This window comes from Punica granatum, chromosome 7 (assembly GCF_007655135.1).
Source record: "Punica granatum isolate Tunisia-2019 chromosome 7, ASM765513v2, whole genome shotgun sequence".
NCBI classification, from domain to species: domain Eukaryota; kingdom Viridiplantae; phylum Streptophyta; class Magnoliopsida; order Myrtales; family Lythraceae; genus Punica; species Punica granatum.
Window position 1 is genome coordinate 8,759,716 of NC_045133.1, and position 72,089 is coordinate 8,831,804.

Genomic DNA, 72,089 nt, shown 5'->3' on the forward strand with positions numbered 1-72,089 from the left:
AAAGATATTCTTATTGAAATTGTAAAAATTTGATATAAAAATAATCATAAAAGTAAAATATTTTTAGTTCATCATCACATAGATGGTAAATCACCCATAACCATTTCTTAGTTCATGTTTTGAATGATTTGAACATGTTTTAACAAGTTTGTAAAGATATTCCTATCGAAATTATATTTTACTGGATTGTTAAAAATTCAAACAACTGTTAGTGCCCGCGCAACTCGCGGGTTTCAAGATTAGCTTATTACTTAATACTCCCTCATAGTTTTAAAAGCCCATAACATGGAATTAATTAAACTTGGTACAGATCCATCTGTAGCGCAGACATGTAAGGAAATCAACTAAATTACAATTTATTTGATATTTATCGAGAAATTTTTAATTCATAAGAAAATTGTGGCAAAAAAATGTTTATAAGAAAACAACTACACAAAAAAAACTCAAAGAATTTATAGAGGTGAGGATTATCAAAATGGAGTACCCACATTTTATCACTCACAATTTATATTTGGTAGTCGATAATTAATTAAACGACTAATTTTGAAAAAAAAAGAATTAAAATTTAATTAATTAAATTATATTGTGAGAGTTGTGTTTCTTGATATATATATATATATATGTATGCATGCAATGTAATGTAAAGTAATTATAAATATATATTATTTGCTTATACTTGTTTCTTGAATCTTATATTAAAACTAGCGAATGCATCTATGCTATGCGTGAAGAATAATCACAAAAAAAAGATGATTAAAATTGAAAGATAATGGTAATGACTTGAACTACACATGAAAAATATTGGGCAGTCTATTTATTTCAAGTACAAATGAATGTAATAATATATATATAATTAACTACTATAAATTTTTATTTCTTCATCAGGTACAATTTGAGTCTTTAGATGAAAGGTTCTCCATCCATACAATGTGTTTGTTAGAAGGTAATTTAGGAATATGTTTTGAAGAAAAAGAATAAAAAGAAGGGGTGGAGGGGTGGAAGGGTGGAAGAGAGAGTGAGAAAAGAATTAGTGGGTGGTTATTTATCATTCCATTGCCATTATAATATTAATTTAGTGGTCCATATTAATTAAAGATATAATAGTAATAGTAATTTCGGAAAGAGAAAGTGAGACCAAAGCCAAAATTTTGGCTTCATAATAGTACAAATAAAATAACTTCTTTCACTGAAGATGTATCCACATCTCATGAAAACTTCTCTCTCCTAGTTGAGAGCTTCTCTCTCTAGATTTTCCCTTTGTTGGAAATCTCCATCTCTCCTTCCCCTACTCTTCTCGTCTACCTCTTCTGCTCGTATCCTCACCACTCACGAGCTTTTATGGCCAATCAACCACCTCAAGTTTGGAAGATATTCCAAGCTCCTGCAACACAAATGAATGCCAACTACACCTGCAGAACAAGGAAGGTAGATCACAATGTCAGATGCAATCTCCTAATTTGCGATCAGAGCTCAGACACCACACACAAGCAAGTCCCTTCCGCCTTTATTTCCCCAACCAACATCCCGCTCTTACACTTAAGTTCATTAACCTCATCCCTCTACACCATAAATCACTCAGCCCGATCAACTCAATCGATTCACACAGACAAGTTTCCACATTACCCCTCTATCCCTTCCAAAACACCCCTGCAACCACAGGACACACCACCACTACTCCCCATGGAAAATGCTGACTTTGATTCCTCCCTAGCCGAGATCTTCGGCAACCAAATGACCATGGATCAAAGCCAAGAAATCCTCAACTTGCAGACAAATGAAGAAGAAGCCCAAGAAAGCATACCCCTAACGCTCCTCATCAAACCTTTTGGCTTCAAACCACCTCCACCAAAAGCTATTATCCCCAGACTTCTGCAAGCATGGAACATAAAGAGAGGGGTCACCATAACTCCCAAAAAATTCACGGAGAACATTCTAATCTGTATGTTCAGAGACGAGAGAGACATGAAGCATGTGGAGAAAGATCGGGCGTGGTCAATTCAAGGAGCTCATATGAGGCTAGCGCGTTGGGACAAGGGACTATCTTTAGAGGAAATCAAATTCGACTCGATCACCTTCTGGATTCAGATCAGAGGTATTCCTCCCAAATTGCTTTCAAAACAAAACATATCTAGACTAGCTGAAAGGGCGGGCAGGGTCTTGGAAATCGACTGGAAAGACACACCAACTCTCCCGAAGTGGTATGTTACTCCGAGAGCACTAGTCCAAGTTCCGGTCACTAGGCCTCTCTGTCCGGGTCGCCGAATCAACAGAAAAAATGGGTCTCCTACATGGGTATTCTTCAAGTATGAGTACTTAAAACCCTTCTGTTACGATTGCGGAATTCTAGGTCACGATCAAACACACTGCACTTCAAAGACCACAGCGCCATTGAACCTGTATGGCCCGTGGCTTCGTTTCGATAATCAAACCAACCTCCTCCCCCCGCAAATTGAAACGTCTGAGACACCCACACCCCCAGCTCACTACCCAGACCCGGATCCCAGTTCTCCGACCGCCCGCAAGGGCGCAATCCCCTAGAAAATTGAGCAACGGATCAGCTTCAATCAATCGGGAGAAACTGACTTACACAGTCGAGACAGCGACAGCACGTCTACATTTAATGAGACAAAGGAAAAGAATTCGGCGCAGACAAGACAGATACTTACCGTTGCAAATTCAAAAGGGAAGGAGGTGGACAGCTCAGAGTCGACTTTCATTCGCTGCTCGTGCGAAGAGGAAACCTGCTACCCAGGGAGGAAGGGGAAAGGGAAGCCATCGAGAACCTTCATCCAATCTAACTCCATGTTCTCGGTCCTAATGGCAAATCAAGAGGAAGTCAGCCCAAATGGAAGCCCCATCCAAACCCCCTGTCAAAGCCGAGCCCAAATGTTTAAAGCCCAACTCCTTTCTTCGAGCAGCCCATGTCAACTCCAGGGCCCAACTCCAATCCGCAGTAACAGAGGGTAGCTAAGAGCCCAAAATCCAGCCCAGCCCGGCTCCTACCAAGGCTCGGACCAGAACGCGCAGATAGCCCATGGAGAGCCAATCCATAGCCCAGGGGCCCCACAGCACTTCACCAGTCCGATTTTCCTCAACAGCAAAAGCGCCCAAATTTACCAACAAAGGAAAAGGAAGAACGAAATGTCGCTGGAAGACTACCTTAATTTAGCTACTCCCTACTCCAGAATGTTAAAGAAAATGGCGATAACTATAGGAGAGGAGGCATACAGAGACTGGCAATCGCAACAACCCATGGAGAGTAGCGAGGCTCACTGCTATGTGGAGGAAATGGATGAGGAAGATAGTTCCCACGATATCCAAATGGCCGAGGAGGCGGGCCTTATCAAGCCCCCTCCGAACTCATGAGTCTTCTAGCTTGGAACTGTCGGGGATTGAGGGGAGAACCGACAGTTCGAGCTCTACGCCTCCTCATCCGAAAGCACCGTCCCAGTTTGATTTTTCTTTCAAAAACTAAATCTTGCTCCGGGCATTGCATTAAGATAGCACAACACTGCAATCTCGACGGTATCTTCACAGTTGAATCCTCCAACGCGTCAGGCGGCCTATGCTTACTCTGGAACACGGAATTAAAGGTAACCATCCAAAAGTCTTCTCCTTATTATATCCATGCTATCATTGAACATCATATTTTACCTGCTCCCTGGATCCTCACTGCTGTTTATGGCCCCCCTTATATGCATGCTAAGCCATTTTTTCTGGAATGAACTTGCTGATTTTGCGAAAGACATAGATAAACCATGGCTTATAGTGGGCGACTTTAATGAAATCTGTGCTGAAACGGATAAATTAGGTGGTCGAAATTATGCATCTTCTTCTCGCTCTTTCCTTGATAATTTTCTTAATCAATCCGGCTGTATAGACTTGGGCTTCTCCGGAACACCTTACACTTGGAGAAACAAAAGGGTAGGCCTAGCTTCTATCAAACAACGTTTGGATAGGGCGATTACTAATAATGAATGGAGAACCATCTTCCCTAAAGTAGGGGTTTTCCACCTCCCTCAAATTCGCTCTGATCACAACCCAATCCTCCTAAAACTTTGGATAGAAGCTACTTCCAAGCCCAAGCCCTTTCGGTTCGAGGAAGCTTGGACCATGGATCATTCCAGTAAGGTCATAGTCAGAAATGCTTGGAATGGAGCAATGGTAGGATCCAAAGCGTACCAACTCTCTTCTAAAATCAGGACGGTTAAAAAAGATCTCAGGAAATGGAACAAAGAAGAGTTTGGATACTGTGATACTAACATTGCAGGAATTTTGGAGAAACTAGCAGAAATCCAAGCAAAGCAATCCATACCCGAGATCAAAGAGCAAGAAGAAAGACTCATAGCAGATCTCGAAGAAAACCTTACGAGAAAAGACCTTATTTGGCACCAAAAGTCGAGGGAGCTACGGCTGAAAGATGGAGATAGAAACTCCAAATTTGTTCACCTGTCAATTGTCATTCGTCGAAGAGCAAATCACATAGCAGCCATTAAAGAGGACAACGGGGATTGGATTCAAGACCATGAGGGGATTGGCAACTACTTCCTAAGGAACTTCCAAGATCTCTTCAACATTTCCCATCCAAGTATACGAGAAGACATGGAGGATCTCATCAGTCGCACCATCACATATTCTGACAATGAAAAACTGATTCAAATTCCAGACGATAAAGAGATTTTGACGGCCTTAAACTCAATCCGAAGCTTCAAAGCTCCGGGCCCTGATGGAATTCCCTCGTTGTTCTATAAACATTATGGAGAGACAGTGAAGCCGTTACTTCTCGCCGCTACAAAAAGTTTCTTCACTTCAGGCTTCATTCTCAAGGAATGGAACAACACTTTCATCTGCCTCATCCCAAAACGTCAAGGAGCCTCCAATTTCAAAGATTTCAGACCAATCAGCCTATGCAATGTATGCTATAAGGTCATCTCAAAAATCATTGCAGATAGGCTCAAACCGCTCCTGGATAGAATCATCTCCCCGAACCAAACTGCTTTTATTGAAGGGAGATGGATAAATGAGAATGACCTTCTAGCACAAGAAATTCTGCACACTATGAGGAAAACTAGAGCGCGAAGAGGATGGATTGGCTTGAAAATCGACTTCACAAAGGCCTTCAATAAGCTAGAATGGAGTTTCGTTATCAAGACCATGGAAAAGCTAGGTTTCCATTCTACTTTCGTATCCTGGATCTATCAATGTATCTCCACCTCCACTTTCTCCATCTTGCTCAACGGCTCGCCCCATGGTCACTTCTCACCTACTAGAGGAATAAGACAAGGAGACCCTATTTCCCCATATTTATTTGTTATATCAATGGAAATCTTGTCTCGACTCCTCTACAAGGCTGAAGCCAGTGGAGACATCAGAGGAATCCAGTTAAGCCGAGGCGGACCCCATATCTCACACCTAATGTTTGCAGATGATCTCCTTATTCTTTCAAAAGCGTCAGAAGCAAACATCAGAAATGTGAAGAGCATTCTGGATAAATTCTGCTCTTGGTTAGGCCAAGAAGTGAACTGCCCCAAATCAGGCCTCTTCTTCTCCAAAAACACGTCTGCAGATATCAAAAGAAACTCGAAAGCCATTCTTGGTATAAGAAAACTAAAGGAGAATGCCAAATACTTGGGTAATCCACTGTTTGTCAAGAGGAAAAGAAAGGAATCCTTCCAATTTCTCGTGGACAAAATCAAAAGCAAGTTGGCATCTTGGAAAGCAAAAATAATATCCTGGGCGGGTAGAGCTACTCTGATCAATTCAGTCATCAACAATACCACAATCTATACCATGTCCCTCTTCCGGCTACCGAAATCCACATTGAACACCATCGATAAAAGTAACAAGAAAATTCTGGTGGGGAACTACAAAGGAAAGTAGAAGCTACTTCGCGCCAAAAAACTGGGAGTCCATTTGCAAACCAAAAACAAAGGGAGGGCTAGGATTTAGAAAGGCAGAAGACTCAAATAAGGCAATGCTTTCTAAAACAGCTTGGGCTTTAACAAAATCAAACAACAACCTTGCCGGTAGAGCCATAAAGGCCAAATATGGAAACTTCCTAAAACCCAGCAACCGTAGCTCTCCATCTCCAATTTGGAAAGGACTCCAATGGTGTAAGGACACCATCCAGGCAGGTACATTTTTCTCTGTAGGTAACGGTTCATCTATTTCAGCATGGCTCGACCCTTGGATCCCAGGTATGCATGATCATAAACCCTCTCCTAATACTAATGTAATTCCAAATCCGGAGCTCAAGGTACGTGACCTCATGCTATCACATCCTAAAAGATGGAACACTCCTCTTCTCACTAATCTCTTTGAGCAAGATATTGTGGAGAAAATCCTCAAAATTCACTTGGCCTAAGAAGACTATGAAGATGCAGCAGTATGGGCCCCTACCTCGTCAGGGAAGCACTCGGTCAAATTCTTCTACTTAACTGACCAGAAGCACAGATTCCAAAATAATAGCGAATTTGAATGGAAAGCCATTTGGAATATGAAATTCCATGACCGTTTCAAACTCCATCTTTTGAGAATAGTCAGTGAATGCCTCCCCTGGTTTAGCGAAGATAACACCTCGTGTCCTCTTTGTCAAACCAACTCCGATAAATTACATCATCTTTATGGAGAATGTATTTTTTATCGTGTTGCTTGGAGAGAATCACCATGGGGTATTCAGTCAAGCACTATACCGAACACCCATGTCAAGGACCTGATTAACTTCATTACTTGCCCCCCTCATATGATGTTTCCAAACTTCTCGGATAAAATGAAATTCTCTTTATATGCAGCTATAACTCTTTATCAGTTATGGAACTCACGTAATGAGGTCTTACATGCAGGGAAATCAGCAGATCTTCACCAAACCATCCAAAGAATCAAAAGCTGCTACATCGAGCACATCAGAAGGGGACAAACCGCAAGAAACCAAGAAGGAAGCTCATCCGCTCTACCTCTGCAGCTCGAACCTTCACAAGAGCCCACAGGCCCCGACTGGTGCATCGTCAGTACGGACGCGTCTTGGCGAATTACCACCTCATGCTTATCAGGGGTCCTTCACCACCCATACAGTCCTCCAACACTCTCATAGTTCAAGATATCACACGAGGACTCGCCACTTCAAGCAGAGGCCCGAGCTGCACTCCTAGCACTCTCAATAGCTTTAGAAAGAGGATTCACGAAGATCTGGTTTCGTTGTGATGCACTAATGCTTGTTAATGCCATTTTGCACCCACACTCCTCCTCGTGGGAAATTAGGAGCTTAGTATCGGATATCATTTTTATTTTGAACTCCCTTTTAGACTGGAAATGTTCATGGATCCCAAGGTCGGATAACATCCTAGCCCATGACCTAGGCCATTTCGGCTCTGAGTCAAACTGTAATGCTCTCTGTATTTTCCAGGGATATCCGAACCTTGGTAACTATGTAACTTCTCCCTCGTTTTGATTATGAATCTATGCATTATTCAGCGAAAAAAAAAATTCAGCGAAAAAAAAAAAACTTCTTTCACTTGAAATGGTGAAAATTTTGTCTAAAGTGGAGTTATATATTTATTGAAATTCATTTTTTAAAATCTATCTTTGAATAACGAACTACATAACTTCAAATAATTTACTTACTCCCATCTGAAATTCAACAATTCATTTATAAATTTTATTGTTATATTACATTTTCTATATTTTTGTTCGTAAATTATTTTTGAAAAGGTAGATCTTCATGTTTTTCCCTTTAAAATTGAGGAGCAAAAAGTTTATAAAATTAGAGTCATTTATAATACTTATAATATGAAATATTAATATAAACTATAAATTTATAATAGATGTATTCACTAAAATGAACTACGTAATTATCCCCAAAAAAAAAAAAGAGAACTACGCATGCAATAATGCGCATACAAAATGTCATCAATATTTTAAAAAATAATCATATATTTCAGAAATTAAATATTATACTAAATAGAGTAAATATTATAGTTAATAAAATACAACAAATAAATATTACATACAAATGAAGAATATAAATTGGAATAACATTATAAAAGGAAATATAATATAAGGCATGCGATAATTAACAAATTTGGCTTATAAAAAGGCATTTGTTATTTATACCGACAAACACAAAATGGGACATAAGACTAACATAGGTTGACTCAAACGGTTCGGTACTTTTTTTTTCTCAAGTAAGGTCTCAAGTTTTACCCCTAGTGGCCGACTTTGCTCGAACTGGATTAATCGAGGTTCATTTGGATTTTGGATACAAGATGCATGCACCAAAAAAAAAAAGATGGAAACAAAATGAGGACAAAATAGATATATTATTCATAAATTCAATACTGTAGTAAATAAAACAAATAATAGAAAGTTCACCAATCTTTAGATAATAACTTATTGTTATCATTCCTTTGCAAGTTCATTGCTATTTGCTACATCCTACATTTTCATCTATTGAAAATAATGGTTGTAAATAGTAACATCTATTGTATAATAACTTGTTGAATGCACAGAATATAACTAGTATCTATATATCTATATCTATATATCCATCTATGTTACTTAAATCCGGGATGAGCCGATGAGAAGAGCCACATCAGAAGATCGTGGGCCAGGGTTGGTTGTGTGTTAGTTCAGTCATCGAGTGAAGTTCTCGGTGACCCATTGGGCAAGCGGTACTTGTTTAACGCCCTCAAGAGGCAACCTACAAGGCGGAAGAGGTGACTTGGGCGCACCAGGTGATGACCATATCTCTATCGCTATCCTTAACCCAGCAGATTGGACAAAGGTGGAGTTCCTCTCCCCTTTTGGAGTAATTTTGGCAATCATCTTTGCAGTTGAGTGCTGTTGGACACATTTGCATACCAATCAATATAGAGGTATCAAATCAGAATTCTTCCTTAATAATCTATGCACTTATAATGTCAAATTGGAATCTGACAAAATAAGACAATAGATGAACATAAAATCAGAACTGGGCAAAATTAGAAACAGTTGTGGATGCATTAGAAAAAGATTAGCAGTACGATCTAGCGAGCCAAAATGATACTGCAGATTATGATATTAGCTTCACAGGCTTAAGATGAGCGGGCAAAGGGCCTAATTTGCGCAGATCTATCGAGCCAAATGATACTGCAGATTATGGTCGTCTAATGACGCATCAATCAACGTTCCCTTTGACATTTTCTTCAACTGTTGTTCGGTCTCACAATAAAAATAAAATAAAATAAAATAAAACTGCTCATTTTCAAGGGAGTTGAATCTATAATATCTTCTTTGGCAATGAGGACTTGACCTCAATCTTTGTTCCCCTTAGAGCAAATGAACTCATACGAAAACAAAATATGAACTCATAAGAACTTGAAAAACAAACACACCTCGGGTTATAAACAGTTTATATATGTCTCTTAATCAAGAAAGAAATTTTAAAATGATATCGCAAAGGAGAGAAATATGAAGAAACTAAACACCAGCAATGCCAGAGGCCGTCCTTTTTCCCATAATAATTGAACACTAATCAAGCGCCCCCACTAATTGAAGAAATTGTATTATATGTACAATATATAGAGATATATATATTTTACATCAATAATGTATTACTGAAGAAATTATTATGCTTTTTTTTTTATTGTTCATTATCGGACAAATTAAACAATCTATATCTATATATATAAACTTGACAATACCTTAATAAGTATGGGTAAAATGGTAAAATCATTAGTGATTCTTATATTAATATACCAAATCTGTATCTATATATATATATTGACTTGACAATACCCAAATAAATATGGGTAAAATAGTAAAATCATTAGTAATTCTTACGTTAATATACCAAATAGAAATTAAATTAATATTCTAATTAATAATATATATGAATACAAAAAAATATATTCAAAGAAATATGAAAGAATATTTCAGTCACTAATTATCAAATTGTTAATAGATAGATATATTCATTATTTAAGAAGATAAATAATCATCTGTGTAAACTTAAAATTAATTTAAATCACTTATTGTCATATGGTCAATAAATAAATATATTCATTATTGTAAGAAAATAAATAATAATCTATATAAATTTAAAATTAATTTAATAATATATATAAACTTGACAACACCCTAACAAATAAAGGGAAAATGGTAAAATCTTTAGTAATTTCTATGTCAATATACCAAAGAGAAATTAAATTAATATTCTAATTACTAATCATATATGAATATAGGAAATTATTCAAAGAAATATGAAAGAGTATTTCAATCACTTATTATCATATCGTCAATAAATAAATATAATCATTTTTTAAGAAAATAAATAATAATCTATATAAGTTTAAAATTAATTTAAATCACTTATTATTTTAAGAAAACAAATAATAATCCATATAAACTTAAAATCAATTTAATAAATTTTAAGATTATAGCTAATCTTATAAAAGCTTAGTTAAGTATATCTCTTATCCAAGTGATTGAGTCACTTTTATCTAAAAGTGTTCAAATTTATAAAACTTAATATGTGGAATATCAATTATAAAAAAGGACAAGCAAATATGAAATTTAAAATTTTTTATAGGGTGTGACTTGCTTTAGTTAATTGTATAGCTAGATATTTAAGACATGCTAATTTCAAAATTCTATGGGTTAATGTAAGGAAAAATGAAAAAATGGATGAAAACGGAAAAGAATCAAAATTTGTAGTTAAACTTAAAAAATGAGAAAATAAATGGTTGGAAATGGAAAAGAATGAAAAAGAGAAGGGGAGGACACGTGGTTGGTTATAAATTATACGGACAAGGATCAGTTTATTACTAAGATAAAATAAGATAAGATAGGACACTAAGATAAGATTTTATTTTTTCTGAATGGTAAATAACATTTTAGTATTATTGCTAACATTTGGATTAAAATGTAAATGAAACAAGAAATAAATGATAATATAGCTACCAACTTTATTATAATTGAATTGCCTTAAATATTCATATAATATGTTCAAAGTCTCAAGCAAATAGAAGTTGTATATGTACATATAAATATATTAGAACTTACAATAATAGTCTATACAAATTAATTTTTTTGGGTAATAATATATACAAATTATTAAATGTGTAAATTGAATAATAACTTTGCTTTAATTTTGGAATATTATTGTAAGATAACTTCTCAATATACATGAATTGTCTTTTGGTAGTAAAAGTTTTTTTTTCCCTCTGATTATTATTGTAACCCTTTAACTCCTCGTTGAAAAACTTTTCACATATCATTAATGTAGCTTATGGGCACCATCTAGTGCTAGGCTCGTATTAATGTAAAATTACTACAACAGTCTTTACTAAGGTAGCTTAGTTTCATGTATTTCAACACTTATCCCATTTAAGGTCTCGAACTTAAGTAATGTGAATGGAGAAAATCCACGATTGCAAGAATTTTATCTTTTAGTTAGTCAATCCAGTACGAACCTGGCCCTGATTAGTTATGGTCTATGGAACTTTGGATATGTACCAGCAGTGCAGGTCGAGGGAAAAAAACTAAAAAACACTATTATTAGCGTTGTAAGAGGATGTACGTGTACGTATATATATATATATATGTATATGTATACACTAGTACGAATTACGTGGATATACTGATATAAATAGTTAAGATACTCTCAGGACTTATGTAAATTAAAGTTTTATCGAGACTAATCTTAGTTAATAGGATGAGAATATATGTGATGTTATTAAATAAATTGCCACTGAATATAGATGTAGATATATAGACAAGACGAAGAGAGGCAATATGAGTTTATCAAGGCAAATGAAAGTTCTCTCATTATGAGTAGCATAAGCAGTGTAGAGTTAAGCGAGCGAAAGCAAATACACTGCACAATCCCCTATTTATTGTATGTTCACCCAAGACCCCGCACTTGGTATACCTTCGTGCACCACAAACAGCATATAGTATCCCGGTGGAGCAATCTCTGCAGTTGATGGCCCGACGGTGGTCAAATTATACGTATCCGATGACAGCCTAAGCACTCCAACCAGTTTCAATACTACCATTCTTTGGCTCATCGAGAAAGAATGAGTAGTAAAAGATGGAGCAATGATATTGACTGAAAGGACGTCGGCCGTCAGATATTCCGGAACATAGAATGAGAGCGAGAAAGCCTGCCCATGTCTCAGGATTGCGGGTGCTGATATGATCTTCGGCCGTATCCTATCGTACTCGGTTGACAAATATGGTGGTGCGAATGCTTCTAGGCTTAAGTCCGTGGGGTACTCAACGTTGGTGAAGTTGTAATATACGTGGGGGTTGCTACCTCCAACTAATATGCGTCCATCGAGGATCAGAATCGCCGACGAGTGGTAGAGTCTCGGTCGAGAAGCCGGTGACATTACCGAGAATCTCCAGTCTGGTAGTCCGTATGGCCGGTAAATGATGGGACGAGTCACTGGGGAGTGGCCGAACTCCCATCCTGCTGTGCCATATTCCGCACCATTCACTATGATGACATCTTTGGTCGGGAGGAGGAGCATGTCCCCCATCACTCTTGCTGTTGGCATGTCTTCCATGACCCAGCTAGGGTTTCCATCAGTAGCCTTAATCCGCCCGCACGACGAGCTAGCGCGCATGAAGTTTCCTTGCCCTGCCTGTTCATATGAGCCTCGTGGGGCGCCACCGCAGATTAATATCTCGACTTCAATGGACTTGTTCTCGTCAAGAGGAAGCAAGACGGATGAGCCCGAGCTAGGGTAGTTTCTTGGATCATCGACCGGCATCTGAGGGAATTGTCTGACCACAATGTTCTTCTTGTAGTCAAGAGATATGGAACGAGTGTTAGCGAAAATGAAGAGATTCCCATCTGGCAATAGATGGACGAATGGGTACAAATTGTTCTCAGCATCATCTCTCGTCTCGAGCAAGAAATTAAGCCAAATCGAACCCGAGGAGGAAGGATTTTGTCTAGGGTAAAACTCGTAGTTGAACTGCCTTCGTCCACCGACAATAATTATACGACCGTCTGGCAGGATCTGATTTGTCGCGTACCATCTCCGCTGGGACAGATAATTCTGGAGCTCGACCCAGTCACACGAGTTGTCATCGCAAGGTTCGAACGTGCGAATAGCATGGTCACCGTCGTTGTATCCGCCCGTCTGGACGAATGTTCCATTAGGAAGTACTCCGCCGGATGAGCACCAGGTGTCGGTATGGACCATCAGGGGACGGAAAGTATCGGTCTTGATGTCGTAGAGTATCGAGTGGGCCGTGCAGTCAGTCCTCAGGACGGTATCGCGAGGGTCGTCCCGGCATTGGTTCCCGGGCAGGGACAGGTTGGACCGGCCAAAGTCGGTCCGGTCGAACATGACGACCTTGTTGTTGTGGAGGAGCTGCATGTGCATTGCGGAGATGCCGATGCTCTCGTGGAGGAGCCGCCACTCTCCATAACGGCCAGCATACGGAGGCAGAATCTGGCCCGAAGCCGGAATGGAGGAGAATAAAAACCAAAATGGGGTCGTTACCAGTAGGAAGTAAGTGAACATATCGATGGTGAGGGAAATAGAGAAGGAAACTTGGGGTTAATTGCTTGGAGGCTATTATGGTTGGAGAGAGGTAGATTCGAAGAAGCAATTAAATAAATAGGGTTAGGGATGAAATGGAAGGAATATGATGCGTTGGAGAGGGTATTTATTAACCATTGCTATATGCTTAAATATGGTGATTTTCTTGATTCACGAGATTGTGGCTCATCAGCAAATTAAAATCTCATAAATTAGATTTTACGGAAAACGTAAAAGTTTAAAACTCAATAGAAACGCCTCGTGACCAGCGTCAAATTGACACAATGACACTTAAATGAGAATTAGTCTCAACCGACAAGAGAACCCCTTGAAAAGAATTCTTAATATGCGCTATTAATTCATAAAATGTAATTAAAAAAATAGAGGTACATTTTCTCAAATTCAGCAGAGAAAATGGCGGGGCATCAAAAAGATTATGAAATACAAAGTTCAAGAAATGTGAGAAGGGACTAATGAGAACAATTTCTTTCGGAGCAGTTGAGGAATTAATGGTAGGGCAAAGATATCCTTTGCAGTCCTCTGGCATTTCCCAAAAAAGGGAATGCTAATCACCATGGCCAATATCAATCGAATTGGGACGCTGCACGTCACCTCTTGCTCCTGACCGTTGAATGCATGTCGAGTAATTTGGCTCCCTTGGCATGCCAACTGGTATACTTTCGAAAAAATATTCAGCGTACGTTACTCATTAATAATTAGGCAATAAGAATTTGCCAACTTACTAAGTTCGGATTTGTTAAATAAAACCCTCTAATCCACTATAGTTTTTGCCTTATCTAATAGTATGGTTGATCAGTGACGAGCAATATTTTCTTGACCAACGCTAAATTATCCTTCCCTGGCCAAAATCCAGCCTAATCCATCCCGAACTGGCCCAAGTAGGGCATTTACATAGTATCTAGCACATTGATGGGAATAAAATTCTTACCGCCTCCTAAATTTAAATCTTAAAACCTAAGACCTCAACGAGGGTATGACTTTTCTTTCTATTGAAAGTCGGCGAGGTCCCTCGTGCCTCAAAAATATAAAAATGTAAAGAAGATGTTGTCAGGAATGGAAGTTCAACGAAAAAGTAGACTACTCTTTTTTCTTTTTTCTCGTTAACCTTAAAAATTCATTCACAACATGTAAATAGCAGTGTTATCAGAACCGGACCGGATGATGAACCGGAAGGGATACGGGGTCATGGGTTTATGGGTCCAACCGGGGGTTCGATGGGTCGGACCGCTCGTTTATTTAAAATAAAATAAATATTCATATTATTAAAAAAATTATGATAATTAAGATAAAAGTATGATAATTTTAAAGAAATATAATAATAGTATAAGAAAGTATCTATATATTTAATATTTCTTACTTCAAAATAAATATTTTATTTTAATAAGTACTTAAAAGTAGAGTTAAAAGAACAAAAAAGTGGTGGTGGCTTGGTTGGTAGTATGCTAATATGAGAAGCAAGAGGTCATGAGTTCAAATCTTTACACAACCAACCAATTTTTATATTAAATAGGAAACCCATAAAAATCCATTGAACCGGCCGATTTAATGAAATTTTGCTTAAAACCGGCCGGTTCAATGGGTCCGGCGGTTCAAAGCTGCCATTTCGATTTTTAGGCGAACCGGACCGGACATGGTGCCGGTTCCCGGTCTGACCGGTCGAATCGGTCGGTCCGGTCCGGTTCTGATAACAATGGTAAATAGTACAGGACATGAGTAAAAGATAAAATGCTCAAGAAAGCGAAGATTACAAGATCGAAATAATCGGATCCTCCTAAGCATACTATATAAGAAAATTTAAAGGTGAAACACCATGCAATATATAACAGATACAATGTAACAGTAGTTTAAAGTTCCGATCAAAATCCTATGTCGCCACACATGGACCCCGGTAGAACCAATGGAGGGTCCTCAAGCCATGTATCCATATAGAACACATCCATCTTATGCAGACATTCCAAAGAGACCTCGATATCAGAGCAAAGAAGGGGGTCTGGAACCGTACTCGTGTGCTATGGACCAATCACAGTGTTGGGCCACCAAATTAGACCGATATTTCAGATCGAGGAAGGAAATAGGCGTCGACCAATCCAGCGAAGCTAGGGAGGGCGCCAAGAGTCGACGGATCTAACCAACATACCAGCAGCTGACCAATCCGGCATATGCTGGGGAAGGCACCTGTAACAAGAGAGACAAAAGCGGGAGAGGATGAGACGTTTCGACTGCAACTGCTTCTGCCACCCACATTCGATCAGATCCAATCTGACCTCACCCGAACTGAACTGGGTTGAATCCAACCCGACCCGGCCTGAAACTGGATCTTGTCGAATCTGGTCAGATCTAGATCAGATCTTGTAGGATCAAGTTAGATTCGACCAGATGTAACCAAGATCCATCTAGATGTGGCCGGATCTAGGTCAATCTGAGCAGGTAGTAGCAGCAAGGATAGGCAGAGGGAGCCACGAGGCAGAGGCATTGAAGCAGCAGGTTCGGAAGCAGAGCAGCAGCAGCAATCCGATGGAGGTAGTGCCGAAATAGTGATCAGATGGAGCATCTAAACCACCATAGCTGCCTCTGATGCAGCTCCTATAGCTACCAACGTCGATGACATCATGGCGAGAACGTGCCTTACAAAACACAGGAAATGTAAAATTCGAAAAATTTATGCAATAAAATCAATAAATACAACTAATTTCCATACAATTTATGAATATTCAGAAAATCACAATCTTGATTAAACGAGTAAAAATCCAGACAAAACGTCTTGAATCCATCGCCCTTTTAACTTGTAAACTAAGAGAATATATTTTGGGGTGAGTTTGAGGCTCAATGAATAACCACAACCTAAATTAGTCTGATTATAGCGCGGGTTCAGTAATACCATAAAAATATCGTCGAAACCTCCAGAATTCAAATCGTCCATATGCCCCTTCCCAACTTCCGACCGCAGTGGCGGTTCCACATTGGTACCCTCTCTATTCTGAGCAACCCTTTCCTAATGCTCAGCTTACGATTGGCTGAGGACGCCACATGACTCACCAACTTCCATCAATCTCAGTTATACAACTCAAAACCTCACTAACTCATTCACAAATATAATAATTGATCGTAGAAAAATACATACATGATCCGTAACACTGACATAGGCCATGGCAATTCAGTTCCAATAAAGTCATTGCAATTACGATAAAAATACCAGTTTAGGAATAGATTACTCACCGTGACAAGCTCCTGAATTCCAAAATATCAAATAACGAATGTATTTTACTTTTCTAGAATTTTTCCCACATTTTCTTCTTCCTTTCAGCCCCCTCCAGTTTCACATTAAACTCACTCTTCCTCTCTGTATGTCTTGGTCGTGTAACTTAAAATGACTGAGAAGATTGAATACAAAATAATTTAAGGAAAGGCAAGGCGGTCACTTTATAATCAATTTAATTAAGATGTGATGAGTGACCGCTTAAAATTGGATGAGTTAACAACGTTGAAAGATATGATGACACATGGAAAGTTAACTTAATAATTATATCTACTTAAAATTAGAAAAGTATGTAATAATTTACTAATGAATATATCAAAAATATAAAAAAGATATATGCGTATATCACTAGAAATTCGGGATGTTATAGGAAATGCTATGTATTTCGGCGAGATCCGGTGAAGAGCTCCAATCATGAAGGCCGGAGGAAAAGCGTGAAGAGGAGGCGAACCAACCAAAGAAAAAGAAACCGCCATCGTGGGTGAGAGGAGAAGACACCGTTGGAGATAAGGGGGGAAGAGGGGGAGGAGCGGCCGCTATCGCTTCACAAAAGGTACCGACACGGTGGTGAAGGAGCGAGGAACGGTCACTGGTGAGGAGGACGGTGGGATCCTCTCATCGGGAGCGTGGTCAGGCAGTCGAAGCGCGTGGTCGGACCCACACGCACTGGTTGGAGAAATAGCAAACTGGAGATGCGCTAAAGGGAGAAGCAAAAAGAAGAGGAAAAAAAAAGTAGACTACTAGCATAAAAGTAAGGATAAGATTTAAAGTAAAAGTTTAATTCCAAGATTAGAACAGAAATTTATGAGCCTAATATAAGTAAGTGAAAATGCTAAAAAAAGGCAATATGAAGTCCTATGATCGATATTTTTTTTTATAGAAGAAATTATGGGAGATATTGTTCTTGCAATTCTAAGAGATCAAGTATTAAAAGTTATTTTTCCTCTCAATAAGTGCAATTTGTGAGACTTGAACTTGTGGTTTCTTATGAGGATGGCTTATCACTCAACCAACGCTTTGTTGGTTATGAACGAGATTTTTTTTTTGTTTATAAGGGAAACCCATGAATTTAGTATGATGAAATAGAAATAACAGTTCATAAAGAGACATTAGTAGTTCCATCAAGAATATCGAACCTAAAATGTATTTATTATTAGATGAGAGTGAGTTACTATGCTATATCCTCTTTGATTGTGCACGGGAATATAACCTGGAACCTCTTGTTTTCTGATCGAAATATTTTCTTTAAGAAAAATGAAGAGGATTAGGATGGAAGTGAAGAAAGGGGTGAAAAGTCAAGATTAAAAAATTTGTTCACTTACCAATGTGGTTGGTTGATTCGACGCTTGTACCTTTAAATAAGATTTCAGATTTGAATCTTGTTAATAGAAAAAATCAATGCTATGAGAGTTTTATCCCTCAATAGGTCGACTAGGCTCGACTGATTAGTCGGAGTCCATTGAGCTTCTAAATATCAAGATGTATACCAAAAAAAAAAAAAATTGACTCTGGGCTTTCGCCCCGAATTCACCCAAAAAGTTATTCACTTAAGGAAAAAGACCGAATCACCAATCTCCTCCGTTATTGGAGATGTCATTTGTCTTCGTTTACATCCACGAGCATATACCGTACTCCTGCCCTCATGAACTGATTCGAAATTCGCCGCGTGTCACACTCCCCGGCGCCCTTCCTCCGAAACTTTGCATGGCCCATGCACTTATATATCCACATATCCCAATTCACAGGTCTTCCCAAATTTCCTTAATTTCGTCATTCCTCTACTGATTTGAATCTCCCCGTTTACGCATGCACAACACGAGTTCTGTCCGAAGTTCAGATCGAGAATGAGCCAGCAACAGCAACTGCAGAGGTCGCGGATCCAGCAGGATCCCATCACTTATGGTGATGTGTTCAACGTGCAGGGCAAGCTGGCCGAGAAGCCAATCACACCCACGGATGCCTCCATGATGCAGAGGGCCGAGACCGCCCTTCTTGGCTGGACGCAGAAAGGCGGCACAGCTGCCCTCATGCAATCTGCTGCCTCGCAGAATGCAAGATCTCATATTGTTTCGGGCGGCGGCGGCAGCGGCGGCTCCTCCCGTGTAGAGGTTTGTGATGGATATCCTATTATGATACGTGCTTAGATCTGTTCCCTTTCAATCGATTACATAGCACGCGCTTCAACTATCACAGTCGAGCCAAGAATTAAAATGCAATTCATGTTTTCAAGCTTCATAATATAATATTTTGGATCTAATCAGGAGGCTGAATTGCTATGGTCAGCCCGAATCGAACGCTAGATTGACAATGGTAAGTTTGCAGGTCGGTGATGGTGCAGGTGACCGGGATGCGATAACCATAGGTGAAGCACTGGAAGCAGCTGCTCTGACGGCCGGTCAGAAGCTGGTGGAAAGGAGTGATGCAGCGGCGATCCAGGCAGCAGAAGTGAGAGCCACAGGCCGCACCACCATTGCTCCTGGCGGAGTTGCAGCCGCTGCCCAATCGGCTGCAAACCTTAATGCTAGGACTGCCTCGGACGCAGACAAGGCCAGACTGGTCGATGTTCTATCGGTAAATATTTCATGTCAATGATGAGGATAACAGCAGATTTATTTGCAAGATTCTCATGATTCTAGATCGGGTATGGGTGAAAACAGGATGCGGCGTCGAAGTTGGCATCGGATTAGAAGGTAACGACGAGAGATGCAGAGGGAGTGACCGGGGCTGAGATGAGGAACGATCCCGACCTTACCACTCACCCTGCCGGCGTTTCCGCCTCCATGGTGGCCGCCGCCAGTCTCAATCGGGAGAGCTGAATTACTGACAACAAGAGGCCCCCAACAATTTGCAGATTCCCTTTGCTTTAATTATATTAAATCACATTGTTATTTAATTTTGTTGATTCTGATTATGAATTAGAGACTCTGAGAGCAGCGTGTGCAAAGGTTGAATAAAGTGTTTTTATTTTTTATTTTTTAACCTTCTCCGCTAAACTAACGTTGTAAATGGCAGAATAAGTGTCGGCTCACTGTGTAGTAAAGCTTTCTAAATCAAAAATTTTCTCCATTCACAAAACTCGAACCTTTACTTAAGAAGAACAAGCACCGAATCACTTGAACCAACTCTTGTTGGTATTTTTTTCTTATAGTTATGCACTTTTTCATTAATATGTACTTACAGAAATTTTTTCCCCTTTTAAATTATTACCCTCAAATACAAATCAACACTCGCTTTTTATTAATTTATATGTCAGCAATTGTACATCGGTACCACTCCTAAACAAAGCCTCATGTAATGCCCATTTCATAACCAATAAAAGGCAAAAACAATAGATAAAACTTGCCAACATGAAATTGCAATAATTTGTTCGTACCGGAAGTTTTATTGTTCGGGCACAAACCGTCGCCTCCCCTTGCCATTACATCTCCCAGGGGATCGACTACTGCAGAATCTTTACAAAGAATATCCATAGAACTGTAGAAAATCCCTCAATCATTCATTAACCAATTTTAATCCATCAGAAGTCGAATCGAATAGCCAGTTCGAAGGAATACAAGAAATTGTGTAGTAGTTCATAGCCGATAGTCGAATTGCTGCTAACTCGCAGTTCCAATCACTTCCAACCATCATATTACATATAGAAGGATAGAAGATTGGCTTTGATAGATTAAACAAATATGTCAAGAATTACCTACGTATTGTTCTCATCTATATTTCATTAAAAAAAAAGTCCAATGCCCCCACCCCACTCAATAAAAAAAAAAAATTCTACTGTAGATTATTTCAAGTGATTCGGTGCCTATTCGCCTTGAATAAGATCTAGGATTCGAATTTTGTGAATGAAAAAGATTCACGATTGAGAAAATTTTATTCTATAGCATGACCAGCTTGGCTCCCGAAGTGGTGCAAGAGAAAAAAATAGGGATGTACAGGTCCGGATACTCTGTATTTTTCTAGATATTCAAACCCTACCCTGTAACAAATCGGTTACGAGATTTTAGAACCGGAGCTTACCATGCAGTTTTTTTTCTTTTCCTCTTCAACCACAATGACGAGCAAAAACTAAGATCAATTGGTACATTGAAAGAACACATAATCAAACAAAAGCAATCATCGAATATATAACTACATAAACAGACTGCTCACCTCAAAAACTAATTCAAATCAGGTCGAACTGAGGATCCAAAGCAGCATTGTCTCGTTGAAGCAAATTGACGGAAAGCAACAGAAGCTCGTGGAGGAGCCAGGCTGTTGCAACAGTTCATGGTGAAGAAAAAAGCTGGAAGCAGCACCAGCTCGCGATGCAGCAGGACACAGAAAGTGGAAGGAGCAACTCCTCGCTCGAGCACCAGAAGATGATCGTAACGCGAAGGGAAGAGAGGCTGGAGTATAGGAGCTGGTGGCGATCGACAGGGGAGGGTGACAATGAAGTGGTCAATCGATGGCAAATGGCGACCATGGAGAAGAGGGCAAAAATGGAGCAGAGCAACGGTCCAGTGGAGAAGAGGATGGCCTATAATCGGTGGGGAAAGGAGAAAGAGGAAGAGAGAGAACAAGGTACAATCACTTAGGTTGTGTTTAGTATTAGAGTTAAGTAGAATTTTAATTTTAATTTATTTGTAATGATTGTGTTGTTGAATTATAGGAAAAATGTGAAAAAATAATAAATAGTTGAGAGAAAATAATAATTAAGTAATAATTGTATTATTAAATTGCGAAAAAGTAATGAATAGTTGAAAGAATTTAATATTAAAAATTGAATTGAATGATTAAAAAATTTTAAAAAAAAAAGAAAGAAAAGTAATAATTATATTATTAAATTAAATGAAAATGGAGTTGAGTTAAAAAAAATTTTAAAGCCAAACTGGGCTGGGTTTCTGTTTTTAATTTTAGTAACTTCATTATTCTTTATCATATTTACCAAATATAAAATACTTAACATATAAGGTGGGAAAAAAAAAAAAGAGTTTCCACATACCGTTTTCAGATCCAGTTCTCGGTACCCTACACAGTGGAACCAGAACCGAAACCAATTCTTATCGGTTTCTTAAATTGCTACCGATTTCGGGTTTACCCAATACCCGTGCCCACTCCTAGAAAAAAGGCATCTCTTTGTTGATGCTGAAGAAACACAACACAACACAACACAAAGCAAGCCCATCAACGGTAATGAACAGCCCTCAATCAACAAGACCCAAATTGTATTGCGTAGGCACTTGAGATATTTTTAAAAAAATTAAATTAAATGTGTACATACTGAATAACTACAAGCCCAAGTGCAGCAGATACATATATATGATGTATAAAAAGAATTAGATCATCCTCCTATAGTACACAAAATTCACACTCAAAAATCCGAGTATCACTAAGATAACAAACAAGAGATCCTCTAAGAGTTTTAAAAAACCTCAAAACTTATTTACTTGGCCTGCTGGTGGATTTTTGCACAAGTTCAGGTTGCTTGGTGAACTTTCTCGAGCGCGAGTTCCTTAGCCACAAGTCTCAGCAGCACCTGAACCAGCTCCCTCACTCTCGATTCCCTGCAAGTCAATGTAGAAGGATCTAGAAGCAGTTCTACTCACATAGTGTACTTATATAATCGTGACGATGAGATTTACTATGGGAAGAACTCAAAATCTAACCATTTTGAATGGAAATAAATATACAAACTAATGCGATGTCCAGAAGCATGATAAAACATAAGACTTCTATTTGCATCTCTTAAGAGATCACGGAAAGGATATGCGTTGTTATATTTAGTATATAACTCCATTTAATTTTCCATGGAACCACTATAAAATCGTGGATACAAGCAAAACCCATGACAGCACGTATTCCCAGTCAATGTCAATTTTAGCACTTCAAAATAGGTACCCTGAAGGCTCATCTTTGTCAACGAAGCAATGAATTTGCATTGGTGTAAACATGTCCTCATGGTAAATTTCAATTCTTGAATATTTGCTTTAACTGAACAAGCTCTAACTAAAATGTGCATTCTGGAAACATGGAGTAGTCTCCTTCAGTTTACCCATATAATAATTATCTTAATCACTAGGGGATTGAACTCATGAAAAATTTCATGTTGCAGTCAAGAGTTGGGACATGGGATATATCTCAAGACCAACGTCGATTGGCTTCTTCAGTCAAGAATCTTTTTACTATTAACATTCTTCAAATGTGTCAGGGTGCCTAGTCCATATACTCTGCACGTCTTGCCAGAGATAATTCACAAAATAGGAATATCACAAGATGTGAATTTTATCTGGCTAATTACTCTCTCTCTCTCTCAAGAAAAGGATAGAATGCTGACCTCGATACAACAAGTTCGCAAAGTGAGGGATATAGAACAAGAAGATGTGGGCGCATGTTATGGCTCTCATCCTCAGCCAGGCCACTTTTTAGGTTTGGATGTAGAGGAAGAACTGATGCTGTCACTGCATTGATTGTGAGGCGTGCCAATTCCTTGAGAACAAAAATACCTTCTTCTAGCCTAGCTGTTGGTAGTGGGCGTTCACCTGCACAGACATTTCAATGATCCCTTAGAAGTTGAGAGGTACCTGCCAAAAAAATGGTTGGGGCTTTCTATTTTAGTGACATGATAATGATATAGTAGAATTTGGTACCTAAGTCATTTTCATCAGTGAGAAATCTATTCAAAATGTAGTCGCATCTGGACATCAGAATCATGATCGTGAATTTGCTGACTTCGGACCTTCTTGAGTTCCAACTGTGGGCTTCATCCTCATTGCTGCGAAATACAATTAATGTGTGAAATTATGAGGACAGTAAAACAGTAGATATGATTGGCTAGTTTCTAAAGTATCAAAAGCTTTTCCAAAAATGACTAACTAAACAGCACCAGATTACCTGGTCAAGGAAAGCAATTTCTGCAGGCAAGTCAAGGAGAATCTGCTACAGTATGAAGGCATGAGCTCAACAGTCTCAATTGGCAAAGAGCTTGTCCGTGATGCACAGCGATCCAAGGTTGATATAAGTCGTTGCAAAATCTGCCAAGATCACTCTACGATTTCAGACACAACGAGGGAGCAAGAAAATGCAGTGTTCCCCTAGTCCTTTTTCAATCATATCTACTGGTAATTTCTATTTTATTGCATCCATATACAGTGTTTACCATGAGCAAACAATAAAAATGGTTTCACAATATGGAACATAACATAAGCTCTTATTCTTGATCCTCACATCCTTCAACATTTATTACTAGCTATGTCTGCACCAACCTCTGCCCTACAGGATACCCAGTAAACAGGACATTGAAGGAATTCTTGTAGATCATTTCGAAAAGATGCACATAGGAAGACTCTGTGTGTGTGTGTGAGAGAGAGAGAGAGAGAGAGAGAGAATTAATTCCCGCTGAGAGGATAGAATTGAGTCTAGAGTTCTCTATCTGATGTCCATCATTTGACTTCATCTTCACCTTATATACAGCCGAGTAGCAAGTGAAAACTAATTTTTGAAGCCAAACAAAAGGAAAAGCTGTGTTGGGTTTAGGAATTTACATCAGGTGGTGCATCAATTGATGACTTTAGAACCTTGTCGCCCAGAACATCTAGAATCGTCATCTCAAGTGTCTCATCAGCACTAAGGGTCCCAGCAGGGAGATAATTTGAAGAAAGAGCACGACCACAGTAACCAATGAGGAATATTTCATACACATCTGCAACTTCTTTCCAGAAACGTATCCGTGCAGGTCTTCTAATGCTTGAATCCGTTTCACTGTTTGACTCCGACTTGCTGACATCGTCAATAAGGATGCGGTTGAAGCCCTCGACCGCTGATCTCCAGAGAACACCGTCTGGATCATCTCTCCTCATAATCATACACCTTTTGAAAAGGTCATGGTACCATCAGCAGCGCTTTTTAAGAAATTCTAGAGGAATACAAGTTCAATATCTTCTTGTTGATTAAAAATGATAATGATAGCGAAGACATCTCTGCGCTTCTGGAACATGACCATGCCTTCCAGTAAAGTAATTATTAAGCACAGCAATTGAATACTACTAAAATTCTCAAAAATATACCCCAGAACCTTTTTCAATTTGCTTCATCAATTTGCTGCTTGAAAGTTATAAATTAAGACGAGGTAATGCATGAATACAAATGCAATAAACCTGCCTTCGATATGAATGGTGAAACTCCGTGCTTTTCTAGGCCGGAAAACTTGGAAATGGAGATAGAGTTTTATGTACCTTCCAAGACTCTGAATAACTTCAGGTAATATTATGTGCTTCTCAACAGCAGGAGCCTGTAAAGCCAGATCAATCAGCACGGCAACCAGCTTTTCTGTAAAAAGTTGGCTTGGAGTGCCAGTTGTTGTGTCAGATCCAGCACCCAGATTTGATTTTCCTGAGAATATGGAAGCAATACCATTGGATATTTTGGATTTTATAGGAACATCGCGAAAAGAGGGGACAATGAGTATTTCTACTCAGATTTAACTGTACCCAGGTCAGCTGCTAATATGCCACTTACCTTCAGGATGGTGGCTGCTGTCGGTTATCTCAGCATTTTCTTCCTCATTTCTTAATGTATTATTGGTTTTCGGGAAATAGCGCAAAAGCTCCCGAAGCAAGACAAGCCACATTGAAGACAGCTGTTCAGCTGGTCGCAAGAGAGGCAGGATTTCTAGCACCGCACGCTGAACAGGTGGGAGACTAACCTGGAGGAAAAAGAAACGGTACCACTTGAGATAGGTTCGGCAATGATCTGTTTAAAAGGCAATGACTGCAACATCCCTTGTTCTGAAGCTTGGACATCAAGATATAATTTGGCACTATATGCAAAAAGAAATTCAATATTGTAAACCATTTGTTGATATTAGTGTCCTGGTATTTTCAAGCTGCTCATTCAGTAAGAATATAAGCCATGTCCAATGAAAATATGTTCTTTATACCTCTTCTTTGAGTGGGAAATGGAACTCGTTTTAAACCATATAATAACAGCACATATTTTGTGGATGGACCAGGTCTTCCAATACATTATCAATATTGACTCTCAAATATTACCGCATGTCCTCCATATTTATTTAAGAAAGAAAAAAATGCTTGAGTAAACAAATGGGGCCGCCACTTCCAATGTCTGTTGCTCTGAGACAAGAAAAGCAGAGTATCCTATAGGCGCTACCAAATATATTAAAAGACAAAGTAAACAGTACAGAAGGAAAATAAGCAGAAGTGAAAATCGACGTACTATATCCTCTGTGTTTTCATTTGTTGTTATGGATTGCTTCACTGCCAAATCCACAATTCCTAATAACTGCATGTACATCTTATTGTCAAACATTCTCTGTGCTGGAACATACAATTCTCCTGTTAAAGAAAGAGCACTTAAATTAATGCAACAAATACAGAAATTAATTAGAAACCAGATGCATGAAAATTTCTAGACGCTCAAATTAGAGGAAAGGTCATCATAAACTTGCAAAACATTACCAAGACCATGTAATATCTCCCGCTTTGCCTTGATAGTGGTATTACCACTATAGCTGGGCAATTTTTGAAAAACTTGCTCATAGACATCAAGTACTGAAGTAAGATAAGGCATTGGCAAGTCGCCCTGCATTAAAGTTGAAAAGCATACTGAGATGCCTCGATTAGGTCATCGTTCCAATAATATGAATCCCAATATCTTCTTGCACCTGTGTTCCAACTTTGATAATTGATTATTACCTTGAGAGAGTGAGATATAACAGCAGTCTGAAGACAATTTATTGCAGCAAGAGCAACCTCTTTACTTCCATTTAAAGTGCTATCTTTAACAACAATGAGCAGAGATTCCCATCCTGTCAAAGACAAATCAAGTCCCTTATTTTCACCATAACTCAGGAGAATCAATATTGGATATAAAAGCACACGGCAATGCAACTTTGACCATAATCTACACACCTGTCCAGAAATCTTTTAAGCTACGGAGGAAGGGGAAAAACGATCGCAAGAGACGCGCTATCCCACCAAGGACTAATACTAAAGTCTCATCCCACTGTTTCTGGGCTGTGTTGCGACTGTAGATTATCCAAACACGTAAACTATAGCAACAGAAAGTATCATAAAAAGCAATGAATATTGAAATGGGTAGTTTTCGACAATACCTGTGATGTATGAGCATGTGAACTGCTTTTCCATCTCTTGTTCCAAGTTCTTTGCCACGCCACTCATCTTTTGATGAAGTTGCGGCCTAAACGCATAATTTTAGAAAATAATCAAGAGCATATTACCTAAACCTAAACTTTCTATGTAAAGCTTCAACAGAAAAGTCCGGTTACCATATGAGATGCGCGATCCAACATTGGGAAGACATAGTTCCAGAGACAATCTTCCCACATGGTCTCTGACAATTTTTGCCCATGACCAACAAGTGTTTGAAAAAGTGTCCTAACAGCTGAATTCCTCACCTGGATTCCAGAATGTCAGAAACATTTGTATGACACTGAATGTAGAACAAGATAGTTTAAACCAAACGTGATCAATAATCAATCTCATAAAGAGAGAATTTATTTATTAATAAAAAGGTTGATCCCATTAAAGAAGACACAAGAACTTGTACTGCCCAGTGAGCAACCAATCAGAAGGTTTGATTCATCAAATGCAAACATAAATTTCTGGAAGTAGCATCATGTGAAGACAATATAAAATTTAAGATTTGCTTGACTTACAACTGCTATTCCATTGGAAAGGCTAAAGTATGCCAAATAATTCTTTGGGAATTTCATAGTTGGATGATTTTACAACTGAGAAAGTAATTCAATTTATTATGTCACTTTGAACAAACATATCAAACTTCTGAAAAAAAAATGGCAGAATAGAAGGAACAACATTTGGGCCAAATGCGGATACTAAACCTTCATACCATAATTGATGAATTAAATGAATATGCTAATGGAGGAACCCTCAAGTAAAAAAATCACACAGCGAAGAAGAATCATCATCCATGTCCAATCTCCATAATTTATGATTTAAGGGGAAATACTGAATAAATTTATTAAAAAGAGATGGATTAATATCTGTAAACAGCAATTAGTTTACTAGAATGGTTGATAATTTTGAAAATGACTCCGGAGAAATCAAAAGGTTGAAAATATATAGTTTAAACCCAATAACTCAAACAATTGATACAGGGAAAGATCATTCCAAATGTCAAAAAACGCTAGACAAGTAATAAGCACAAGCACAGAGGGTGAGGCCATAGTTACAATGGATTGTATAAGACATGGTAGAACCTTAAGTGTAGATTGAATTCCCAATTGAGATGCATACATCTGTTACATACAGTATCATCAAAGGAGAAAATTATACATACCACAGGAGCTATGTAATTTGTGATTTTGTTTTCTTTTATTGTACTTTTTTGTAAAATTAGAACTTCTTTTGATGTAGTGTTCGATTTCATTGACAGAGCCCAAGAGGGTGTGAACTTATCTACAAACGGATACACCTAAAATTAACAAAAGAATCAAGGAATTCAAAGTGTTCATTTGTTCCAACTTTTCTAGCCTATAAGTTTCTATAAGAATGAGAAATGGCCACTTTTAACCGCTAGGCCCTAAGCAAATGCCATAGACAACCAGAAATCACACTCGGTAGGAGTGAGCAGTTAGCTAGAGCAGCAGTTGCTCTAGCCAAACCGTTTGCATAGAGGGTAAAGCTGGCCATGTACATTTTATGTTTTTTGGATTAGTAATAAGTTGGCTGTACTAAATTACTGTTAACATATGTGTTCACACGGAAATATATACATGGAAAAAAAAAAACCACACTCTATCTAAGACTAACCTCTGGCCTCTCATCAGATCCAAGCTTTTGAAGCAGTAAAAAGACAGAGAAGAGCAACTTTTCATGATCGCCGACGTCTGCTGATGGGTTTTGCTCATTCTCTTCTTTACTGGACATGTTATGAGCCTTATCTTCCTTTTCTAAACCATTCTTTAGCTTTGGACCACTATGTGCTTCAGCTGCTGGTATCATAGAACAAGACAGTTTATTAAGTTTCAGGGCCAAGAAAATTAAGTAATTAAGCGAAATTCACAGTCTGACCTATTATCCTCTCCTCCACTTGAGGTCTATGAAGAAGTCTTCTGGCAATAAAGTCAGTTGTTGTCCACAAAAGGCCAATTGCTGTCAAGCTGATGTTTAACTCAGTCTTCTGAGCACTGTATGCTCCAGTGACATCAATGCATCTGTAAATTTTAATCCAAAGCCAGTATAAGCTTGCAGTCAATTCAAGAAAACAACAAAGAGGAAAGACTATTGCATAAGTAATAAGCAACACAATAAAAGAATGTGACAAATCTTACACATTCAAGGATCCTAAAGGTATGGCGGAGAGCCCATCATTCATAATCGCACGAAGGCTCTACAAAGAAACATATATTTTAGCTGAATTGGAATATAATGGCTAGACCAGAAATGATCAGAGAGTTGTACTAAGGCCACGGTTGGTCCAAACTTAAAACAAAAATGATTATGGATGGATACGTTTCTAGTGTACTTTGGCAAATTACATGTGTTTCTGTTGGATAACATAAATTCAAGGAACAGAATCGTGACTGCAATAGAAATTTATTTCCATTTCTATTCTACCAACCTGGAATCCCAGAGTGACGAGATCCTTCTCAGTGGCATCTGCTACTGATCTTGAAAGAATTGAAAGAAAAACAGAAAGCAAAATATTAGACTTAAAAATAACACTTCAAAATTTTGACAGTATGCGAAAGTAGAGAGTATTTAGGAGACGTACCTCAACAGTTCAAGAATATTTGGCCAACTGTAACGCAACTTGTCTCCGTGCCTCTAATAAAATTGCAAGAAAATGAGAAAGCTGATTAATAGGACAGAATCAAAAGTGAAGACACTGAATGTCCACCGAAAATTAAATTACCTCCAAAACATGCAGAAGGATCTTCAATGATGCAGCACGTACATCGTTGCTTTGATTAGAAAAGTATAGGACTCTCAGTGGAGCTATGACGGAACATTCAAGTGATTCTATCTCCACATGTGTTGTTCGCAACTAAAGAGCAAGAGAGAGAATAATAAGACAGATATAGAAAAGAAAAGGAAAAAAAAACTATATCAAGGTTTACCAGGACGAGAACAGCTAAGAGTGACTCACCCCATGAGATGTATCATCCATTGATGGTAAGGATTCCTGAAACTGATCAGAACCTAAAACAGCACATATGGATTGATCTAATGCATCAAGTGCCATATTCCTTAGCTGTTGATTCGAACTATCAACAAGCTGCATCAAGTTTTTCAATGTTTAGGACATCCAGCAGGGCCAAAAAAATCTAAAGCAGAAAGTTTGACCAAAATAATCACCTCAAGAAAATGACTAATGACTTGATCCCATAATGGTTCCACTCCTACAATGTGAAATTTCATAGTGAGTTATAATGTAAGAGACAGATAGCTCACAAGGCAAGACACTCAGTGCACATCAAATTAGAGAATGCAACATGCCGGGGTTGAGTAGCACAACAAAAATTTACCAAATATATAAGTACCAAACTTTCAGGGACACAATATTCATTTGAAATCTATGCTCACTGGAGCATGTAATTTCCCATCCTTTTACTATTTCTGAGACAATGGAGGCAAAATAACATGGAAAAAAGAATTAAATGTCCAATTAAACACTTCTCATTTTTTTTTATTCTCAAAGGAGAAGATTAGATTATTTTTTACCAAACACCTGCTGGACAAGAAACATAAACCACTGTGATGATTGTTCAAAGAAAAGGGAGGTAACATCATTTTATTTCACCAAAGATAAGATCAGAAAAGTCATCATAGAACATACTATGAAGATTATTCACCAAGATGGATATCATTCTCTCCACAGAAAAATTGATTGTTCCCAACTTTTGGCTTGATGCTGGTCCAACAATAGAGGCTCCAGCAATGCACTGATGTGACAATTGACGAAGTGCAGTGAGCAGTGATCTCACTGCAGATATATGCATAAGAGCTGAGCTCTCAAAAAGCTACAAGCAACAAAAACACGATTGGTCACTACTGAGAGCAAGTAAATGAACAACGAAACATATGGCAGAAAGGACATATAATCCTTATAATAAGAGACCAGTTCATATAAGAACACTGCCAAGTTCATTGACGAAAGAATATATCTTGAAAACCTTCTCAGAACTGTGTTCCTGTGGAGCATACTCGGGGAAAAAAAAATCTGTGAAACGAGATATTTGAGAAGGAAAACCCATAAACATTCTAGTCACTATCCAGATTCAGGCAAATTGAGAACCACAGAAATCGTTCTCAAAAGAACTTAATTTTCTTGCAACACTCCAAATGCCTTCCCAGAAAGAGTCTGAGCTTTGCAAATTACCTGTGAATTTAAAGAAGAGAGTATGTTGAAATCAGTGTACTGGCTAGATGATTGTCTAGCAAGCTTTGGTACAGCTGTAGGAACCTCCTGCAGAAATAATATTTATACTCAGTTCATCTCAGTGAAACCATCAAAATATTCAAGACTTCGTGCACCAAAACTTTTCTCTAATGTTTGCTCAGATGCTGGATCATTATTTAAGGGGGAGTCGATTCCAGCATTGTCTGCCATTTGAAATTATTTCTCTAGTTCTCCTTTTACTACCCTTCTGCAGGACTAATCATGTATGTCAAAGTACTATTTTAGCTTCGCTTGTACTGAAAATTTACTAGTTACAAAGCCAGCTGAATATATCTCTGGACTTATCATACTTAACAGCCAGATGAACTTCTTTTTTATTTTATTATATTTTATTTTATTTAAGTACAAAGATCGTTCAGCTAAGTAGTAAATGTACCAAACCATGAACTGACTCCATATTGCACAAGAATTTAATAATACAAGTATAGGAGAATTGTGTATTTAATTAGGTATATTAATAATAATAAAAAAGTAAATTAATTTGAATATATCAATATAGAATTTCACGGTCCACATGAACGATATATAATACCTAGAAATCTTATTAATTATTATTAGCTCTATGTGTAAACGAAATTAACATGAAATATCAGGATTAGCACTTGTGCTTCAAAAGTAATTAATAATGTTTTTAAGATTATATTTATAATTTATAAAAAAAATAAATGTTGCCTTCTGGGTAGTAAATAAAAATCTTACTTTAAGCTTGTGCACACTACATACAATTTTTATTTAGACCATAAGACGACAAAATGAGTTAATCAAAATTTAGAAAGGTTGACAACCAATCAACTTACAAAATTACTTCTATATAATTGAAGCAGAAATTGCACGAATGACTAATATTTTTATTAGGATAAGGTAGTAGATATCCTTATAGATTAATTTTACAGGTAAGTTAATTAATATAACAATAAAATATATATATATATATATATAAAACATCAAAATCATGAAATCAATATATTGCTTGGAAAATAATATCTGCATGTAGCAAAATAAATGCAAATCTGTGCATCTCACAGGCAACTAAGCTAGTCCAGAATAAAGTCAGATGCATCTCAGAAAGATATGATCATTCACCTGCGTGGTAGCATGCGGAGAATGTATTGCTCGATCAAGAGCTGCTAAAGTCTCCAGAACCTACAATTATCTCCAGGATAAGGAAAAGAAAAAGGATATATGTATGTGTGTATAAATATATATATTATATAAATTTTCTTTTTGCACTATGTTGCACACGTCTGAAAGTTCACGAACATACCAAAACCCAAGATGGTCCAAGTACATTGTGCAATCTATGAGCTATGTTGAAGAGAGTCCTTAGGGCCTACGCAGCAAAAGGACATAGATGAGAAACCACAATATTGGAAAATATTTAAACTAATCAATCTCAGGCGCAATTCGTACTGTGAAGGACAAGTCAGCCGAATGAGAAGATATAACATCTATAAAAAAGGATAGAAAAGGAAGTACCTGAACATTCTTGGGAGTAAGGACCACATTATCTTTCTGATCTACCAAGGCTTCCGAACGTTTGGAACTTGGAGATTGTAAAGCGCTGCTGAAATCACAGAAATTGACATGATTATTGACCAAATTCTTAGTATGGTAAAAGTTAAAAATTGCAGAATAATGTGAAGCTAGACTGGATCTTCAATAAAATAGATGGTTCCAAGATGTTTAAATACCAAATGCCAGTATATGTCCAACTTCACATGAAATTAAAAGTCACCATATTTGTGATGAAAATCATGAAAGCATAGAGCCAGTCTACACAGTTCAATTGACATTTACCAACATTATTTTGGGGGGACAGGTATTAATACCTCTCTACCTATTTGACTATACTCAACCAGTACAGAATCCTATTTTTTAAGCAAACAAACTATCTTGGATGTGCTTTAAGATTCTTTAAATCTCACATCCATTTGGAAAAGGGTGCTTGATGCATATATTTCAGAATATAAGATGACATTTGTTGGCTGGAGAGAAATTTTTATCTTATCTCGACTTATTTCTTTTGAATTTTAAAACGAATGCAAAAATAACCCCAATATATTTATTTTCTAATGACCCCTTTCTCCTTTTTCCTGCACCAGACTTCTCTCTCCTTCTCCAGCAAACAGACCCGTCTCCCTTCTCTTCCTTTACCTCTGCTTCCTCCCCACTCACCACCACCGTCTTCTCCGTTACCAGTCTCAGCCAAAGTCTCTGGCAGCAGCAGACCACACCGACTGAGTCTGTCACTTACTCTTGCCAGATATCTAGCTCGAGAAGCAGACCAAAGTGAAGATGTCACCCACTGGTATGATATATCGCTTCTGGCTATTTAGTCATGGCCGAAGAGCTGGTGGAGGAGGTTGGTCGCGATTTAAAGTTGGAGATAAGTTAAGAGTAAGAAGAGTAGCTTGAACATCTTAACCATATACTTCGTCTCCAGCAACCCGGTCTATGACCAAGGTGGCTGTGGAGGTGTTGGCAGTAGACAGGAAGCAAAGGTGTGGGAAAGGAGAAGGAATCATGCGTGACAGAGAGAATGGAGAAGCTTGGTGCAAAGAGAGGAGAGAGGAACGGGGTTATTTCTAGAGAAAATAAATAAATAAAATTGAGATCACTGTTTAGAATCCATAAGTGAGATGAGTGAGAATGAGCTAAAAAATTTCTCTCCAACCAAATGTACCATAAACTATTGTCTTATGGTTACTGTCAGATATTGCATGAGAGGCTATATTCATTAAGCTGTTACTATTATCTTCAAGAATTTGGACAAAATCAGATGGAGCTCATTCATAATTGCATAAGTTGAATACTTCTTGACACTGACATCTCCTCTTCACTGAGAGCCGGAAGGATTTGATTGCATCATTCAGGAAAATATATTTTTCAGGCTTATGTTCTTCCTCAAGCATGTCATAGACAAACAGCAGAGAAAAAATATAATGACAACAGCAGAAGAGATTATATCAAACTTATGGAAAAAAATTTCCTTGGCTATTTATACCAAGCTGGAAGACTAGAGGACTCAACCGTGCCATTCCCATGATCCATCCACAGCACAATATAAGAGCATTTTAAGGCAAGTACTGAATTTGTGGTATTGGTTAATAAAAAAAAAAATTGCTCCAAGGTCCAGTTTTTCAGTTCCATATTTAGTCAAAGTCCAAAAAAAGCGACCTCCCTCAACCCACATTCAAGAGAAATAAAAATAAAAGATGCAGGCAAAGTGGAAGAAAATAGTAGATGGTCCAAACTGAATAACAGAATTCAAGACATTCAAAAACTTTTAGATTCAGATAAAATTTGTAGGCTGAAGCAGTTAGATATCAAGTGAACTGCATTTTTGTTAAATGAGAGCTTTAGCATTTGCAAAGTCAAGCTTGCAGCACCAAAGAATTGTGGTTCAACTTTGAAATATTTCATAGAAATTTTAATTAAAAATACCTCCTCCTCTCTGATTCAAATGGAAAGTTGATAGTAAATTTGCAGAGCGAAGCAAGAAAGGAGTTTAAAGGCTCCACAGCACGGAGAACACCACATGCCTGCAAAAATAGATACTACTACATCAAAGCAGTACATGGAAAGGAGCCCAGAGTAAAAGCCGGTTCTTTGAACTGGCAATAATAGATCATTGAGAAGCCAAACATAAATAAAAGAAGGCTCTGAAGTAGAAGTACATCCCATTGAGAAAGTACAACAGAATGAACGGCACTTAACAATTAGGACATGGCAAAAAGAGCAAGCAATGGAAATAACATACCTGAGTAAAAGCCTGGTATCCTTTTAAAATTTCCAAGACAATGGCCTCCCCCTGCGATCTTTTACATCAATCTTTTGTTAGATAGGAACCACAAGCTTTCTTGTAGGTCATATATTTTTGGGGGGGAAAATGTACGGGAACCTCATTTACTTTAGGCCATTGGAGACAAGCCCCTAAACATCTATATATGAAACCCCCACAACTTCAGTGCTCAGAAAATCAAAATGGGCCCCACCAATGGCAATCTGTTCTGCAAATTGACGGAAAGGTAACATAGCTTTCTGGAACTCAGCTCACAAAGAGAAGGCCAAATATTAGCTTGCGGCATCAGCCTAGAGGCCACCGAAACCCATAGAATCGAAGGACCTTGCAGACATGCACTTAATAATTGATAATCATATTGACACACCTGTCACTTGTCATATGAATTATCAATACCCATGCATGTGCAGACTCACATGATGATCTCCGGGAGCAACTTAAACAGAATTCATGAAAGTATCCATCTATGAATTTAAAAAGTACAGGGGTTGATCTTAGCATCTGAAAGTCCAGGGGTTTCTTTCCAATTAATGAATTGAAGATGCATTCCCTTTATTTGAGAGGAAGATTGAATTACTTAAAAAGGATTGGAGGTTAATTTGGATATTAAAGGTGGAAGTAAACATACCTTGTCAAGATAAGAGATAAAGCATCAAGTATTGTTAACCACAAAGAATCAACCATTGATACGCAGAGAATGGCTGTTTTCCCAGTACATTTTGCTGCTTGGTCGTATTCACATCGGGGGGATTCCAACTGTTTTGACAAGACAAAAGTTATCATGCTTATTAGAAAGCATGCGCCAGGAATAAGTTCATATATATAAAGCAATAGAAATGCAGTAATCACCTCTCCCACGTCCACCGCTTCATCTGTCAATGTAGCCACAGTAAATACAACTCCTAACAGACCCTCAACAGCCAAAGTTATTGCATGGGCTTCACTCGCAACCAATACGGCAGCATTGGATGCATCATTATCAAGGCTCCACTCAATCCCTGCAGTATAACACAAGCTATTAACTCCTTCATAGAGCATTCAGCAGTGCAGCCATTGAAACTTAATAACAGCCATCTGCATTAAGCAAGTGATCCTAAGCATTAGCATTAGCTATCATTATGCCGTTTCTTTCTTCATACTAACAATTAATTGCTAACTTTGATCCAGCAGTAATTGAATGCACAATCAAGAAAGGAAGTTATAACATGTAAGTTGATGAATCCCAGACTCCAGAGAGCCATCTATTTTATATAACAAGGTAGCCCTCACTCGATACTGCAACTTGCTGATAAATTAGAAATGCTCGGGTCGATGGGTTTCGAGTTAACAGCACAAAGAGATTAAGACAATCATCTTTATAGCAGACAAATCCAACATCCAATCAGAATCCCAAATCCATCAAAGTCTTATATATTCTCACAGGATACTACCTTTGGCTTTGCTGCTGAACATCCCTGCAACAGCAGCCAGGCTCTCGTCACTTGTCTCTTGCCCCTAGACATCAAAAAATGACAAAAATTAGTTTCTTTATATAGCGAAATAAACTGCATCTCTGAGCATCTCAAATTTAATTTCAGAAGACTATGAAGTTGCCTATAAGATTTTGCAGCATAAAAAGTGCTCATCGTACCATCAAGCAGAAAATAGAGAAGATGAACATTTACCCCCAAAAAAAAAATGCAAAGATGAACTGCAGCTAAAACCAGCATAGAGCAGTATTAGCCATAAATCATGCATCACAGAGGAGCTTCTGTTTTAACTTTTATTCACTACCAGTCACACATCACATATGACTTCCTCCGTTGGCTTCCGAATCTATGATAACTATTTCCTGGAAAACTACTTTGACAAGAGGGAATAAAATCATCCTCAACAAACCAGAACTGCAAACAAAAAACTATCAGCACGAATAAAGACTGTCCTTGTAGCATGGACTATGATCTCCACAAGATTCTCAAAAAGCTCCAAATAAAAAATGGTTTAACACCGCGTCAAATGGTTTTAGAAAAACCAATTCTAAATTGAAGTATACAATGCAGAGTAGCACAAGATGTTAAGATTTGTGGTGGGCAGCAGTGAATCAAAATATACAGGAGTGTTAAGTCTCGCATAGTTCCATATAATGGGAAGCAAGCAGCACAAACAAAAAAGAATAACGCATCAATAATACATGCAGTTAAAATAAAATATTAACAACTAAAATGAAGGTATTTCTGTAAAAATTTTGAACACGGATGAGAGAATATATTTTGAGCGAACAGATAAAGAGAATATTTTAAAGGAGTGTACTGGAGAAATATGATCTACGGTGATTAGCTTAAGCAAATGATGAAAATAAACTACAATGGGCTGAAGAAGCTGAGAGTTTCCATCCAGACGATCAGATAAAAACATGCAACCTTTGTTTGTTCACAAAGTCGTATCACTTTGATCAAGTGCTAAAGGCAACCATCTTTGCAGAATAAAAGAAATTGCATAATCATGCACCTAAACCAAGCAGCATCTCACAATTGAGCAACATAGATCAGACTCAACATAAAGACAAATATTATCAAACATGTCCAACCTGTATGCTTGACACCACACGAGCTAGAGTTTTGACCAAACCCTCGACAACATTCGTGTTCTTGGGATTCCTACAAGAGGGATAAGCAAAGGTCAGCTTTTAATAGAGACTGAAATATTTGGACACATCATATAACATATCAATTTCTCTGGTCCTAAAGGGAACATTAATGGATCCTACCACTAGGTCAGAAAAACAGCACGATTATCCTAGCAATAATTTGGACAATTTAGATAGCCTCATGATATCACCCTAAGAAACAACTAATATCAATAAAAAGTTATATATGAGATTAGAAGCCCACTAATAACCTCTATACCAATAGCATATGCAGTAGTGGTTCCTGCTCTTTACGATACTATTCTGAGGCATGAAGGTGCAACAATCTTTTGGTGCGACATACTTGCAGATGTCAGCAATCCATCATTTCGACGTCTTGATCTCGAGAATAATAAAATAAAATGGCTCACTTATTATGAAAATGACAAGTGAATGGAATGCCAATGTACCAAACAGGCCAATAACAATCACAAGGCAGTCATGGCCAAGCGTACACGATATTAGACGTTTTTTGGCATCTACATAAACTTTATTTATTCTTTTTTTTTAAGGCAAGATTTCTTTATTAGCTTTGCAGTAACAGTTTTCTGATGTTTTGCCCAGTTTCACCCTCTTATATAATTTATTCTTCCCATGATTGGGCCTCTGATAGGTTTGAGTGTTTTTCTGTCAGTTTAAGTGTCAAAGAGAGGGGTTGAGAGATTCAATTTGAAGTAACACGAGAAGCAGGAAAGTAACATGTATGCTTTAGCAGCCTTACATATCAAAATTCTGGAAAAGGATTTTCAATGTCCGGGCCTCAACACAAAATCCCTGCCAATTAACATATAGATTAAAGATTTCAATAAACATCACCAAACACTGACAAGTATATATATGCCTGGATGGTATATTTTTCCAAGAAGTTATAGGAACATAGAGTCAAGATTGTTGACTTTACCCTCAAAATCTCAAGGACAAGAATACGGTGCCATAATGGTAAGTCAAGAAATGTAACCTTCAACAGCATGCTGAGAAAAACCTGGTTCAAGAACAAGCAAAGAAAGAATTCAATCCAATAAGGGTAGTAAATTGCAATATAGATGCCATACTATTTATGGAAAGTTTTAAAGAAACTTAGAAAAGAAGTTTAAGAACCGAAAAAATAGAGACCATCAACTAAAATATATCAAGCGACTTTTGAATGATAGGGACCCCAATTTGTAACAGCAATTTGTGACAGGTAAACACAAATACAATATTGTATGTGAGGATCCTAGAGAATAACTGAATGGGCAAATTAAATAGGCAGTAGACATGCAAATTTTCCTCGAGTATACCTCACACTCAGTGATAAGAGATGAACTGTAAAGCCTGATGATATGAGCAACTGACCGCAAAACCAGGCGACGAAAAGGTGGCTCCCCTGCTTCTCCCTCATGCTGGTTTGATTAAAATAGAAAAAAGTACAGAAGACAAAATATTGAGCAAATGTGCTCCCATGGCACGGTGAAGGCAAACAGAAAATGAAGTACATAATTGTCTTTAGGAAGGATATAACCTCTATATTAGTGCGAAGTGAGGTCATGAGAAGTGAACATATCTGGTGTCGTAAAACCTGTAGACATACAGCAAAATTAGGGATTGAGGGAAACGGTTAAAGAAAAGCCAAAAGCAGAATAGAATTATGGGTTAATCCAGCGAATGTTCACCTGTTCATAAGGCACCAGGATTCTGAAAACAGCCAGATAGTTTGATAGAATAAATCTGTAAAGAGAATTAATTAAATTCAACAGACAGTCAAACAAACATTTGAGTTCATATAAGAATAGTTCAATTTAGACTGGAAGAAAAGCTGATTGAGTAACCCCTACTGCTGACCTTTGGGACCCCACTAAATGAGCTGTTAGAATCTCCAGGGGCCAAGAAGGTTTAATAGCCAAATGGTACTTAGCACATATATTGCACTTACATATGGGGTGAACAATGGTGCTATCATGGAAAGCTGGCTCATCTTAGCTTTTGTTTTGGTTACGTGTTTACATTTTCTTGGTGCATTAGTAAATGAATATTATGATGTTTACAATTCAGAGAATGAGGGAAAAACAAATGCCACCTTCTGAAACCATTATCATCAAAAACCTCTCGGAAACTTCTGAAATCATGATCTTGGGGCCCTTACATGCATCTCCAACCACTACAATCAGTAAACGACCAGAGAATCCAGGAACACTTTACCACCCTCATAACCACCTAGACCCATGCAATCATTTAGACGCACACAAGCCTTAAGACCCTTAGAGAGCTCCTAGAGTAAAAAAATCCTTAGAACACAAAACCCTCTGAGCCCGCATGCAGCAAGATCATGGGATCCAATCAGCACCATTGAACCCAAAGAACTACATGTTTAACACAGCGGCTGGAACTTTCAGATTCCTGGAACCTCCTGGAATATGCTAGTTTTGAATTTTCCAGCTCCCCTCAAAACTCAACTACCTTCCTCGTTCTTCCCCCTCAATCCCCGAAAAATGCTTCTAATCCTCAGAAACTCCCAATCCATAGCTACCACTAAATCCTAAGAGTCCTATAAAACCAACCAAGCAGTAGGACCACCTATAAATCAAACCTCAGACTACCTTCCTCATTCTTCACCCTCTATCACTGAGAAATGCTTCCAGTACAGAGTGTCACGAAGTTTCAGCTTAGAATTTTATTGAAGAACTCTATCCATGGCAACTAATGTTTCAAAATTTCACTTCTTTGAGCGGTCAACCTGAAACTTCTCTAAAGAAAGGTATCAAGATGATGCATGTCTTTATATGCATGATAAAGGGGAATATCAACATATCCAACAGCACATAGTATCCAATTTTATCCCTCCAATATAGCAAAAATCTATCACTCTATGGGAACAAGGTGTTTGATGATTTAAATATCAGAAGAGCCCTTCGATTCCCCACTCCATGTAACAAAAGGAAATATCATGTAGATCATTTTCCTTATCTCTCTAACCTAAACCCTATACCAAGCAATTAAATGTTCATTTTTCTTTTCAAATCACCGAGATGAAGCCAAATTACTCATTTGAGTTTGCAGACAATGATTTTCTCGCTTGCAACAGCCTCCAAGTAGGTCATGTACCCCAACGACTAAAGGGCGAAAAGTATTAGAGCACATTGTTTTTTATATGAAAGAACATGTAGAACCAGGAATGCTTATAAAAAAAGGTGTAGTACAAGAAATAACAACGTTGCTTACTCTAGTATCTCAAGCACAAATATCCGTTGGAGAGAGATGACATGTAACCACGTTGCCTGAAAGACATAAGGATATTCATTATTCACCAAAATCAAATTCTCAGTTACATACAATCTATTATAAGTGATAAACTGCAGAGTTTTTCTTCATTTGTGATAAAATAATCAATAGACAGTATAAGCATTAAAAAAATAGATGCGCTGAATGAGCATGCAAATTATCAGAAGAATTAAGTTGTAAAAAATCTAAATTTATTAATTCAGCACATACAGATCCACCTGCAGCAAGCGCTGTCAGGTCTTCAAGCAGGCGAAGCCCAAGCTTTCCTGTTTGACCTAAAGTTTCTCTCGTCGACAATGGCCCTCCATTACCGAATTCCTGCTCGAAGGATCTGTCAGGCTAGAGTTAGTTACCATCAATCAGCAACAAAAGAAAAGAGGAAGTGCAAATATGAACTATCTCTAGCAGATAAACAACCAAAAGACACCCATAGCTATGTTTATAACATGATGTCTGTGCAAAGATGAAGCAGAATGTGGGATAAAATCAGAAGTAATAAGGGCTCACATTGCACATACTCTGAAAGATTTATGCTGCGGCTGACATCGCCAGTTACTGAACTAGTACGAACTATTTGGCCCCCAGAAACAAACTTAATTGCAGGAAGAGATTCAGCCGAAACCACTCGATCAAAAATCAATGCTACTGCTTGCCTAAATGTAGCTGCAGCTGTACTGGAAAGTGTAATGAGTTTTGCTTTAGTACGGTAGCCGATAATTCAGAGTGAGATGCAAATCATGAACAAGAAAATTATCCGAACAATAGAACAAAATAAAAGGTGGTGAAAATATAACAAAGAATCTTTAATCCAAAACTTGAACAAAAATCTTTCAAGATCTGGAACTTTGACTTACTTTCTTACACTATCAGAGGACCGACTGTTCTCTAAAAACCTGAGACAGATGCCTAGAGCTTGAGCCATATTCTCCTGAAATACAGACAATAGTAAGAGCACTGGTGCTACATTAGGAACTAAGCATCAGATGTCCCGACTAGAGATTCACCAACGTCATGTTGGTAGCACTGATAGTTTGGGGTATCTACTTATAGGGCTAATGAGACCAGGTCCATTCAACTCTCACTTCCTATTAATAATCATGAAAATTAGCAGTCATTTGTGTCAGAATCAAGACACATTGTCAATTTGCAGATGAATTCTTCAGTACTCAACTCTCCACGCTAATTTCAAATTCTAGCTGTAATAACTTTTAGAAGCTAATCAATTGCACTATAACAGATGAAGCTGCCTAATGGACAGTACCTCACTTTCAGGATGCAAGTGTGATTGAAGTATGATTAATATGGTTTGTAAGGTCTTTAGCTGAACGCTCTCATCACTTATCTCAGCATGCTGCAATGAAAGAGGACAAAAGTTAAACATTTAAAATTTCCAACATAGAGAAATTAAACATTAACTTGACCAGAAAACAGAGATGATCTGACACTCTGTGGTTGAACGAAAACATCAACCATCCAAGAGACCAGAATATTCAGAGTCCATAAATATGCAGTGTTTGTCTCTTGCATAAGTTATAACATGAAGGACAACAAACCCAACAGCTTTTCTCTTTCTCCTCCAGATTAATTGCATGAATTTGGCAAGCAATGATAACGTTAGAAGCTAATAAGCCATGTATTATGCGAAAAAATAAGTGGCTTCTCAAATTTCTTCTTTTTTTATTTTATTCTTTTTCTTTTTAATGCCTTACAAAAGAAGTTGAGGTTGGTCGGAAACAAAGCTTTTAATTAGGACGATGTCAAAAAATTAATTAATAGGACAAAATGAAAATAACATTTAGAGTATAAAAGAAGTACACCAATTCTTTTATAATATGAGCATCTCTAAATTTTGAACTACACGCAACAATTCCTGTTACATGGCTCCATTTCTGCCACATACAGCTAGAGAAGCTCAAAATAGTAAAATTTAAACAGACATAAAATATGATATCTTAAGAGCTACCCAACGCCAATTTACTCACATGCGAGTTCAACTAGGTAGCGATATCTTTTAGAAAGGAAACAAGAAAATTCTAACAATTTATGCCCATAGCTGTGCATATGGGCATCCTAGTTATGTGCGTCTTTGAGTACGTGTCTCTCTGTGTATGTATGCATATGTGTGTGTGTGTGTGTGTGTGTGTGTGTGTGTGAGAGAGAGAGAGAGAGAGAGAGTTGGCATGTACGACTTACTTCTTTTAGAGTAGAAAGTATTGCCTTTAAAGCGGATGGAGCAACGGCATCATGAGATATAAGCTTTTGCAGGCATGAAAGTCCAATAACACTCAACTTGACTGTCCTGACCTCGCAGGCCATCAAAAAGATCCTCAGTATGTCCTCATTATGAGCAATTTCACTAGGCGATGACAGTGAACGTAGCTGCAGCGAAAGAAAAGAAACATCTTTGCAGTTTGATTGAAGACATAACGAAGAAAAGAATTAGTTGAGAAATGGACCGTGGCATTAACAACGCTATATATAAAGCCAAGTCTGAGCCGAGAGCCCTGCGGCTGCATTCTGTACTACAATATTTATAAGTTCCATGAGCTGACACACTATCTCCCCCTTTCGAGCAATGAACTGAGGCACTGCAATATACTTTTTGCCCGTTACTCCACAAAATCCAGTCTCCACTCTACCTCCTAAGTTCTCTACAGTTGTTTCCATATTCTATTTCGTTCCAAATGCCAATACACCAAAACGAGAACGGCAGTGCATTTGAATGCTGCAACGATGATCGCATTGCCAAATTCAAAGCACTGCCAAACCATTACCGATTCTACTTTGAATGATGATTGATCACGGCAACAACATCGCATTGACCAACCTAAACTGCTTATAGCACTAAAACTGAGCTAATCGGTAGGGACAGAGCTAGATGATCAAATGGAAGAGAAGTTAATTGCCGTTCTGTCTATCCCAACTTTACCAGAAAAAGGATAGGAGTACATAGAACGGGAGTTGTCTGACCTTTAAGATGGCGTGCTCGGCGCCGTCCTTGACTGCAGGGTACCGCCGGCGAGCTTCAGCGGAGAGGGCGCGGAGATCCGACTCCAGAACTGCCATGAAAGCCATCGCCGGAGCTCAGTCAGAGAGAGGAAACTCAGGGTTTCCGGTTCCGACGACGCTGCCGTGGGATGTCGTCGGAGGAGGAGAAGAAGTGAGCTCCAAAGCTCGTTCGGAATATTCCACTGTAAACGTTGGAAGGCGCGACTCCGGGCTTTAGATCTGTTTGTTGTTTGGATTAGTGTTGCTGCTGTTCCCAGAGCGCGTGCATCGCACGCGTGAAGGACACGTGCGGTGGGAGCAACCATGGCTGGCGAGATTTTCTTCTTATTGGGCCTCCATTGGGCTGGGCCAGGATGTCCGCGTCCCGATTTGGCCCCGGGTCCTTGGTTTCTTGACGTGACCGGCTTCTCGCATAACAAGATCTTCAGTCAGAAATAACGAACAACCTTTTTCAGTTACAACGAGGTCCGAGGACCTAAAAAGGGTACATGGGGAGATGAGATGTAGGACACAAAAAGCCGTATCTCGAATTGAACCCGGATCTCTTGGTCTCAAATCGAGAATAATGTCATTTCAGCAAACTTTTTTTCCTCAAATAACATATCATTTTACTGCGATCGAGGCTCGTGTTCGTTTCTCTAAGTTTCCCGCTTGCTCATATGTCTATGTGACAAGCAGGCGTTCCCACGTCTACGTGTGGGATGACTTCTCAAAAGGCACCAATGAGTAGCTTAGTTTTGATGAAAGCACTAGTATTCCAAGCACAAAGTCGGGGTTCAAAACTTGGGAACAAATAAGGGGAAAAATCCCTTATTGCTCCTCTAATATTTCATTTGGAATGCGGTGACAATCCCAGACCCTCGAGTTCTGATATAGCTATGATTCAAATTGAACATTTCGCGGTGAGTTCAAGCCTATATGGTTACGCCCTCACAGGATTGCTACGCCGGTCGCCTCTCAAACCCTTTTTACCTATAAAAAAAAATTTACATTTGTTGCGACGGCCCATTCCAATAGAGTCAGGTTTGTGAAGAGTCAAAAGCGGATACTTAACAAGAGCCCAAAACTCCAATAGACGAGAAATCCAGTAAAGCCGCTTCCAATAGACGAGAAATTCACAAATCAAATTTGCAAAGTCACAACTTTCATTGCACAACAGTACAGCAGTTTTGCATGTTTTCATAACATAGCTTATTCATCGAGAAAAGATAGGTACAACTCCAAACATCGATTATGCCCAGAAAACCCAGAGGAAAGAAGAGAGACTCGCAGGCAATCATCGCACATCTCTATCTCACATCACATTCGAATAAACATATCACAGCATTTGCTTCTGTCGATGGGTATCCTCAAGGTTCGAACACCATGTTCTCGGACTCTCGTCTCACAGACTCGAACAGCACAGAAGACAGGTACCTTTCTCCAAAGCTGGGGAAGACCACCTGATGAGGCACCAAAGGTTTTGAACAACTTAACCACACACTTGATAATCAAACCCGGAAAAACAAAAACGTGAAAGGAGGAACCGCAGAAAAGAAAAAGAAATGGTTTCGAGTCAAAGGAGCAGATTAATAGAGGATCTGTTTGCTGTCAAATACTATGTCACGAGACAGAGTGCTTGGATGCACAAAAGAGAGAGAAAAAGCACTTACTACGATGAGTTTTCCAGCATTTTCTGGCCTTTGGGCGATCTTAATTGCAGCAGCAGCAGCAGCACCTGACGATATTCCTACCTGGAAACGTTAATCGTGAGCCAACCAAAGGATGACGTTATTATCACCCATTAACTGAAATTCCAACAGACATGCAATGGAAAAAGTTTATTACAGTCCTGAAACTTACCAGCAAGCCTTCCTTCAGTGCAAGAAGCTTTGCCATTTCAATAGATTCTTCACTTGAGATCTAGAAAGTCAATAGTGTATTAATACCAAAAGTAAGTAGCAATCAGCATATAAATCATAATTATAGTCCTCACTAAGAAGATGACGAAAATGCTCAACAAATTACCTGTAAAACTTCGTCGATCAAATTTACATCCAAAACACCGGGGATAAAACCAGCACCGATACCTTGGATCTTATGTGGGCCTTTAAAGTTACCGAACAAGCAGTTTCAGTCAGCATTTTATCAATTTAACTAAGTGTTTGTAAATTGTAATGCAGTGAAAACTGAGGATTTAACAGGAGATATTTGAACTTAACATTAAAAAAGGAAAAAGGAAATATTTGAACCCAACAGCATAAAGGCCAACAATAAGGAAAAATTGAAACTAACAAATGCACGATAATAAATATTCCTATAGTAGATCAACAGGAAAAAATTAGATCATTTAAACACTTAATTAACTTAAACACCAATGCAGATGCCTTTCAGTCAAATTAGATCCTTTATTTAAACACCACCCACCACTTTTCTCCTGACTTACTCTCCTTGCCTATCCCTCTCCTCAATGCGAACGCCTTCTCATCCAGTTTGCAAATATTTTAGGCTTTTTTTTATTGAATTAACAAGAAAAACGATTTTTTGTCAGTCCAAATACCATCCTATTTTTATAAAATGTCAAGCCTGGTCATTCAAATCAATTATTAAGCTGGAAGAAATCATATTACAAAAAAATAAAAAAAATAAAAATCAGTAGTTTAATGTTTGGTCATAATTGCCAGATATTTTACCAGAAAACTGTTCATACATCTGTGGCACCACCTGTTGTGCGGGCAAGAATAATGGGCAAATATTAAAGATATATACATATATATTTACCACAGAAAATGGCACAATATAAAACAATTGCAAGCAAAAAATATTGCAGGCTTGAAGGGTCATGAAAAAGTCGCAAGATTTTGCGATATCTAGAAGAAAATTTAGGTAGGGCATAAGTATAAGAGCTCACCAGGTCTCCCTCCAGATAAAACAGCACTTTCAACCGGTTCCACACCATAAAGCTGAAAGCAGTAACAAGGGTAAGCGCCCAAAAAGCAACTTGAGATATAAGAAAATTAAGCAGAAATTAAGAGGGGCTCTTAGGAAAAAGAGAAGAAATTGTGACCTTAATATTCGGGTTTTGTTCCTTGAGATACTTTCCGGCACCAGTAATGGTGCCCCCAGTACCAATTCCGGAAACAAAAGCATCAACTTTCCCCCCCGAACCTTTCCATATTTCTGGCCCAGTAGTCTCGTAATGTATCTAAGAAGTGAGAGAACATAGTAACGATGCAGTATTCAGAAGAATCCTGAAAACGACTGACACACTTTTTAACAACAAAGCCAACTTGCTAGTCTATTCAATTGTCAACTTTTTTCCTTTTTTTGGGCTATATATATCTTTTCACAAAATATGTGTGCAAAATGAATAAATTTCAACTGAAACAGCCCCTCGTCATTTCCCTGGTGCTGGGAACTGTGGCCACTTTTTACAACTATCTTCTTGTCACCAGCAAAGTTGCTCGTTGCTTGCGTCACATTATCAGTGTCAGTTTTAGCCAAACTGCTTTCCAGAAACAAATAACCACACACCATTGACTTGATTCCATGACCAAGTTTTAAGGAAAAAATTATTTCCCTAAATGGCCCTTAAGCTTCTCAAATCCACAGGTAGCATAATTTTCCAAGTTGGTTGGTAAGGAAACGTACTTTTGGGTTGGCGGGGTTTTCAAACTGCTGGAGTATATAAGCATTTGGTGTCTTAGCCAATATCTCTTCAGCCTTTTGGACGGCACCTTTCATGCCCCTCGCTGGATCCGTGAGGACAAGTTCGGCCCCAAATGCACGGAGAATGGTCCTTCTCTCAAGGCTCATCGATGCAGGCATTGTGATTATTAGTTTGTAGCCCTTTGCTGCCGCCATAAATGCAAGGCCGATTCCAGTGTTACCACTCGTTGGCTCAATCAGGACACTCTGCACCATTACACTGAGAGTGAAACTTCCACTTGGGAAACTTTAAAGTTAAGAAGTTTTAACCAGTGGAGTGATGCCAACAATGTATAGCAAGTCTGTTTCCATTCCCAAACATTAGCTTTGACGCGTGACATCAAAGAACAGCATGCCATGGGAATAGAGACAATAAATAAAAGAAAATAGGTCGTTGACAAGATTCAAAATCAAGAAAATGACTGATAGTACCATATAAAGCAACTTTCCCTAAAGGTTTAGGAGGAAGATACATGAACTCCATATCAAACATGAATCAGAAAGAAACAATTTTCCATCTCATTATTAAGAATACAAACGAGCAATAAGTCTAAATCATTGACGTGGCCTCTCACTTAGAGAGCAGATGGTCAGAGTCTCGTCATTACATTTGCTATTTCCGATCTTTTAAATGTGCATAATTAAGGGTAGAAAGAGAGGACAGATACACATTAAATATAGTATGTTTTCTTCTATAGGAAGCAACAGATATCAAAGAGAACAGAATCACAGGTCATTACATTTGATATTTCCGATCAGATGGTCAGAGTCTCGTCATTACATTTGCTATTTCCGATCTTTTAAATGTGCATAATTAGGGTAGAAAGAGAGGACAGATACACATTAAATATGGTATGTTTTCTTCTATAGGAAGCAACAGATATCAAAGAGAACAGAATCACAGGTCATTAAGATCGCCATTCGTCGCACCAAATAGTCGACTGGGCTGACACCTTCAAGTAAAAAGTTGCAGAACTAACTGAACTCGAATATACAAAAGTCAAATTAGTTTGTCTATGAGGCTGAACTAGACCAATAATTAAACTAGCACAAGCACCATTACGTGAGGAGCGGGTATGACTTGACTTCGGTGCTGTAAGGGCCTTAAATATGGCGAATATAAAAATAACAACTACAGGAAAGATAATGGAAGGTGAGGATTGTAAGTGGTGATTTGAGTTTCCGATATTATTCGTGGTTCAGTTAATCCAAGGAAGCCAAAAACCAATAGTATTTATAGAGCTCTCTTATGACCATGACAGAGGCTTCAAGGCATAGAGCATCATTTCACAAGAGTAACAAAATGTTTTGGAATATAATGAAGAAGCGACCAAGTAAGAAGCTTCAGTTATTGTTATTACGCATAGAAGCAATGGCTAACCTCTCCGGGACGAATGAGACCTTTCTCCTCTGCATCTATTATCATACTATATCCAATCCTGAAGGTGAAAATAACAATTACTCATGGTCATAACAAAGTATATTGGTTTCCGAAACCATCCCCCAAACATTTGATAGAAAGAAGGAGCTGGTTATATAGCACAAGTACCTGTCTTTGACGCTAGAGCAGGGTTCCATCATCTCCAGCTTGGCAGCAATTCGGGCCCCACAGCCATCCACCACATGGTTGAGATATACCAATGGCGTCTTCCCAATCAGCTGTATTGCCCCACGAGAAAGGAAGTCAACAACAAGGAATAAAACAGATCAAAGATGCTGAACATAGAACCGTAAACAAAGTACTACGCAGTTTTAAAAAACTAGAGCTCACTTGGGTAACGTCTTTTGCAATCAAGCACTTCTCCTCCACCATTTGGTCACTGCAAGTGCACAACACATAAAAAGGCAAGATCATCAGTAAATGTTCAAGCTTTCCTAGATTGATGCCATAAAACCATATAGTCCAGATGCGGGAAAGATAACTCTTCTGATGAACTAAAGAAGAGCAGGGTGCTTGGTGGGACAATACCCTGCAGAGGTCTATGAATGCTCCCTTTTTTACCCTTTCTCGATTCTAAATGCAGAAAGTATTATCTATAATAACTTCAGGAGAAGACTGTGTCCGTAATTAGAAATCCAGCGTTTACCCAGAGACCACAAATCTAAAGAACACCAGAGTTTCAGCAGTCAGAACATACTAAACTAGGAATGCCAGAGGAACAAGCCTGAGAAATCAAACGATCCGCAAAGACCAAATCGAAAGAATGTGAATACAAAAGATGCAACCCCAGAACCGCAATTACAGGATAAATCCCAAATTGGCATGTCAGACAACAGCAGGCAAACTATCCACGCGAGGAACAATCAATAAATACCAAGAGGGCAAAAGACAGATGAAAGGGTCAAACCTGCCATCACTGCTGGATAAAAAGTAGAAACCTTTGACAGATAAAACCATAAACGACAATAGGAACAAAACGTCTGCTGGGAAATGTAATGAAGTTTGCAAGATTTTCTATTCTCTGGCGGGTAAGACTCTGGAGGAAGAGAAGACGGGGAGATTGAAGCTCACCTGATACGAACAAAGGAACCGACTGACCAGAAGGAAGCAGGAACAAGACTTTCGTCAATAGTTTCTCTCTCTTCTACCTCGGATATATATATATATATATATATATGTATGTGCATACATGCACACCCTCGTTGATATGGTGGCATTGCAATACATGTGTACGGACTGATCATGCTCTAGAGAGAGAGAGAGAGAGAGAGAGAGAGAGAGAGAGAGTGATTGGCTTTCCTTATTTCTTTTTTCTTTTTTCTTTTTCTTGGGGAAACTGAAAGTGATCGTTTTGGAACATATGTCCTTTTGGAGTGTGAAGTTGGACACGGACCTTATGGAAAAGCATAAAATATTAATCAATTATTTCCCCGCATATGACGGGCTATTAACATAAATAAATTTTGAAAATATTTTTCTTTCGGTGAAAAGGGTTATATTATATCTATCATCATATCAATTAGCCAATGTTCGTCAGCAGAGGGCGGCTAATACACGTAGAACGGGTGCTCGAAGCACCAACAAGGTCAGCAAATAAGAGTTCGAGAAGCCCTCTGGGTGGGTCATCAGAATGTACAATATCCTCAGTGTTACCTAAGTCATCCCTAGCCATGCGAGCCACGTAATCAACCACTGAGTTAGCTTAGCCAACATGTCTCATCCGGAGCCTCGCAAATTGCCTTATCCGGAGCTTTGCCTTTTTTTTTTTTGTCGGGTGAAGGAGTTTCACAATTTTAAAAACATCTTAATAATTTATATTGTAAAAATTATATTAATTGAACCTCCGCAATCATTTATGTAAGCACTAATGAGGGAATAATTTTAGGAAAAAGATTTGTAAAAAATATTTAGAAAATTGAGAATTTATTAATGCTTGGGACTCTAAGGGATGAGCAACCACAAGTTGAGGAATTGCCTAAAAGGCATATGCGGAAGCGGAAGCCTCTTATTGAATGAATAGGGCAATTTTCTCTTAGGAGCCCGAATACTTATATATATATTACTTTGTATTCGCATGGAGAGCGTCTAGGGTCAAGAGACTACATAAAAGTGTGCTTTTTAAGAGTATCCAAAAAAAAAAAAGGATTCTTATTATTTGATAAAGAAACTTGCTATTTGTTGCATTTAAAATAATGATTCTTCTTACAAAATAATGCTTTTATTTTCATAAAAGAATGAGTTTTTATTATTTAGTAGGTAGATTAATATTTTCAAATATAATGAATTTCTTGTTAAATAGTAAGACTTATTATTTTGCAAGGAAATTCACTGACAATCATCCAACACGCAATGATGTGACACTCTCCAATTGATCTATGTAATTTTGCTCCTTTTAAGGCGTCTTCAGGAGAAAGTTTAATCCATTAGCATATTACAACCATAAGTCACATATATATCTCTCTAAATTTAAATCACATTATATTAGAATAAAATATTTTCGACTATTGTGATTTTTTTCTCTTCGCTCTCTAGAGAGAACTCTCTTTAAACACTTTGGGGCGGGAAAATCCCTTGCGCTAATTGGCTTAAGAGATTGCAGCACAAAAACGAATCCGTAATGTTCAGGTAAATATTTCTCCTTTCTCTTGGCTTGTTTCTGGTACATATGCTAGTCGGAGAAGTGGTGAGAGGAAGCTCTTACGGAATAACCTTAGAACCGTTACAAGAGCTCACCACCTTCCTCGGGTGGTACTTGGAGACTTTAATGAAATTGTAGCCAATTTTGAAAAGTTCGGGGGTAGGCATGCAGACGCAACGAGAATGAAATCCTTTACAGACATGCTTGATGATTGCGCCTTCACTGATCTGGGATTCTCGGGACCTTGTTTTACTTGGTCGAACCTGAGATCTTCCTCGGAGCTGAATCAAGAAAGATTAGATGGGGCCCTAGCTAATCCATCCTGGCGTCTCAAGTTTCCCGAAGCTCATGTATTCCGTCTTCCACGCCCACATTCGAACCACTGCCCACTCGTTCTGACTCTGAACCTCAAATCTGCAGAACGGCCAGCAAGACCTTTTCATCTTGAAACTGTTTGGTTTTCTCATGAAGGCTTCATGCCCTTGGTGTTTGATGTTTGGAAAGAAGCAGGAAATGAACATTCTCAAGCTGTGACCCCCTTTCAAGAAAAAGTCAGACATTGGAACAAGAACACTTTCGGGAACATCTTCCTTCGCAAGAAAAATTGTCTTGCTCGTCTTGCCGGGATCCAGCGGGCGGTAGAAACTCGAACCAGCCCTTTCCTCTGAAATCTAGAAGTTCAACTCCTAGCAGAATATCAACAAATTCTCAGCCAAGAAGAAGAACTTTGGGCGCTTAAAGCGAAGACAAATTGGCTAACCGAAGGCGATAGAAGCACAAGATTCTTTCGCGTTTCTGTTATTGCTAATCGAAAGGAAACAAGATCTTGTCCCTCAATAATTCCGTTGGTGAATGGATACATGATTTGGGGCAGCTTAAAACCATGGTCCATAACCATTTCTCATCCTTGTTCACCACCGACTTCCACTCATCAGATTGGGCAACACAAGATATAGCTCGGAGAAGATCGATTGGCAATGAACATGCATCTTCTTTGGCTGAACCTGTTTCGCGCAATGAAATCAAGCGAGTTCTCTTCTCCATTAAGCCTTACAAAGCTCCTGGTCCGAACGGGCTCCATGCATGCTTTTATCAAAGATCTTGGGACATCAGGGGGGGCATCGGTACAGAAAACAGTCCAGCGTTTCTTCAGGGAGGGAATTCTTCTCGAAGGCCTAAATCACACGCTCATTGTCCTCATCCCGAAGACTGGTGCACCTGAAACCATCTCCAACTTTCGCTCAATTGGCCTCTGCAGCTCCATATACAAAGTGATCTCCAAGGTCTTGATTGCTCGTCTACGACCACTTCTATATCAGCTGATTTCACCGTTTCGGAGTAGCTTCATCCTGGGGCAACGAATTGTCGATAACGTCATCATTCATTCGGGAAGTGGTTCAATCTTTTCGCACGAAAAGGGGAATTTGTGTGGTTTTATTCTGAAATTAGATTTGGAGAAGGCATTAGGTCGACTTGAATGGAGTTTTGTCTATAGAGTCTTAAACTTGTTTGGCTTCCCTCCAAACTGGATCAGATGGTTGATTGGTTGCATTACTACCACCACGACCTCTATATTGCTTTCAGGAACCTAGAGTAGTTGATGGGAAGAACATTGTAAAGCCTCTCAAATCTATTATAGAGGAGGGAGTTTCTCATTAAAAGAATGGTACCATTGCCCAATTAAAGAATCCAAGCAAGATATATCCTATGGTGAACTATCTTTGAGGGAGGAAAGCCATGCCAGTCTAATGGAAATAAAAAATGGCATAATACTCTTTTATTTGCCATCGGATGAAGTGAAGAATTGGACTGTCAATACAGGTTCTTAGCAAATTGAAATGGTCGGAATTTCGACTCTGTGAACAAAATTGAAATGGAATTGACGAAATTATTGACAAACTTATCTCTCTCTATATTCTTGTAGTGATAGCTCGCTAATATTGAGGCCTGGGAGTCAAATTTGCAGTGGATTGATTTTGAGAAGAAGGAATTCCCTATTAGGCTGAAATTGACCAAAAGTCCCTCTGAAATTGATGACTTCATAATCTTAGTTATACTGCGAATGGAATCGGTACCAATTTGTTTGGATAGATCTTCAGAAAGTATCAAGAAAGCAGGCTCTGCTAGGACATGTATTGAGATAGTTTCGTTTACAATTTAACTAAGTCAAGACTTTTAAACAACAATTGGTCACATTCAAGTTATCCATTCGTGAATGGGTGTGATAGCACCAAATGAGAATGGAGATGACAAAATGGGTGGATAGCAACTATAAAAGGGGCATTTACTAGTATGAAGTGCTTGGAAAATATTTCTATTAGACTTACACAGATTTGGACCTATCTCCAACCAAGTAGCCACTTAGTTCTCCTATCATAAGAGAAAATGCTGAGGCGAGTTGTGCTTACCTCTTTTTCGAATGTCCTTTCTCTAAAAATTTGTCGGGGAAAAAGTTCTACAGCTTGCAGACATTTTGAGTTTGAATGGGCCATAAGAAGAAATTAAGAGAAGATCCAAACAGACACAAGTTGCGATGTTAGCTTTATATGCTTCAATTTACTACATTTGAAAAGGTCAAAATGACAAGCTTCACTCATCTAAGGAGCCTCTACTGAAAGGACTTTGCCTTGCATCAAGTCTAGTGTCAAAGGGTCTCTTATGAGGATTAGAAACTTACACTACGTTTGGATTAGAGGAAATGGAGGGAGGGAGGGTAGGGAAAGGATTCCATACAACTTAAAAAGAGAGGGAGGGAAATGGAGGGATTCATTTTCCTTTTATTTCCCTTAGGTACGAGGGAAATGGAAAGAAAGTCACATAAAATTTTCAAAAATTCACTTACAACTTTCCCTCTCCTCCCTTTCTTTTCCCTTCATTTTCATCAATCCAAGTGGAGGGTTCAATTTTTAATTTCCTAAATTGGGGGATCTAGAGTGAGAGGGAATAATTAAAACATTATAAACTTGAAAAGAAAATTTTACCCATTTAATATGCAAGACTAAATTGTAAAAATGGATATATTAGTCAATTGATTGGGAAATTTTACGATGCAATCACTAAAAGTGGTGGTATGATGCAAACAAGTATTTTAAGTTCAATAAAATTTTCCTCAAAATCCTTATAATTTAATAACAATGTAAGTAAAATTATTTAAAATTCGTGTAATTTACTTAAAATATAAGTAATTTATCCTAACTCATTTCTCAAAGTACCTGAAACTTATTGTAAAGATATGTAATTTTCTTATTAAGTTATTTTATTACAACCTTAAATAATTTACTTGCATGCATGATGCAAACACTTTTAAAATAGCATAACTAAATCTTCCTTCTCCTTTCTTGCCCATCTTTATTACTCTGTCTAAATTAAGGAAATTAAATTTCTGCATTTTTCCACCCCTTCCCTCCCCACCCCTTCTGTTTCGAAAGAGCTCTCGGTGCAATGGCACAAGACGCTAATTTAGAACTAAGAGGTTCCGAATTCGATTCTCACTAGTGAGACTCACGTGCCTTTTTATTTCGTTTTATTTTCTATCATTGTACTATGGTCCGTGATTCTCTCTTATGACTTAAAAAAAAAGAAAAAAGAGTGATGTACAAACAAAGGCTTAAAGAAGAAAATGGCAGAAGCGGAGCACGGGAGGTGCTCCAAAAAGGCATTGTATTTTTGTTTTACTTTGTTTTTTTTTTTAAGCTTCAGTACATGTGTTTGACTAACTACGACCTTAATCAATGCGATCTGAGTTGCATATTTACATTATGTATTATCGGTCTACAATTTCATTAGTGATAAGGATATCATTGAAGGACCCCGATTAAATAAGCCCGGCACGAGGGCTGGAACGATCCTTGCTGCAACGGGGAACATGTCATCACCTTATGACATCTACTATAAATACCTCCAACCCTCTTAACTGTAGGAATTAATATCAAATTATTCTCTTCACGTGCTCTCTTTCTAGAACCTTCTCTCTTTCTCTATTTCAATCTGGGGTCTCATGTACGCTTCCTTTCTCGAACTGCGTCACCGGAGCCTTCCCCTTACACTATGTGATCTATAATCGTAGATGACTGTATCGATCACCCCCTGAGGACTGATCCTCAACAATTAGTACAGGGTAATTGATATTAATCGAAAAAAATATTTCCATTGATCCAATTATTAACCAAATCGAACAATCGAACATTTTGGTATACAATTTAGAAAATGACTTCATGGTTAAATATTTCATTTCGAGTATAAACAACAATACTCAATAGAGGAAATTCCACCATTGTGTGATTTATCCCCACCATTTGGGTCACTCTCTATTTTCTCAGGGAGATATTAGATAAGAGGGATCCAAAGTTCGAAAGGGTGAAAGTCGTTCTCATCGTGGTAGAAAGCCCCCCTTGTTAGTAGGATAATGAGATTTTAACTACCCCTTGTTAGTAGGACAATGAGATTTCTAGGTGCCGTGTAGTTGTGGAATACAAATCCTAAGCTCCCGTTTGACTTCATAATTTGAATTTAAAATTTTAACTCTAACTTTAACTCTACTCACTACACAACAAAAGTCAACAATATAATTATTACATTTTCATTTTTCTTCAAATTTTTTAACCATTCAATTCAATTTTTAATAATAAATTCTCTCAATTATTCATTATTTTTTCACATTTTTCTCATAATTCAACATCACAATCATTACAAATCAAAATTCAACTCAACTCAACTATGAAACCAACACACTAACTCCACCCCATTCCATTCTTCCCTCAATTTAACAATAATTATTACTTTTTTTTTATTTTTTTCTCATTTAACAATAAATTATCACATATATTTTTTCCTAACTATCGTTACAACCAATTTTTTACTAATAAATTCCTCCATCTACTTTTACATTTATATAAACACATATTTTTTTTGTATTTTTCTCACATATAATAATAAATTACCACATCTATTTTTTCTTAATCATTATTATAATTAATTTTTGTATAATACCTACTTTTGTCCTATTAAGGCTCGACTGAAGTGGAGTAGAATAAAATTCTAACTCCGCTACCAAACGGAACCCCAAAAAGATCGGATCAAAACCTACAGGAGGGTCGAATGGTGTTTCACACTTTTACTATTTTGTTTTGATAGAAAGATCGGAATAAAACCTACACGAGGGTAAAAACCATATGTAATTAATTTACTAGGCTTTAAAAGCAAGGTAAGACAACTCCATATAGATCTCTATTGCAGTAAACATATATTCCTCAATATAAATCATAGCTGATAAAGAAATTTGATGCCCGTGAATATATGGTGTTATAAGCTCAAATTTAGTATTAACTAGATGAAACGCCCACACATATGCACAGGATAGGGAAACGACAAATAGTATCATAATATTTTGTAACTCCATTTATCTCACTCTTGAGACTTGAAGCATGAAGAATGATTAATTTTTTAAGACTAAAAATAGAATTTTAAATCTACCCCGAAAAATAGAACTTTTCAATTTTTATAACTGGTTTATGGAAATACTATTACAAAACGATTAATCAATTTTCACCCAAAAATAACAGTTAATCAATAGAACATTTCTAATACTTTTTTATAATATAAAGTACCAATATAGTCCCAATCAAGGTATGAACTTCTTTCCATAACCATGAAGAACACCTCCCACTATCTCAAAGTAGAATTCTAACTGTGATTTTGCTGGCTGGGTAAACTAAGCACTAGAATCACTTCCTTAACATCTACCTTGATCAAAGCCCACCGAACATGGAAGTTCAAAAGCCCACCGAACATGGAAGTTCAAAAGTCCGTCTCCTCATCAATTTCATTTTGAAATTATCCAAATGTTGTGAAAATTAATTCTACCTCATAGTTGATTCAGTCAACTATAAGGTTTGTTATAAAGCGCCATTTCATCCTACCAAAAAAAAGCGCCCTTTCAATATCAATACCACATGTGAGATCACTCGTCATATTCTCTTTTTTGTTTTTTTTAATAAAAGAAACATAATTATCATAAATATGAATATTTAACCATTCAATAAGCGTTGGTCCTTTTAGCTTCTATAAGCGATATGCTACATAATATCGCGCCACATGCCACGTCCTTATTGGTGGAGAAACAAAAGGTCATGCAACGAAAATGTTACTTCGTTCTACGTGATGAATCCATACTCATTGTCTTAGCTTTTATACTTTATATAGATAGATGCTTTACAATTTATTACTGAAGGTATAAGAAACTGTACAAGTTCACCGTCAAGGTTTTATATTAGAAATTTCTATAGGTTCGTACTATGGAAGTGTTTTATAAACTGTCATTGTTAGTAGAAGACACTATCAGTTTGGAAAAATTATAATTAAAAGTTTTGGATAGACATTATATATTATAAATTAGTTTTCATTAATAACTTTATATTAGTAAAAAAAATTATGGGCTTAAATTTTTTTTGGTTGACAAAATTTATAGGAGATATTGCTCTAGTAATTTTGAGAGACCAAATAGTAAATGTTATTTTTCTTCTCTATAAGTGCGTTTTTCGAAACTCAAATTTGTATTATTCTCCTTACAGAGATTAAAATTGTTTATCACTCTATTAATATTTGATTGATAAATTAAGTCAAAATAACAAGTCTTGCTTTGATATACCAGTTTCTCTCATCCAAAAAAAAATCTCGAAATCGTGTTGATAACTCCTAATTGCTCGACTATATTATTTTATTGGTATTGCTTTTCAATTTTGCTTTGTCGAACAAACGACAACATGTCAACTCCCTTCTGCTTTTGATTGATATGACTTACATAAGACGAGTTAATAGCCGGCTATGTTTGGTATGGTAAATTTGAAATTTTTCGAAAAGAAATCATCACATAAAATACGATCTACTAGTGATTCCATTCTATTTTCTTTTTCAATCAATTGTATCAAATATTCACTAATATATGTGCCGGGGAGATATATATATATATATATATATATATATATATTGGGTCAAAGGGAGACAGGATACTAGAAGAAGATAATTTTGTAAATTTTCTTTTCGGTAGGCGGAAAGATAAATTTTGTAATGGAATAGGCGGATTTTGATTCTCCTACTTGCACGTCGGTCTCAGATTCATTGCATTCTACTGCTATGGACATGCAAAAACCATGTCATGTTTCAGTGGGCTATTTAGATTTCATTTATTATGCAACCAAAGTGTTTTTCTTTTTTGAGTGAAAGAAAGAAAACAAGTTATTATGGATACTTCAGATTAATTCGGATTGTACCATTGTATAATAAGGAATATTGTAACATATTTGGTAGCCATAGATATTAGTCATATAAGAATAACTAGGATTTATTATTTTCCTTTTCATGGAAAGGCTCACGACCTATTTTAGCGATTGCATTTTCAATGAAAGTTAAGTTGGATCGTTCCAATCTTCTCATTGTATCAGAGCGTCTGTGCTCCTGGACCGATTAAAATTTTCCGGCTTTCAAGATGTCGGATGTTAGTGAGGATGAGAAGAGTCCAAGATTAAGGACTAGCTCGTCCAAGAACAGGGAGGCTGGAGATGACTCAATGAAGAGCATTGAAGTCCCGCCGGTATATAGACTCATGTCATCTGATAGCACCAGAGCTCAAATAATCGGGTGCAATCTCAATGGTGACAACTATCTGACATGGTCACGAGCCATGTTGATTGCGTTTCGGGCAAGGAACAAGCTGCCATTCATTGATGGATCTCTCGAAAAATAAGGAGAAAACGATCCCCTCAGAGAAAGGTGGGAAAGATGCAACTCCACAATTTTGGCGTGGATGTTCAACACTATGGACGGTAGTCTCCAGGCCACGGTTGCATATGCGGTGGACGCCCAAAGCTTGGGGAACGACCTCAAGGAAAGGTATTCCAAGGGCAACCATTCTAGGGTTTTCCAAATTAAAACCGAAATTTGTCTTCTCAGGCAGCAAGGGTCGAGCATTCGGGACTACTATGGCAAGCTGAAATTGTTGTGGGACGAAAAAGGAATTCTACCTAGAACACCCGGGTCTTATCTGCGGGGCGGGTGTCGTGATAGCAACGCACCGAGAAACAGAGAAATGCTTCCAGTTTCTCATGGGACTTACCTCAGAGTTTAACACGATTCGTTCAACCATCCTCAGCATTGAGCCGATGCCGAACTTGAATAAAGTGTACAAGATGGTGGCGAACGAGGAGCGGCAGAAATCCGTGACACGTGTCCGATAATCCGTTCCAGAAGCGTCTGTCTTCCTCGCCAAAGAAGAAACATAGCAGTGGCAGGTGGGGTTCAGTAAGCTTCATGGAATTTTAGAGGAGAGACCGAGCTGCATCAATCGTAGGAAGATGGGCCACACGAAAAGTTCTTGTTAGGCTCTTAATGGGTATCCATCTTGGCATTCTAAGTTCAAGACCAATCCAGGAAAAGGGACCAGACAAGGACAGGCCAGGGCGAACAGTGGGCCACGCACGAAAGCCCAATTCCAGCGCGGCCCAGATCAGGCAAATGCAGTCCAGACCAGGTTGAGCGGTGGATCACGAGCTAAACAATTAGAAGCCCTTCCTGATGAGCAATTTCAACAATTGTTGTCCATGCTCTCACAAGACATCATGGACCTGAATCGGCTAGTCGGTAATGGGTCTAATTTCGTGAATTTGCAGAATGAGTAGATTTTGGATACGGGGAGTATCGGGGCACGTGACAGGGTGCCTTGAAAATTTTTCGAGAATGATTCCAATCAAGGGTGGAGTACCGGTATATATTCCTAATGGGGGCATGATACAAGCCACCCAAATAGGAAATGTGATAATTGCAGGCGTGATGGAAATTATTGATGTGCTTTATGTGCCCACTTTCAATTGTAATATGATTTTCATTGCACAATTATCGAAAGAGATGAACTGTTATGTGACATTTTACTTCGATTTATGCGCTATATAGAACCGCACCTCGAGGAGGACGCTTGGAGTGGGTGAACTTCAAGGGGGAGTCTATTACCTAAGGCGAGTGGCCACCGCACCGCAGACATGCCTGGCAGTCGTAGAGGAATCCGCGAACTTGAACCATTAGAGGCTTGGTCATCCATCTCGCGTGATGAAGTTGAATGGCATTAATTTAGTTTTTGGTGATAGGAGTAATAAGGAGTGTGACGTATGCCTTAGAGCGAAACAGACATGCTCACAATTTCAATTGAGCATGAATAAAGCTGAGTACTCGTTTTCAGTTAATACACTGTGATTTATGGGGGCCGTATAAGGTTAAGGCTAGTTGTGGAGCCAATTATTTCTTAACTATTGTGGATGATTTTAGTCGAGGCGTACAGTTATATTTGCTACGAGAAAAATATGAAGCTCAGAGGTTTATCATTGACTTTTATAATTTGATCAAGAATCAATTTGATCGCACGATTAAAGTTCTAAGAAGTGATAATGGGATGGAGATCTTGTCGAGGGAGATACGAGATTTTTTCTCTACACATGGCATCGTGCATCAGACGTCTTGTACGAATACACCACAACAGAATGGCCGTGTAGAAAGGAAGTATTGACACATTCTCAATGTGATAAGATCACTCATGTTCCAGGCATCACTACTGACACGATTCTGGGGCGAGTGTATCTCAACGGCTGTCCACTTGATAAGTGTCACACCGACGCCCTTACTTGGCAACAAAAGCCCACACGAGGTACTTTTGGTAAACCACCTAATTACTCAAACTTGCGAGTTTTTGGGTCGTTATGCTATGCACATACACGGACGAAGGATAAGTTTGAACCAATGTCCCGAAAATGTGTCTTTACCGGATATCCTCATGGGAAGAAAGGATGGAGGCTTTATGATTTGAAGAATCAACAAATGTTTGTATCAAGGGATGTTTGGTTTTGCGAGATAATATTTCCTTTTGCCACGATGAATGGAGAATCGAGGCAACAAGGAAAAGGCAGGCCGTTATTCCTGGATGGGGATGGGCCTGTAAATTTTGGAGGGTCGGCTGAGGATTTTGAACCCAGCCTGAGTCGGTCAATCCTTTTGTGAGAGTCATCTTCGGGCCGAACTAGCGGAAAAATAAACTGGAAAAGTTCCAGTTCAATTCGGTCACAAAAGTCAGGCCCGGAGACAAAAGACAGGCCTAGAAATGGAGATGGATTCAATTTGGCCCAGAAGACTCTGGAGATAGGCCGAAGAGAGAAAGGGATGGACCAAAGTCAAGAAGAGAAGGAGAGCGAGGGGCCCAGACGAAATTCTGAACTGGGCCGAAGTTTGGAGGTCAGGGGGAGAATTTCAGGACTGAGCCAAATTGAAAGAAAGGAAGGCCAATTGCTAGGAACGACTTCAGCAATTAAAAGTATGGAAAATTCATCAGAAATGGATATTTCCCTTGGGAATTCTAAGACGTCCAACACAAATAAGAACGATGAGGTACTTTTGTGGCTATCTGAACGAGTTTCCAATCTTCCCAAACACTTCAAAGACCTCATTGTTCATACCGCCCGCCATAAGAACCCCTCCCCTGTTTCACCCACCTCCTTGCACTCCTCAGGTATGTCCTATCCCATTGAAAGATTCATTGATTATTCAAATATTTCAAATAATCACAAGGCATTTATAGCGGCAATTGATTCTGATAGAGAGCCCACATCTTATCGGGTAGCCGTCCGAGATCGGAGATGGTGGGATGCAATGGCCGAAGAAATCCGTGCTCTCGAATTAAATAAGACCTGGACAATTGAGCAGCTTCCACCTAGAAAACACCCTATCGGTTGCAAATGGGTTTATAAGGTGAAACGCTGAGCAGATGGAAGTGTAGAGCGCTATATGGCTCGTCTAGGTTCGAAGGGCTTCACCTAGGTCGAGGGAATAGATTTCCATGAGACTTTTGCGCCAGTGGCCAAGTTGGTAATTGTGCGATGTCTATTGACAGTGGCAGTGGTGAAAGGGTGAATCATTCATCAAATGGACGTGAACAACGCATTTCTGCATGGGGACTTAGCAGAGGAAGTATATGTGGCGTTACCTTCGGGTTTCTCTACTTCGAAGAGCGAAAATGTCTACAGGCTTCGTAAATCCTTGTATGGACTTCGCCAAGCATCGAGGAATTGATTCTCAAAATTCGCTGACGCTCTTCGACACTATGGGTTCACTCAAATCAGGTGCAGATAATTCACTTTTACCTTTAATAAAGGTAATACTTTCCTTGGCGTGCTGGTTCATGTTGATGATTTGATCATAGTGAGCAAAAGTTCTAGCCACTGTGATTCCTTTAAGGGATATCTAGATACATGCTTCTGTATAAAGGACTTGGGGCCTTTGAAGTACATTCTTGGAATTGAAGTTACTAGGCTAAATTCTAGTCTTTTCCTTGGTCAACGAAAATATGTACTTGACATCTTGATTGAGTGCGGTATGTTGGCATCGCGACCATCACCTTTTCCTATGGAGCAACATCATACGCTATCCACGAGTTCTAGTGACTTGCTCTCGGATCCGAGCAAGTACATACGTTTGATTGGGAGGCTTATTTATCTGACTATTACAAGGCCAAAAATCAGTTATTCTCTTCATATCCTGTCTCAGTTTATGCAGGAGTCTCGTCAGGATCATTGGAATACTACTATACGGGTCCTTTGTTACTTGAAGCAATCTCCAGATCAAGGGATATTTATCATGGCTAAAAAATAAAAAAAAATATTAATTGTCCTGACTGTATCTATATACTAGGGAAGTTTACATGCTACCATGGGTCAATGAATTGTTAGAAATCTTACAATTTTGAAATCAAGAAATCTCAAATGTTGAAAATATTGAATAGATTGAGTAATCGGAAGCGTACCTGAATTCATTGCGGAAGCAAGGGACGTGTTTTGTGATCTTCCAAGTTAATACATTATGACATGAATTGTTTCTCTGCTTGAGTAATGGGGTCTCAGTAGCGGTCTATTTAACCTATGACTCGGGAACCATAATCCTTCAATTGCATCTAAGTGCCTGAGATTATTGTAATTTCTGATTTCATCATCATAAAATAAAAAATTATCTTTTAGTATCAGCATATTAGACCCGAAAATTTATCACTAATTAGATATAGGCCACATCGAGAGCATTCGTCTATAAACAAAGTAAAACATTGTTGACCATTCCAAAAAACGATAGGGAAAAGGTCCACAAATATCTGATTGAACTATTTCTAAGACCAGAACTTCGACTTGTACTTAATCTCGTTATGTTTGTCTCTTTCCCCTTTATACACCTAATGCAGACTACAAAGTCTGTTAAATTAGGGAAATCAAGAATTTCATATGACACAAGTCTACATCCATTGTTTAAATATATGACCTAAGTGCTTGCGCCATAAATTATGAAACTCTCATTAGTTAATTTACATTTCGTGCCACGTGAACTTATATGCAAGTTCTCATTATATGAGGCAATAGTATTAACCAAATATAGGTTATCATAATAAAATAAAGAACTGGTACTAATAACATATGAACCAAGAAAAAGACGGAATTTGCTATTTCTGAAAGAACAAGAACAACCAAATTTATACAATACAAAAATAGAAACTAGATTTTGTCTAGAAGATGATACAACACAAGTCTCTTTTAGGTCCAGATGACAACAAGTCTTTAATAATAAACTAAAAGTGCATATAGCCTCAACTTAACTCGCCCCACATAAATGCATCTTTCAGCATCAATTGACATTCAACAATTCAAACAATCCTACATGGACACACTTACGTGAATAGTGTCACCTAAATCTATCTGCCAAGTGTGTCTTGGTACAGAGGCCAAATTAACCTCTGAATAAACTAAAGTGAGAAGTATACCTTTCTTAGCATGCTATGTATGATACTTGATACATTCCTTTTTTATATGTCCACTATCCATGCAAAAGAAATAGCTAAAACCCTTATTTTATTCCTTATGCTTCTCCGTTGTTATGGAGCATTCGCAACTTCCTTAGCTTTATTTCTTTTCTTGCCCTTGTCTATAGAGATTGAAGCCCAATGAGCACTTTCTTTCTTCTCTTGCTTCAACCTTTCCTCTTCTTGCAAATAATGAAGTAATGAGCTCATTGATCTTTAAACTGACTGAATTGTGCAAGAAAAGATATCATAAACCAAATACACAAGCAAGTCATCCGACAACTCTAACTCAAGTGCCTTTAGTTTTGAAGCAAGACTATACATCTCCACGATATACTCCCTTATGTTCCATATGCCTGTGTGCCTCATTGAGACAAGATTAGCTAAAAGCATACTTGTTTGGGCCTTTTCATTTCTCTCAAAACGCTTCTCAATGGTAACAAGGAATGGTTTGGCATTAGCCTCATTAGTCATAATGCCCCTGAAACTTTCTGAAATTGCACGCTACATGAGCATTAAACTCTGGCAATTGGAATGATCCCACCACTCAAAGTCCATTTTGTCCTTAAGGGAACTTATAGCTATTAGAGCAGCAAATTGTTCCATCCAAAGTGCCTAGTCCATATCCATGCAACCGAAAACTATCATAATGTTCTCATTCTAGACCTTAAAATTTGTTCCACTTGGCGCAGGTTTAAATTATATGCAACATTAATGGAGGTAATGTGAGTATTAATTGTATAGAGAACAAATGGTAGAAAAATAAAATCAGCTCACTCAATTAATAAAGCCAAAAATGCAAATAAATAATGGTAGGTCCCATCACGAGATACCTAGCACAACAATGAAATTATGTCTTTAGATAGATGACATCAACTTGTAAGTAATATCCTCGATGCAATGGTCAAATATAAGTCATCGGTCTTGTCAAACAGTAAGCCTTCCTTTAGGCCGACTTAATGTCCAGATGGAAAACCTTACAACAGTCTCATATTTATTACCGCATGGCATGTGTGGACTCTAACCAAATGATAACCTTCCTTAGGGTCGATTACTACCCGCATGGATTCCAAACATGCAATCATCTTAGATGTTGGTTCAATTAATCCATTTCAGAATATTAGACATTCAAGAAAAATTGGCATTGTCTACTTTAGACCTAAAACTAGTCAAAATTAGGTCCAACAAGCCCAAGATTAGGCTTGGAACACCCAAAAATGGGCTTGAATCGGAATTTATTAGCCTAAACTGAACGGAATGGGCTTGAACCGGTTAAAATTGAGCATGAACCGCACTGAATTAAACTGAACCAACCAAAATTCGGCCTAAACTAGTCTAAATTATGCCCAATTGTTCAAAATTGACCAGGAACTAGACTAAATTTGATTGAACAAGTCAAAAATTGAACTGAACCAGCCAAAATTAACCAAAAACCTGACTGATTTAACTTAAATCAGAATCGAGCCACTCGCCGGAAGCACACCCTCCCATGGCCGACGGCGTCGGCTGCATCCTTTAGACGCCGCAAGGCTGGCCGTGGCCTAGGGAATGCCCACAACCACCTGAACGTTAGAAAACCTTAATTTGGTTCTTAATTAAAGGACTCAAAACAAATCAACACAAATTGCAGAAGATCACAATTGTAATTGGACTTTAATCAATCTCAATTGCAAGAAGAAAACCTTAATTGCAATAAATCAATCCTGATTCAACCTTAATCGCATGGCAAAAAACCACAAACTCGAATTCCCAAACATAAAAGCCTAATTTCTTTGTCGATTCAATGAATCAACATGCGACAGCTCTGATATCACTTGTTAGAAATCTTACGATTATGAAACCCAAAAATCTCATATGTTGAAAACATCCCATAGATTGAGTAATCGGAAGCGCGCTTGAATTAATTGTGGAAGTAAGAGGTGGGTTTTGTGGTCTTCCAAGTCAATACGTTATGATGTGAGCTGTTTCTCTTTCTTAATAATGGGGCCTCAGAAGATGGCTCGGGAATTATAACCCCTCAAGTACATCTAAGTGCCTCAGGTTATTGTAATTTCTAATTCTGTCCATCATAGAATCAAAAATTACATTTTGGTATCTGCACATTAGACCTCATACTCTCCTTAGAAAAGGGCCATTACTTGGAACTTAATCAAATCACTTAATTGGACCATATATGTTGGACCACATTATTGTATAAAATCCAACATGAATCATATACAATTTGTCAGAAAAATATAAAATTAAGAAATTATTATTTTTATGTTTTCACTAATATTTAATGTTCTTATATTAAGATAATTTTTTTTTGGGAACATCTTAAGATGATTTTTTTACTTTTAATTTCTCTCATGATACAAATTTATATATCCAAAAATATAGTTGTCAACACCCAATTTTGGTCAATCAGTCTAGGCAATGTCACTCAACAGCGATCCAAGCTATGACTTGAGCATTGATACAAAAGAAGACTCAACAGAGTAGAAAATTGCTATTCATTCTCAAGTCAACAGAGATAGGCAGATGATTCAAGCACATGACAGAATAACAGACAGAATCATCTAGTGGCATACGGAGCAAACAGAGAGCCTTAACAGCATCTAAACCGGCATTTTTAGAATACAACACTTACAGTACTATTTTCTACTGGTTCGCTTGACCATCAGAAAATAGTTAATATTGGACTCCAAAAATCCCTCGCGACGTCAAACAAATGAAAAGTGTCTCCGAACACATTTCGCAGATCAACTGCTCCATACAGAGCAATTTCAGAATACAGACAACTTTTCAGTGGAAGTCCAAAAATGCCGGTTCATCCGAGAAAAGTTAATGCCCGATGTCAGATACAGTCATATCCAACAATTATGCAGAGCATGATCAATGCTTCAAACTGTCTTTCCGAAGTCATACAGACTCCTCTAATGACTCCCGAACGACAGAACAAGCATACCTTTCAACAGAAAACCTTATCCGAAGACTGGTATGACAGAACATCAGCAAACCAAGTTAGCCATGCATTGCCCAGAAAATTACAGCGGACATATGCAATTGTGCAAATCAACAACAATATCTCTTTCAGTTTCTCGAGTGACCTTCGAAAAGCAGAAAAGTCCGTTTTCAACGGAAATTCATAAACGGAGGTCCTTTTCATGGAAACTTGACGCCGGATGATTGGCAAACCCAGTGCTACTCATCTCAACGCTCAACGTGAAATCCTCAGACAGAATCTCACAACCCATTTAGACCCTCAGAACACTGTTTTAAGCTTTCAGATGCAATTTTTCAGTCCTTCGAGCCCAGTTCTCAACAAACAGAGATTACAGTGATCTCTAGCTCACCCAAGCAACTCAGAAAGCATTCTGAGAAATTCGGCTTCGGATTCTTAGGACGTCTCCGGCTTCACATTGACAATACTGGCTTATTGGTCAATAATTCAGTCTGACTGACAATGCATGTCAAAACAACCGATTCAGAATGCAGACACGAGATGCGCATTCCGAAATGGCTAACTTTGCTCTGAATGCTTGAAATGAGCAAAACCGGCTTCCGAGCCAAAAATCACACAAATCTTCCTTTGGGTAAAATGGAGGATTTCGGGCTTGATTAAGTCTCTTTCACGCGCACAATGACAATTCGACGTTCGTTTGATCCACGAACCTCGAACACACGATCAATCAAGACCCGAACTTTGGCCCGAACTTACCTCACGACCCGTGAGACCCACGACCGACTCATTGCCGCCTCACCCATGCCCATTGTCGTCCATATCCATTGTCTTCTTCTCCATTACAACTTGCCTTATCCTTCCATGGAAATATCAAGCCTACCATTCCATTCTTACACTCCATCTTCATAAATGCCCATCAATGCTCTTATCCCTTCCTCATCAATGCAATGGAAGAGGGTTGGGTTGATTTTTCCTTAAGCCAACCGCCCGTCCCCTTCAGCATGCTTTAATTGTACTTTTACACACATAATTGTCATTAAGCATAGGCTATATAAACTTTTTATGTCATTAACTTAATCACAAGTCATTACACATCATCTCACTAGCTTTCTCACTCATCAAGAAGCTCTCAAACCCTTTTAGCTCCAGCAAAAGCGCAGCTCAGCAAGAACAAGCAAAACCAAGCAAAACTGGGCAAAGTCTTAAGTCGGAATCCATCCCGGCTACCAAACTTTATATCCCACATGTTTTCGACCCCCTCTATCCATTTCCGAGCTTAGATTTTAAGTTTGAAGCCTCTAAGTCATAGAATCAGCTCAGTACAGAACAGAGTCCAGTTTTGGCCCAGCCGGGCAAAACTTCCAACCCTGGTTTCTCACCTTTTCGAGTCGGTCTGAACTGTCAAAACTCATCAAACACCTCCGGGGGTCAGTTAGGAGTCGGTAACCACCGACCTTGCCTTAAAACTCCATCGGAATCCACCGTTATGATGTCCGACCCGAAAACTGCTCCGTCGGGTCGGCGTTTCTGACTGTCTGTATGGTTTTCTTGTAGATCGGGTCGATCCGTGACCCTTTTCGATGAACGACCACCTCTATCACCTTCAAGGGTCAGTAAGGAGTCAGGAGCCGTTGGCCTTGCTCAAAAACTCCATCGGGAAACGCTACGGTGAACTATGACCCGAAAACTGCCCAGTCGGGCCAGTTTCCAGACGTGCTCTGCTTTCGGTGATTTTTGCAGGACTGTACGGGTCGACCCGACAACTCTAGGGGCAAAAGACCACCACGGGAACCTAGAGGGGTCCCTTGGCTACCCAAGGCTGCCGACCTTGCCTCAAAATTCCATCAGGAGCCTCCGTGGCGACGTCCGACTCGATTTGTGCCAGTCGGGTCTGTTCAGTTTCTAGCCGGGTCTGTTAAGGCTATTCGAGTCTGTGCAAGGCCAAAACGGCCCAAACCCGACCCACTAGCGGTCCAACTCGACTCTTGAAGGTCCCATCCCGCATCTCGGGACTAGGTATGACCAGTCCCGACTTAGAGGAGCTAGGACTTTTACATTATTGTTGTGTTTATGGAGTTTTAAGGGGTTTTAAGCATGATTTTAATTCCAAACTTTAATTTTGTGCGATTTCCTTATTACACCATGCATGTTTATCTTCGTTTAACGTGATAGCATGTCGGGAAATATTTAAATTGAAGTCAAGGAAATCATCCCGACCCGGAAAAGCCGAGATCTTTTGTGTTAACCTCTCTATGAGGTAACCGAGAGCACTCTTGACCTTTTCAGGTCAAGATTGGATTCCTTTGCCCCAATTTAAATTGTTTCCCGAGTTTTATTGTTTTTCCCGCATCTATGAAGTCGGTATCGTTTTATTGATTCCTTAAATAACGTGTTTGTGCATGTTTGTGTGCTTGAATGCGCTTTTCAAATTCATGACAATACCAGCTTTCGTTAAATCGTGTTACTTATCGTGTTTAACGCTTGAGCATGCGAGAAACGATTCAAAACAAGAAGAGAAAAATTCGTGGAATCTAATACAAGCCATGAGACCTCTCGGCTTTCTCCAAGGAGAATTGGCCGAGAGTCTCATGGAGCTATTTAGGTTCCATGAGATTTCCTCTTCCCGTTTTAAGCCCTTTTCTCAGATTTCATGTAATTTTGCAAGTTCATTTACATCGAGAACCTCACATGAAATGTATTTCGAACAAAACATGCATGGATTTGCAATTCGGAGACCCTTTCGGGCCTATTAGAACCCAAGGGTGTTTCGACCTTTGTTGGCCGAATCATCCTAGGTCTTTCTTGACCCGTCCTAGTCACTGATGCATGAATTGTTTTCACAATTAACGCATTCGGCAATAATCTTAAGCGTTAAATTCACCAACGGGCTAATCGGGATGTTCACATGATTAAATCCACTTCACATTGATAAGTTTTGCACGAATTGACAATTAATTGATAACTCGCGTCGATGAGTTGTCAAATGACATTAGTGCCCTTTTCAAAACTTGTCCATTTCAAAACCCAAAACGTGCAGTCCGATGTAGCATGGACGTCTAGGAAGAATTTGTGTGTCTCAACTTGAGTTTCGCCTGATTTCAGGTAACTCAGGTTAGGATACAGAGATTTTATCACTTCCGGGCAGACCGACCGGTTCTGTGGCTTTTTCGGGGTTTTCATATAATCCGGGACGATCCAGGGAATTAGTCGACACCGGCTACAGGCCGAGGTGGCCCGCACTGTGATGTTTCCCTTTTCTAAAAATAATTTTCAAATAAATGGCAAAATCGTCTTTTCACAATTCAGCGACACCCCTAGGGTTAGCTTGACGAAAACACTACATTATTAGGATAAGAATGGGCTACCTGTTTAGGTGCAGGTTCATTTGCTAAGCCTTTTCTTATCCATTGATGAGTTTCTGTCATCCTAGTATAGACTCGGGTAACTAGAATGGTTATCTTTGTCGCAAAACATGCAAAACGCTGATTAATCTTTCACTCGACCTAACCAAACACTAGATAATGGTTAGGGGAACTCTAGGTTCCAAATCTAGAGTCAAAACACAAGTTTGGATGAATTCAGTGTAATTTCAGTATCACATCACCGAATCACTGTAAAAGCAATCAACGCACAGAAAACTTGATTACGGACATTCGATATGTTAGGTTCTTAAACCAAAGTCGAATGCTAAAACATTAGCACGTGTTTGTTTGTCTAGGGTAGGATTTGCATGCAAAAATACCCCGGATCAACAATTTGTTAAAATACGTACACTTGACAGTAACAAACACTTTGTCTGTTATTAACATGTTATGTGTTAACTTTCTGCACATGTTTGCCATGCGGGTCGAGCCTGATCCCTAGTCTAAATAATATTATGGTTCAACGCCCTAATCATCGATCACAGGGTCCAACGCCCTAATCATCAATCACAGGGTCCAACGCCCTATTCACTGAGAGCCTAGTGAATTGCATTTTTCGGTTATTTCCTAACTGACGGTGAGTCGAGTGGAATATTGACCGAAAGCAAACCGAATGGGATTCATTCCTTTGTAATTTGTAATTTATTGTATTTATTATGAGAGCACATTGTAAGGATTTATTTGTACAATCGTTATTGTAAGAATCCAATTCAGTAAGTGAACGGTTCGAGAGTCGAATTAATCGAATCGATTCAACATTTGCTCATAAGAAAATGTAAATCCCAAAGGCTCGCGATTTCGGTTCACGCAGGGAGTCAACCGTTATGATTCGATGAACTGTAACGAAAGATTAGCGAACCCACTCCCCGACATGTAGGTTTACTTTTCTCTTGTCTTCTCAATCGACATCGTTTAACTCACCGGATTTACGGTGTCAAAACGTGCGAGTCGAGTATACCATAATTCACGCGGTAAATAAAATAAAAATGAAAGCATAGCAAACCAGAGTACCGAAAGGGCGTGCGGGGTATAGGCCCGCACGTAACATGAACCCCCCAACCCGGACTTTCCGGTTCCGCACAGACCAATGCCTTAACAACAACT

General features: G+C 38.5%; 4 protein-coding genes across 8 annotated transcripts; 1 reads left to right on the top strand and 3 right to left on the bottom strand.

The window, feature by feature from the left end:
- Positions 1-11,837: 11,837 nt before the first annotated feature.
- On the bottom strand, positions 11,838-13,520 carry LOC116215155 (aldehyde oxidase GLOX). The gene has a single exon (XM_031550757.1). The coding sequence runs from the start codon at positions 13,512-13,514 to the stop codon at positions 11,868-11,870; it is 1,647 nt and encodes a 548-aa protein (XP_031406617.1). The 5' UTR covers positions 13,515-13,520; the 3' UTR covers positions 11,838-11,867.
- Positions 13,521-18,549: 5,029 nt separating this feature from the next.
- On the top strand, positions 18,550-19,788 carry LOC116215090 (late embryogenesis abundant protein 31-like). The gene is made up of 3 exons (XM_031550664.1): positions 18,550-18,917; positions 19,132-19,380; positions 19,467-19,788. The coding sequence occupies exons 1-3, from the start codon at positions 18,654-18,656 to the stop codon at positions 19,494-19,496; spliced, it is 543 nt and encodes a 180-aa protein (XP_031406524.1). The 5' UTR covers positions 18,550-18,653; the 3' UTR covers positions 19,497-19,788.
- A 2,204-nt stretch (positions 19,789-21,992) lies between these two features.
- Positions 21,993-44,198, bottom strand: LOC116213453 (protein MON2 homolog). Of its 4 annotated transcripts, none has more exons than XM_031548402.1 (44): positions 43,944-44,198; positions 43,167-43,352; positions 42,235-42,324; positions 41,828-41,901; positions 41,492-41,647; positions 41,184-41,304; positions 40,914-40,969; positions 39,368-39,422; positions 39,217-39,273; positions 38,996-39,097; positions 38,617-38,697; positions 38,437-38,489; positions 37,617-37,686; positions 36,481-36,544; positions 35,900-36,048; positions 35,679-35,806; positions 35,009-35,066; positions 34,693-34,790; positions 32,725-32,809; positions 32,513-32,578; positions 32,332-32,391; positions 31,168-31,254; positions 30,625-30,808; positions 30,144-30,187; positions 29,935-30,063; positions 29,701-29,832; positions 29,560-29,612; positions 29,407-29,455; positions 29,117-29,175; positions 28,857-28,999; positions 28,596-28,777; positions 27,089-27,217; positions 26,915-27,000; positions 26,712-26,827; positions 26,496-26,608; positions 26,259-26,382; positions 26,017-26,135; positions 25,300-25,486; positions 25,017-25,173; positions 24,327-24,651; positions 23,677-23,816; positions 23,433-23,557; positions 23,120-23,324; positions 21,993-22,349 (listed from the first exon to the last, which is right to left on the bottom strand). In XM_031548402.1, exons 1-44 carry the CDS (start codon positions 44,046-44,048, stop codon positions 22,262-22,264), a joined length of 4,890 nt encoding a protein of 1,629 aa, XP_031404262.1. In that variant the 5' UTR covers positions 44,049-44,198; the 3' UTR covers positions 21,993-22,261. The 4 variants fall into 4 exon arrangements, with proteins under 4 accessions (XP_031404262.1, XP_031404263.1, XP_031404261.1 ...); XM_031548403.1 differs by having other exon boundaries at positions 28,596-28,774; positions 32,725-32,812; XM_031548401.1 differs by having other exon boundaries at positions 32,725-32,812.
- Positions 44,199-45,065: 867 nt separating this feature from the next.
- On the bottom strand, positions 45,066-50,330 carry LOC116214794 (cysteine synthase). Of its 2 annotated transcripts, none has more exons than XM_031550255.1 (11): positions 50,182-50,330; positions 49,441-49,489; positions 49,219-49,328; positions 49,051-49,108; positions 47,613-47,876; positions 47,029-47,166; positions 46,873-46,924; positions 45,990-46,069; positions 45,825-45,884; positions 45,635-45,715; positions 45,066-45,424 (listed from the first exon to the last, which is right to left on the bottom strand). In XM_031550255.1, exons 1-11 carry the CDS (start codon positions 50,325-50,327, stop codon positions 45,332-45,334), a joined length of 1,131 nt encoding a protein of 376 aa, XP_031406115.1. In that variant the 5' UTR covers positions 50,328-50,330; the 3' UTR covers positions 45,066-45,331. The 2 variants fall into 2 exon arrangements, with proteins under 2 accessions (XP_031406115.1, XP_031406116.1); XM_031550256.1 differs by lacking the exon at positions 50,182-50,330 and adding an exon at positions 50,018-50,041.
- Positions 50,331-72,089: the final 21,759 nt, after the last annotated feature.

Coding starts and splice junctions, on each gene's coding strand:
- LOC116215155 (XM_031550757.1), bottom strand. CDS start 13,514: ATGTTCACTTACTTCCTACTGGTAACGACCCCATTTTGGTTTTTATTC.
- LOC116215090 (XM_031550664.1), top strand. CDS start 18,654: ATGAGCCAGCAACAGCAACTGCAGAGGTCGCGGATCCAGCAGGATCCC. Junction 18,918..19,131: donor GCGGCTCCTCCCGTGTAGAG/GTTTGTGATGGA, acceptor GTAAGTTTGCAG/GTCGGTGATGGTGCAGGTGA. Junction 19,381..19,466: donor GACTGGTCGATGTTCTATCG/GTAAATATTTCA, acceptor GGGTGAAAACAG/GATGCGGCGTCGAAGTTGGC.
- LOC116213453 (XM_031548401.1), bottom strand. CDS start 44,048: ATGGCTTTCATGGCAGTTCTGGAGTCGGATCTCCGCGCCCTCTCCGCT. Junction 43,353..43,943: donor CCGAGCACGCCATCTTAAAG/GTCAGACAACTC, acceptor CTTTCGCTGCAG/CTACGTTCACTGTCATCGCC. Junction 27,001..27,088: donor TGGATCGCGCATCTCATATG/GTAACCGGACTT, acceptor TTATGCGTTTAG/GCCGCAACTTCATCAAAAGA.
- LOC116214794 (XM_031550255.1), bottom strand. CDS start 50,327: ATGCCACCATATCAACGAGGGTGTGCATGTATGCACATACATATATAT. Junction 49,490..50,181: donor GGTTCCTTTGTTCGTATCAG/GTGAGCTTCAAT, acceptor GTGCACTTGCAG/TGACCAAATGGTGGAGGAGA. Junction 45,425..45,634: donor ATGCTGGAAAACTCATCGTA/GTAAGTGCTTTT, acceptor GTGCCTCATCAG/GTGGTCTTCCCCAGCTTTGG.